Genomic DNA, 72,089 nt, shown 5'->3' with positions numbered 1-72,089 from the left:
ATATTATATATTATGATTTGTAAACATTTGAGTGTATTCCTCTTAGTGTGGACCTGTGCTTGTGTCTGGATGAGACTTTTAGGTGATCTCAAACCAAGTACTTTGATATTGTGCTGTGGGAATCTGCATCTGTTCCCTATTTGAACCAATTCCTCTTTGTCTTCCCTTTTCTTGGGTGCTTTAATTCTAATTCTAGAACTTTCTACTATTCCATTTTCTTCCTTTTTACTGGCGCTGATATGCCCTTAATGTGTTTTTCAAGCGCCGTAAAACCCTTAAAAACAAAAACAAACAAATTCAGATCAACAATTTTTTAACTTTCATCTTCCTTTTTACTGGCGCTGAAATTACCTTGTAATTATTGCAAGCGCCGTAAAATCTTAAAACAAAAACAAAATATGCAAAGAAATGAGCTGGGTAGTGACTTTGTTAAATGATAATCATTTTGCCACTGTATTTCACACTATCTCTTGAATATATCATTTTAAGCCTCAAAAGATTGTTACAGATAAATTTTGTCACACATGGGTGAAGGGAAAAGATAATTATTATTAATATTATTTTTTTAATAATTATTTTTATTGTTGTTATTATTTTTTCGCGGAGCAAATATTTAATTTTGTAATGTTGCAATTTAAACAATAATTTCATCAACTGACAGCCATTTTATTTATTAAAATTTGATTAACCATGAGATAAAAATGTAATGTCTTTACTTTTTAAACTTAATCTTGAAATGTCCTGTACTTCTTAACCACTGGATGGGTGTTTTGACCTCCCATGGTGGGCAGGAGGTTACATGCTATGTCTCTAGGTGGGGTTCCTGACCTCCGATGGTGGGCAGGAGGTTACATGCTATGTCTCTAGGTGGGGTTCCTGACTTCCCATAGTGGGCAGGCAGGTACATACTGTGTCTTCTATCCCCCTATTTCAGTTTTCTTTCCAACATGCTTTCTGTCTTTGTCTTGGAATGAGATAACTTGGTTTTGTTCTGGTCCTGGCTGAGAGAGAAACAGTCAAATGCTGGGTGGGGATCCTGACCTCCCATAGTGGGCAGGGAGGTCACACTGTCTTCTATCCCGTTATATCTGTTTTCCAACATGCTTTCTGTCTTTGTCTTGGAATGAGATTACTTGGTTTTGTCATGGCCCTGTTCAGAGTCCTGGCTGGGAGGGAAACAGTCAAATGCATAGTTATTGTTTTGGGAGATGATATTTTTTTTCCTTGTAAATCATCTCTCTGTTATGTATTATTAAATTTGTTATTTTTAATGTATAATGTAAGCATTTGAGTGTATTCCTCTTTGTTGGATTTTGTGCTTGTGTCCGGAGAAACTTATAGGTGGTCTCAAACTAAGTACATTGGTGGTATGCTCTTGGAATTTACATCTGATCCCTATTCGTTCCTAGTTCCCCTATGTCTTACTTTCTCTTGGGTGCTTTAATTGTAATTCTAGAAATTTTTACTATCCCATTTTCTTCCTTTTTTACTGGCGCTGATATAACCTAAATGTGTTGCAAGCGCCGTAAAACCCTTAAAAACAAACAAAAAAAAAAAAAACAGTCAAATGTATAGTTAGTTTTGGGAGATGATATTTTTTTCCTCGTAAATCATCTCTCTGTTATACACTGTATTATTTTTCTTTATATATATGTATGATTTGTAAACAATTGAGTGTTTTCCTCTTGGCGGGGACCTGTGCTTTTGTCTGGATGAGGCATTTAGTGATCTCAAACTAAGTACCTTGATAGTGTGCTCTTGGGATCTACATTGTTTCTTATTTGAACCAATTCCCCTTTGTCTTACCTTTTCTTGGGTGCTTTCATTTTAATTGTAATTCTAGACCTTTTTACTGTCCCATTTTCTTCCTTTTTACTGACGCTGATATGACCTAAACGTGTTGCAAGCGCCGTAAAACCCTTAAAAACAAAACAAACAAAACATGCTATGTCCTCTTTCCTCTCTTATATCTGTTTTCCGAGTTGCGTTCTGTCTGTCTTGGAATGAGATTGCTTGGTTTTGTCCTGGCCCTTGCGCAGTCCTCGGCTGAGGGGGAAACAGTTTTGGGAGATGAATTTGTTTTCTCTTGTAAGTCATCTCTTTCAGGGTTCCCGCGGCCTCCTTAAAAACTCCTTGATTTTGATTTTACTGAGAAAATCTTGAAATGCAAGGTCACCACTTCTACAACCACAACATCATCATCATCATCAGTATCACCACCAGTACAATAACCATCACATCATCATCACTACAACAACCACAATACCATCTTCACCACTACCTACATGAATACAGCATCCACTACCACATCGTTATCAATTCCATCACTACAACTACAACCACCACCATTTCATCATCATCACTACCACCACATCATCATCATTACTACAACCACACATCACCATCCCTACCACCAAATCACCATCCCTACCACCACTACAACATCACCATCCCTACCACAACTACTACAACCACCACCATATCACCATCATTACCACCACCATTACAACAACCATCACATCACCATCCCTGTGACCACCGCTTCTACAACAACCCCCCACATTACCATCCCTACCCATCATTACTATAACCACCACCACATCACCATCCCTACTAACAATACTGCAACAACCACGACATCACCACTACTACAGCCACCGCTACATCACCATGTTTATCATCACTACTACAATCACCATCCCTACCACCACCACTACTACTACAATATCACCATCCCTATCACCACTACTACTACAACCACCATCCCTATCACCACTACTGCAACCACCATCACATCACCGTCCCTATCACCACTACTACTTCCATATCACCTTCCCTACCACTACTACTACGACCACCACCATCGCTATACTACTACATCACATCACTGTTTCAGGTCTTGAAAAAATATAGCTAAGAAAATGGCAGCAAAGGCAGAGCATTTGAATACCATAACATTTAATGTTCAACCAAATGCATTGATGTCTTCAAATAAGTTGAAAAGAAATAAACTTGAACTGAGAAACTTAAGTGTCGAATGTATTTCTTGTTTTAATCCTTGAATTTAAAAAAATTCACCTTGAAATTTAAAACAAAATGGAATTGTTGTAGGAACCCTGCTTTTATTATGTATTCTGTTTTGATATTCTATAAACATTTGAGTGTATTCTTCTTAGTGGCATTCTGTGCTTGTGTCTGGATGAGACTTTTAGGTGATCTCAGATGGTGCATTCTTGGAATCTACGTCTGTTCCCTATTTGAACCAATTCCCCTATATCTTACTTTTTCTTGGGTGCTTTAATTGTTAATCTAGAAATTTTTGTCTAATGAATTTTCTTCTTTTTACTAGCGCAGATATGAGCTAAATGTGTTGCAAGCGCCGTAAAACCCTTAAAAAAAAAAAAACATTCTCTTATATCTGGTTTTATAGTTGCTTTCTGCCTTTGTCTTGGAACTGGATTACTTGATTTTGTCCTGGCCTGACAGGCTGAGAGGGAAACAACCAAATGTATAGTGGGTTTTTTCATTGTAAATCATCTCTCTGTTATGCATTGCTAGTTATTATTATTTTTTTGTTTTGTTTTGAACTTACATTGTAAACCTTTGAATGTATTCCTCTATGTGGGATCATGTGCTGGATGATCTCAAACTAAGTTCAATGATGGTATACTCTTTGGTTCTACATCTGTTCCCTCTTTGAATCAATTCAACTTTGCCTTACTTTTCTTGGGTACTTTATTTGTAATTCTATAATTTTTTTGGACTATACTTTTTTACTGGCGCTGATATGATGTAATTGTGTCGCAAGCGCCTTAAAAAAAACTTAAAAACAAAAAAATAATTTTAAACCATTTTACGCTCAAAAGGGCAATTCACTTCAAACAATCTCCAGTGGCACAATATGACAGAGCCTTAATCGTTTTTCCAGTCCATTGGACAGTTCAATCCGATCTGTCTCTTTAGGAGCACTATATGAGGGAGTCTTATCTGGGTGAGGTCTTTTGACCTCCCATGGTGGGCAGAAGATCATTATCTGTATCTTCTGTCCCTCTATATCTATTTTCTGAGTTACTTTCTGTCATAGTCTCGGAGTGTGATTACTTGGTTTTGTCCTGGCCCTTGTGCAGTCCTTGGCTGTGAGGACAACAGTCAAATGTGTAGTTTTAAAGTTTTTTCATTATGCAAATCATCTTTCTGTTATGTACTGATCGTCATATTTGTGTTTGAACATATCTTATAAACATTTGAGTGCATTCCTATTAGTGAGATCCTATGCTCTTGTCTGGATGAGACCTTTAGGTGATCCCAAAATAAGTACATGAATGGTATGCTCTTGGAATTTTAATTTGTTCCCTATTTGCACCATTCCCATTTGCGTTATTCCTGTGTGCTTTTAATCGTAAACCTTATATTTTTTTTACCATCCCATTTTCTTCCTTTTTACTGGCGCTTAAATAACTAAATACGTTGCAAGTGCCGAAAAACCCCTTAAAAACAAACAAAAACAGTCAGTTGGGTAGTTCAATTTTTAACATATTGCTAAAATAAATCGAAGAACTGTCGCCTCCTGGGTTGACATGGCACTTTTGCTCCATGTTTATAATGTGTGTCGGTATAAGTGAGCTGCACTGCATTTAATTTGAGACCATCTTACCACAAGCCCCTTATCCACACCAAAAGGGATACTCTCAGATGGTTACAATCCTCATTTACAAGTTAAATAAACAATAACTGACATGCACTCCAGCAATGTCTCGAATGAAAAATTTAATAATAATTATTATTATTAAATTTTTTCCATATTATTTTTGGTTATCATTCCATTGTTTCCTCGAACAAATTTTTACCCTGAACACGGTTTCCTTGAACTAATTTCACCCAGCCAACGTAAAAAAAATGAATTAATTAAAGTCTTTTTTATTTATTTTTTTTTTAATTGGATCAGCGATGTCTGCCACTGATGGTTCACTGTGGCATTGACAGTCACGTATGTGTGTATGTGTACCTACACTGTAGGTGTGTGTATACGATAAAATATACCCGCAGACACGCACAGCCACTCACAGACTCTTATTGCTGTTTCGCATAGCCGACACCTCTGCTTATTATCACTTCGCCATTCGTTCCAATTTCAACACCACGGGTCATGATGGTTGGCACGATAGTAAATGAATGTTGTGATACAGCAACCCCCCCCCCCTCCACACACACACACACACACACACACCTACCCTTTGTAACATGACATAATATATATATATATATATATATATATATATATATATATATATATATATATATATATATATATATATATTTATACATGTAGGTATTTCCCTCAACATATCAATAAAGTAAATACATAATAAGGTTCTGTTTATTCATCCTTAAGCGGAGATTTATTTCGGGAAAGGCTGGAATAACCCAGGTGTTAGCCGCAGCTCATCTCCGCAAATTGAGTTAGGGAGAGGTGGCTTGCTTCGGGCCACATAACGCGGTGAATATTCGAACTAAGTATATTTCGGGTACGAAGCAGATACTCTACCGCTGTTACACCTCCCCCCCCCCCCAACACACACACCATCAATTCGTTTTTGGCAGGGCATGGTTTCCTCAAACCTTTTTGCATATCCCGAGGAGTTTGAGGAAACCGTGCTGGAGTGTATATACAATACAATACATCCATCTCCCTCTCAATATTTAAAAAAGGGGCCCATTCAAAATCAAACATTCATTTTAAAACGAACACAAAGCTACAGTAGATATGATAACAGTAGGAATTTGGAAGAGAAAGCAAGATTTGACATCCTCTTCCCACAAGTGGACATGGACTCAGTGACTGTCAAAACGTCCTAAGTTACAACCTGATAGAAAATGAGTTAAAATGTCAAGCTATCTTAAGGACTCCATAGAATCACCGGGGAAAATTTGGAATTTCAAAACACTCAGATGTGTGTTATGAGGCAAACAAGACAAGTGTTTTCTTCTTTAAGTGAATAAATAAATGACAAAATATTGCAGATTTCTCTGAATGATGTAAATGTGAATAAGTACGTTTTGAAAGTCACCTACTCACTCATATATGCATGGCATATTATAATCATAAAACTTGTTCAGAGAATAACTTATAAAACATTGTCTAAGTATTCCAAACTACAAGCTTTCAATCCAAGCAAGCATTTCTCTGATCATTCTCAATCTGAAAGACCGTATGTAGCCTTTTAATTAATTACACGTTAAAAAACAATTTTAAAAAATAAAATAAAGAAAACATGAACCTCAAACGAATAAGTAAATAATCACACAATTTGTTCCTTTATTTTCAGTTCTTATACTGCATTAAAAGTGGAAGAACATATTTCTCAAAAAGGGATTATCTACTCTTAACAAACAATTTTAAAATGCTTTTTAAAAAAAAAGTAAAAACGCCGGAATCCCTACAGAGGAATTTAAGCTAATTGTAAAGAATTTTATTATATTTTTTAATCAATGGATTTTAAAAGCGCCTGTGATTGTGAATTTCTCGTGTTATTTCATCTCTCAGGATATCAAATTTAAAAATGTTACAGATTTAAAAATATTTAAATTGAGAACGGATGCAAATAACAAGAAACTTGAAGTGAAGTCAAAGGGCATGCTGTGTTCATCGTAGAATGTGCCATAATATAAATCATATCATTCCCAAAGAAAAGTTACACACTTGAAAGTAATTAAATGAACATGCATTAAGTTAGCATTAAGTTAAATCAAGGATTTTAAAAAATATATAAAGGTTTAACATTTGCAACAAACACGAGTCATGTAAGCACCAGAAAAAGTAGGACAATCGATTTAGATAAAAGGGAGAAAAAAAGGTAAACAATAGAAGAAATCATATACCTCTGTACCTCCCATAGTGGACACGGAGGCACTTACTGTGTCTTCTATCCCCCTATATCTGTTTTCCAATTTGCCTCTGTCTTTGTCATGGAATGAGATTACTTGGTTTGTCCTGGCCCTGACCAGAGCCCTGGACTGGGAGAGAAACAGTCAAATGCATAGTTATTGTTTTGGGAGATAATTTTTTCCTTGTAAATCAGCTCTCTGTTATGTATTATTATATTTGTTATTTTGAATGTATAATGAAATGTAAGCATTTGAGTGTATTCCTCTTTGTTGGATCTTGTGCTTATGTCCGGATGAGACTTGTATGTGATCTCAGACTAATTACATTGATGGTATGCTCTTGGAATCTACATCTGATCCCTATATGTTCCCATTTCCCATTTGTCTTACTTTTTCTTGTGCGCTTTAATTGTAATTCTAGAATTTGACTAACCCAATTTTCTTCCTTTTTACTGGCGCAGATATAACGTAAATGTGTTGCATTCGCCGTAAACCCCTAAAAAAACCCCAAACAAAACAGAACATACCTCTGTACCTGGTCTAAGACAAAAAAATAAACGCTTCACCTGGATCTTTGCCATAAATTGTTGTTTTGAATGGTTTTACCGCGTTTGTGACACATTCATTTAGCGCCAGTAAACAGAGAATGGGATAGTTAAAAAAGTCTAGATTTATTAAAAGCTCGCAAGAATAAGTAAGACAAAGGGGAATGATCCAAAAAGGGAACAGATGTAGATCCCAAGAGCATCCCATCGATGTACTTAGTTTGAGATCACCTACAAGTCTCATCCAGACTCAAGCACGGGATCACACCAAGAGGAATACACTCAAAACAAAAAAAAAAAAAAAAAAAAAAAATTTTGTACACACAAGGGGGGGAAAAATATCATCTTACTGTTTGAAACTAACACCAGACATTTGACTGTTTCCCCTTACAAAACTAAGTAATTCATTACAATGCAAAGACGTAGATCAACTCAGAAAGCAGACACGGTGGGATAGAAGACACAGCAAGCCTCATGCCGAGGCTACCTTTACTTACATATGTGTAACCTTGCCTCATACCTACCATGCGAGGTCAAAATATTTTGCCACTTGCCAAAAATGAATGTACCTCTGTATTACCATTAACAATAATCATATACATTAGCAGAGAAGCATAAGACATCTAATGGGGAAAAAGAACAGAAACAAACCCAAACAATCTCTCATGACGAATGACAACAATGGCCATACCCCAATGGCGTACCGTGATCCCCCTGAGTTTTCTGCCACCCTTTCTTTAGTGTACAAGAGTACTCAGTCAAATTAGAGAGAAAATTATACCGAAAAGTTGTGTCCCACAATACAGTACACTGGGGATGGTCACTGTCGTTTTCTTTCAAATTCGGCAAAAAAAATAAATAAATAAAATTCAGGCAACACTACGTATTTTATCACAGTACAGAGAGTTACAGAGTGTATAATGTTGCCTCATTCTGTGAACTCTGCAGTAATATTATGCTATACAAGATTGAAAACACACCACGGCTTTCGGTTCATTTTCTGGATAGCTTGTGTTTTTTTCACCTAAGGTGAATCAAGGTTGTTTTGTTTGTTTTTAAGGGTTTTACGGCGCTTGTAACACATTTAGGTTATATCAGCGCCAGTAAAAAGGAAGAAAATGGGATAGTCGAAAGTTCTAGAATTACAATTAAAGCACCCAAGAGAGAGTAAGACAAAGAGGAATTGGGAACAAATAGGGATCAGATGTAGATTCCAAGAGCATACCATCAATGTACTTAGCTTGAGATCACCTATAAGTCTCATTCGGACACAAGCACAAAATCCAACAAGAAGGAATACACTCAGATGCTTACATCATACATTAAAAATAAATATAATAATAATAATACATAACAGAGAGATGATTTACAAGGAAAAAAATATCATCTCTCAAAACAATAACTATGCATTTGACTGTTTCCCTCCCAGCCAGGACTCGGGGCTCGCTATGGGAGGTCAGGATCCCCACCCAGGTGAATCAAGGTGAATATCAAGGAACAATCGTGGGATAAATTGCACTGAATAAAACAGATTTCGTAATTTGGACAGGAGCTACGAAATGATAGGAATAATGAGATAAAGGTATGGGTAAGTGATGTAGTATAGTTAAAAATAGCCTACACACACACACACACATAGAGAGAGAGAGAGAGAGAGAGAGAGAGAGAGAGAGAGAACCACGGGAGGGCAAGTGACATTAGAGGCTTGTTGGTGAATCATACTTTCCTTTTTTAAAACATTGAAACTAGACATGTTGGAACAAAAGCCAAAAAGTCTTTTTTTTTTCTATTTTTGTTGTTGTTTATTTGTTTGTTTGTTTTTGGGGGGAAGGGGGGAGGGTATTTATAAACCAATAAAACAAATGTCATATCTTAAAAATAAAATACATGTAAAGTGCGCTATGTTAAAAAAATGTTCCTGATGTAATATTATAGCATATCTGACAAACAACAACAAAAAAATAAAATAAAGATGGGTTACGCCATGAGAAAATAACATTTGCCAAATTGTAGTGAATTGAATGAAATACAATCGTAATGAAAATAAAACTCAATGCTACGAGAAACAGGGATATACATAGTATGCAAAGTATCAATGAGAGAAATTGGCAACCATTTGTCTTTTAAACTCAAAATCAATTCCCCCCCCCCTCTTTTTAATCTGTATCAATTTTCAAAATGGTTTTATGTTTAACCTATGATTTAAACAGTGGAACCTCAGTATGACAGTGATTGTGAGACCAGCCTAAAATCCCTGTTATAGCCGAATTTCAAGGGAAATAGCCTAAATCTCTCTCTCTCTCTCTCTCTCACTCTCTCTCTCTCTCTCTCTCACACACACACACACACTTTCAAACTGACCGTTGTGTGTGTGTGTGTGTGTGTGTGTGTGAGTGTATTTTTTGCTACGCACTCTCTGCTTGCAGCAAGGCTCATGTTACACTGAAAATGATGTAGTAGTATAGTTAAAAATAGCCTACACTCACACACACACCCACACACACATACAGAGAGAGAGAGAGAGAGAGAGAGAGAGAGAGAGAGAGAGAGAGAGAGAGAGAGAGAGTATTCGCGAACTATGGCTAGCCTCGCTCCCCGTTGCCTTTGTCTGAGTGTAATATAAAATGCATTGCATTTTTAGATATTGAGTGAGTTACCGCACCCTTGTTATAACCGATTAGGTTCCTAAACGTCCCTGCTATAGCCGGTAAATGTTACTCAAGGCAAAGAGGAGAAGAAACGGAGAGTTTAAAAAACCCTGTTATAACCGGGTCCTGTTATATCCGGACCTGTTATACACAAGTTCTTTTGTATGGTATAAAACGCTCAGGAAAGTCTGTTTAAAGTTACCCAATATGATCAAAATTGAACTTGACAACTTATATGCAAATGTTATATAAAAAAATTACATACTTTTAAAATGCTAACCAGTGTAATGAATATGTAAGGTATCTACACATTTTACTTATCTACAATTCTTTGTTTTTGTATTTGGTTGGACATTATGTATTACTTCAACATTTCTCTATGTTTAGATAATGAAATAAAAATGAATGAAATTATATGACAACCTATCCATATCTGAAAATCAGTGACTGTTTTCATACGTTACCTGTTCAATTCGACAAAAGCTCCCATGAAGAGAAATGTGAAATGGGTGCAAGCTAGTGTTATGGTCATTTTCTAAAAATAGTATAGCACATATTTATAAAAGGTAATAAATGAATAATAAATAAATCTATTGCAAAGCATGAATAATTACTATTTACAGGCAGAGAAATTGGAATGTTTGATTTTATTTGATTTTAAGTACGTAGTAACTGAAATATTTTTATAACCCTTGAATTATTTATTGGATTTCTAAAATATTTACAGTGGTTATCAACATGTAATGTTTTTAGGTATTTTTTTTCCAAGTCTTCAGAAATTAATTTAAGTGTAATTTACAAGTATGTACATTTTATTTACAATTTAATCACACGGAGAAATAAATAATTAGGTATGTACAAATGCATTGACTGTCTCTAAAAACTCCAACCAATCTAGTTCATTGGGCAAAATGGAGAAGAAAAAAAGTTTGATGATTAAAAGTGAGTTTGAGGTTGAATGGTGACTGATACAAACTTGTCTTGTACTAAATTGATGTGTAACCATTTCCAAGAGAAATGCAGTATTTTGAAAAAGAAAAAAATATGAAGATAAAAACAGAGACTAAGAGAACTCCTCCTCCTCCTCCTCCCCCCACCTAAAAACCAACAACAACAACAAAAAACCCCAAAACAAAACAACATAACAATAAGAAAACAACCACAGACATTGATTAGCTTCAATTTTCAGACAGCCAACATGGGTCCTCTCTAACTTGCTTTCAGAGCTTGTGTTTTGTGCCACGCACTCTCTGCTTGCAGCAAGGCTCGTGTTACACTGAACATGATGTAGTATAGATAAAAGTAGCCTAAAAATACATACACACACACAGCACGAGTATTAATATTATTAATAAGAGTTACTGTCTGTCATAATAGCAAGTCTATTTGGCCTAGTTATATTTATATCATTATGTCAGAATATTATTTCGACCGATATTGAAATGATCCGAAAAAGCCAAAAGTAGATATTAAATAATTAAATATAGTTCATGAATCTTAGTGATGAATCATTTCGTGAGTCATAACTAACTCATTCAAAAGATAGAGAATAATATTTTGTGGACTGTATCATATTTAAATTGGCCACATGAACCAACTCTCTGTAAATTAGATGCAAATTACAGCATACTTGTTACATTCAATTGCACATGGCTCTTTTTTCATCGTTGACAACATCTTCACCTTTATCAAAAGCTAAAATAAAATAACAAATCATGATTCATTCTCCAAATAACTGAAAGGAACATAGAGAAATCATTGAATATCTAAAAAAAGCAACCCATAAAAATATAATGACCAAACTTTAAAAATATATTTTCCAACAGAATTCTAGACATAACCAGGGCATTTGACTCTAACCATGCAAGTGCCAAGTGCGGTAAAATATTATTTTTAGCTTATATAAAAAATTCAATTATTGTTCTATGAACATAAAAACATTTTGACCAATAACGAAAATTAATACATTTAACAACAAAGACTGTGGATTATCAAAACCTTCAAACTACATTTGAATAAGAAAGTAACTCACATTAAAATATAAACTGAACATTAAGTGAACTTCAAACATTAAAATTAAAACAAGGATAATACTTTGAAAAACGATGTTGGAGACTGTAACTGTAATCATAAATCTGGAACAACTTGATCAGAATCAGAATGAGAAACATCTGCAACATTTTGAAGGGCGATTTGTGGCTGAAAAAACCAGTGTTGACCTGGGTATCCTGCTGATGCAAAAGGTGAGGACAAGAAGGATTCTACTGAAGAACTAGGTACCAAATAATTGCCATTATCGCTTTCACACAAATCAAGTCCTGACTCTGTCTCTGGAACTCGCTGATCATTGGGACTTGCAGGAACTGGTGGTGTTAAAGAATTCCAATCAAATTCTGACCCTGAATCTGAATCACACATGGCTTCATCTTTGATAATTAAGATGTCCAAATTATCGTCCTCCATATCATTCTCAGCATTCAGAGCCAAAGTGATTTCTGGTACTTTCTGTTCATACTCATTATATATGCTAGGTGTCTGTGACCAATCATTGCTCTCTTTCGAATCACAGCTATGAACCCAAGCTGTAACACTTGAAACATTTGCTCTTTTCACATTTTGCTCTCTTTCCACAATTGTTGATTTTGAGTTTTTAGTGAACTCGTTAAGGAGGCCAAAAGTGAATGTGTTATCTTCAAAATTTTTAACAGACTGATGTGTTATTGGTTTATCCAGTATGTTATCTGATTGTAACAACTTCATGTAATCATCATCGTCAAGAATCGATATGCAGTTTTCAAAACTTTCATAATCTAATCTTCTCTGACACGAAGCATGATTTCCATGAATGACTGGATTGGTTGTTAAATTAATACTGTCTCTATTTTTCTCATTTTCTTGAGAAAATTTTGATGATATTGCTTTTGACTGGTTCAAATCAATTTCAATGGATGCGGCTGAGATCTGTGACAGATTCTTGACTGAGAAGTCTTCATCATCAAAGTTGGCCAGAGACTCATGACAACTGAGATCTAGTGATGAAGACATTGCTGTTGAACCTTGCCACATGATGATTTCTCAATCTGACAGAAAAAAATAAATTAAAATAACAAAAAGATGAGAATCTGTTGTGATCAATAGCTGAAATTTCTAGGTAAATAGGATAATAAAGAAAATAGGACATTTCAAATAAAAACCATACAATAAATAACAAAGTACTCAACCATGTCAGCAATTATGGCTTTTTCCCCGTTGCAAATCCTAAAAATATGAAAATTTGCATGCAGATAATTTTTTGAAGGACAGATGATTTACACCCATTTAAAAAGCAAATGAAATTTTATCAATATTTAAGATTTCTGAATTAATTCAGGATTTTGATGTTATGCCTATCTTTTTAAATGACATGTTCTTGTTTTTTGTTTTTTGTGTGCAGCAGTTTAAGACCTTAAAAAGTATAATCAATGACGCATATAATCAAAAGTAACAGTATTAAATAAGGTCATAATACAGTCCGAGCCGGTTTATTGGGACAGCTCGGTTCCCGACAAATCATCCCAATTAAGCGATGGCCATGAAATTGAGCAATTTTTCAGATTTACCATAGTCCACTCTGCATTTATCCAGACTTGTGGCACTTAAAACTTCCTCTAACAATGAACCACAAATCTAACTGCAAAACACAATTAACGAATATGCCACTCATAACGGTTGCATAAATTAAGCACCGGATTAAGAATGCGTTATCTACCCATTTGTCTCATTGAACAAACAAACCATTTGATGGTAATAGCCTTGAACAAATAAAGCTATCACTCATTACCCATCGCACCATAGGTTAGTTTCCTGCGAATCTAGCATCGTGGCCATTGACCCATAACCATGAACCGACAAAGAATACAGGTAAATTCTATTGTTCACATCTCTGTGATGACTATGACAAACTATTCGACTACACACTCAATTGGCTATCACAATTAAGTGGCTGGGAATTGGAAATGGTATGACTTTTTATATAGAAAAAATGATCTTCTCAAGGAATCATCCCAATTAAGCAGCATTCCCAATACCAGCTTGGACTACTATTTTATTATTTGTAGGAGACAATCTCTCATGGTCACAATGTTAGAGTTAGAGAGAGAGAGAGAGAGAGAGAGAGAGAGAGAGAGAGAGAGAGAGAGAGAGAGAGAGAGAGAGAGAGAGAGAGACAGAGAGAGAGAGAGAGAGAGAGAGAGAGAGAGAGAGAAAGAGATATTAAATACAAATATCAAGGTCAGGAAGTTAAAATTAAAAAAAACAAAAGTAAAAAGGTAATAAACAAAAGACTTGATTCGCAATTTAAGCAAGATTTTTTTTTACCTGATAAATATAATTTTAGATGGCAGCAAATTGATGAGAAGAATATAAAGTCAGGTCAAGTCTTATCAGATTATGAAATCTCTGTATCCACCAATGGCTGTATTCAATATTTAACAGATCTGAAAAAAAAATAGTGGGAAAGAATTAATAAATCACATTCACACTTCACAAACAGATATAATCTATTACAGGAAAATTTAACCCTCGCAGAAAAAAGTGTTTTTTTTTTGTGGGAATCAATACCAAAGGTATGTCAAGGGAAATTATGATGGTGTGTAAATAAGGTAGTACGATTTGTTGTTTCGCAGTGGGTCTGAATAATGATTATTTGCCAAACTTGTTCCGAAGGAATCCACTGCTAAGCGTTTAAAAAATAACCCAAAACAGGGAGACAGTTGACCCTTTCAACATTAGTGATATGCTTCGGGAATGCAACAAAAAGCTGGACCAGATTGTGTTCATAATACAAATCTCAAATATGAAAAAATAAAATAAAATGCAAATCTACATTGAACCAAATTCACTTCAACCAGTATAATTTGTTTATTAGATGCCATTTTATACCTAGTACTCTATTACTTAATCTGTCAGTGCTTCTTTAGTGAGCTATTTGTTCACATAGCACCTTCTGCTCAGAGTTGAGTCTTACCCTATAACCAAAACACTTCACACAAATTATTGTGACATCAAAACTTTATGTACATTGTGCTGTACCAAAAGACCTTTGTTCCCTAGCTCTGGAGATTGTCGTTAATAAATAAATAAACTTACTTACTTACTTCAAATCATCTCAATACCACACTGGTGACCCTGTGAGGTGGGACGTTTTTTCATCTTATTTATTCAATTCTTAGAAATGGAAAATGCTCAAGCTGTTATGCTGAAATTACCAACTTTTTGGCAGACAAAGCTCAATGGCTTGGTTTGTACAGGCCAAACCCAATTTACTTTGCGGGCATTATTTGCGATACTACAAAGTATTATCATGTTGTAGCTTCATTAGACACAGAGACGGCGAACAGAGCACTATCCATTCTAACACAACCATCTGAGTTAGATAAATACAGAATATTGAAATCGTTCTTAACCTCAGCATATGAACTTTCCGGGGAAGATTGGGCAATCTCCCTTGTCAATATGATAAGAGAATATTGATGGACCTACCCAAGTCTCAAAATGGTCTCCACATCTTTTGACAAAAGTGACACTGTGCTATTTCATATCATTTCCACTGGAAAACCCCGCCCAGATGTCCCTGCACAATTAGGAAGACATATTTTTGACATGATACATAATCTGTCGCATCCTGGTAGAAAAACAACTAGGAGACTTATTGCTCGGAAATGTGTCTGACTGGCTATGAATAAAGAGATCAATAAATTGACCAGCACTTGCATTCCATATCAAGTGTTTCCCACCTTCTCATACAGAAAATAGGGTATAAAACCCATAAAGTCAGAAATAGTCCCTGTTTATGTAACATTAAATGGACAGTAACAATTGCTAGCTACCCTTTGGATTCGTTACATCTATCAAACTCACCCAACTAAACACTACTTGGTGGGCAGAGGGGTTAGAAAAAAAATTGACTGGAACCGAGTCTGATACCCGTCTCATTGTTTGTGAAGCTAGTGCTGAACCATCCTTCAACCTACTTTATGATCACAATATTTACTATTACACAGATAAAATCCCATGGTCAACTCCACATTGTTTTTAGTTTACTTCTCTTCCATTTAGAAAGGTTTTGCATGTAGGTTATGTCACCAAGATCCATATACTGGAAAGTATTGCACAAACACAGAGAAAATATGAGCCTTTTTCATGTATTCAAATTCGTGCCGCACACAACGGGACTCGGACCCTCTGAAATCCCATCCCCATAGGCTCGAAGGCGAGTGTCATACAAAACTGCACACATAAACGAATCACTTTTAAAATCTCAATGAGTTGAAAATTATTTTGAAATGATATTTAATTTGAAAAGTCTAAATCATAATTTGATGGTCTGATCAAAATTTTTTGGTACGATTGTCAAGTCGATAGTGGACAGCTGGAGCTGACTTTTTACTCTAATATTTGTCATCATTCTAGATAGGTGTTGAATTCCACCAACAGTGTATTGAGCAATCTCTGGGCCTGTTCCTATTTAAACTAAGCACAGCCACCAAAGCTCAAATAAATGTGTATTTAACCCAAGAAAATTGTAGATGTCCAGAAAGGCTTTTTTGAATGAGACACATGAAAAGATCTTTCTTATTTTGAAATTGAAGGTATATTGAAAGGGCCACCCAAGGCACTTGACTTGTTAATTATAATTCGTCACATTTGAAAATTCATCCGAATTTGACTAAATTGGTTTTTATCTTTAACGAAAAAAAAAAAAGGAAAAACCCAACAAAATAAACAACAAAGGTAATTCTATAATGTGTCAGTTATGAAGACCAACTTACTTTCATTTCACATCATTTGGCTTTCGAAATTGTTTACAACAGGGAACAGGAACCAGGAAGTGTAGTAGATGGACGGTCTAGTGACTAGTGACTGTAGTGAGTGTTGGGTGTACAGATAGATCTACCAATTATTATCGGTTGTCAAAACCATTACCGATTATCGTGCGATTTATTTATCTGTCTTCGTTCAATTAATTGAAGCTTACATTTAATTACTTAATGACATTCTTTCCCTCGAGCTTCAAGCAACATTTTCTTTATTTGTATGTGAGGCTGTAATTTCCCAAATCGAAACTTCTTTAGCCTGTAGGTACCATCGATTTATGCTAGCTACTGTTGGGTTATTCGATCGCTTTTACTCGATCGACATTCGAGCGCGAAGCCACGATTCACCGTCCGATCTCAATTCCGGAAGAGCGAGTTGATAAAACGATTATTCGAGTTGACGAATAGAGACGAGCTTGAGACGATCTTGAGACTTGAGACGAGCTTGAGACGATCTTGAGACTTGAGACGATCACGATCCGAGCGAGCGGAGGGGTAACGAGTAACGAGTGTTTCGAATCATTTCAAACGATCACAGTTTGCCATCTGATACCAATCGCCAACGTTTGCACACGGTAGTCTGTGGTTCTTCCACAGCCCTCACTCCTTGTCAGATGTTAGTGTGTCTGGGTGGCAGGGAAATTCGTGTAGGTGTATCACGCGTGTGTGACAAGACTTCATTAAACCTACTAAAGGTTGAATATCACACACACACACACACACACACACACACAGACAGACACTATGGCTATTTCTATGACACACACGCATCCATCTATCAATGAACACTACCCTACAGTAAAGTAAAACGTTAGCTTTGAATATGGAATGTTTCAATGTTAGATGCCTGTGTAATTTGTTAGTTCCCATCATCATCATCATCATCATCATCATCATTAGGGGCAGCGTGGCTCAGCGGTTCGGTCTTTGGTTCGCACCCCAAAGGTACCGAGTTCGATCACCCGCCGCTTCACTGTGTGGCCTTGAGCAAGTCACCTCGTCCTAGCTCAATTTGCGGCGCTGCACTGTGGCTGACGCCTGGGTTATTCCAGTCTTCCCTTAGAATAGACCGTAGAGAAAAACCTCCCCTATGGGATGAATAACGGGAATTTTATTTATTATTATTTTTATAATTTATTTATCTTCACCATCATTATCAGCAGGAGCAGCAGCCCAGCATCATCATCACCTTAATTATAATAAATAAAATAAATATCAACACATGTTAATGTAATCATCAATCAAAACAGCTCGCAGAATTCACAAATTGCTCCTAAAAGACCATACCTAGGAAAAAAACAAAAACAAATACTATTGCTAACTTATCTGAAAAGGAATAGTTTCAAAAGAATCCTAAAATTATTAAAGCTCGGGAGCGTCTTTGATTTCTTTGTCTAATATATTCCATACTTTTGGGGCCCCGACAGAGAAAGATTTTCAGCTAACTATAGTTTATAATATGGGAACATTAATCAGTCGTTTAAATTGGAATCGGAGTGGTCAAGCAGGTGTATGAATTCAAAGCTCATTTCCACGGATCAATGAACTTCATAATAATTCAATTTTCCCCCTAGCAGGCCATACAAACCTACATCCATTTCATAAAGTACCAGTCGCCTGTTTCGGGTCTTTTTTGTACTAAAACTCTTAATAGTATCCGTCACTGCTTATAGATAGTTATACATCCACACCTGAGTCGAGTAAAGTAATGTGTGGTAAGTGCCTTACACAAGGACTTAACTTCGGGATCAGAATTTTCCAGGATCACTGTCACCCACTCGACCACTTACAACGCTTAACATCGCTTGATTTATGACAAGAAGAGACACCTTACCGCTGAGCCACAGAACAACTAATAATCACAACATTAAGGATCGCAACAAATGCATGCTTTTAATATTTTTTAAAAAAGTACTTCTTCAGAGCGATTGGGCCTGATGAAGCTGGAGTTCAGTCCGGTTTCCATATCGGAAAACTTACGAAAGCAATTGCCCATTAGTCTATCGCAAGGAACTTTCCGCCAGATCTAACAGACTTTGCTTCCCAATCACTACTAGGTAGACAAGGGGTCAGAATATATGTATCTACTTCACCCGGAATCGAGCTCGGTTCCCTTGCATGTTAAGCGAGTGCACTATCTACTGAGCTATTGGGACCCCAAACTTTTAATAGGATGCTAGTAAATCGAAAAGTGCTTTCCGTTGATCTAAAATAGCGTCCACCCAGCTACATACCTACTTCCACTTTAATGGACTGAGCAATAAAGAAAATGAAAAAAAAAATGACTGAACTCAGAAACGACGCCGATCCCTATTGTGCGTTCCAAGTTAGGTAATCCCATACATCTTTTAAAAAGACTAAGGATAAAACTACCCCTTCTTCCCATTCCCAAAAAAAGGAAACAAAAACAAACAAACAAACAAAAACAAAAACAAAACAAACACAACAAAATGAAGAGAAAAAAAAAGAAACCAAACAAAGTAACTAAATGTAAATAAATAAATAGTCTCGGGTTTGGTGTTTGGATGTCAGAAAAGCACCCCCCCCCCAAAAAAAAAATAAAAAAAAATAAAAACAAACCCCAAAACTCAACAAAACAACAACAGCCACAACAACAACAACAACAACCACACACACACACACACACACACACACACACACATACATACATACACAAAGAAAAACTAAACAGAAAGTAACAATGTTAAATATTCATATTCCTGCCCAAATTTTAAAGCAACCTAACTAAGCCGAGAGCAGGAAAGGCAACAACCGTAATATCACCTGTTTAAATAAAATTAATAGCAGTAGTAGTAAATAGGCTATAAGATAAAGATTTGAACATGTGTGATGAAAGGTAACCGACAAAGCAAGAAAGCGCGCGCCTCGATGACGACCAGTGACAAATGTGAGGTGGGGGCGGTCATGTAGGTTACACCCGACAACTTTTGGCGCGACATAAATTAATATGAAATATGTCAAGGTGAATATCGCTGTATTCCTTCTCTGATTAGGGGGGGGGGGGGGGGGGGGGGTTGACGTGCCACCCCATCACCAAATCAACAACTGATGCAGTTTTGATGGCGTGTGTGTGTGTGTGTGTGTGTGTGTGTGTGCGTGTGTGTGCCTGTGTGTGCGTGCGTGTGTGGGTGTGTGCGTGTGATGCGACGAACGATGATAAAAAAAAATTAATTAAAATAAATAAAATCAAGGCTTCCAAACAGCCAGATTTTTTCTTGGCCAAATAGTCAAATAGAACCTCACATTATCAAACACCACAATCATCCTGACTCCCTTGAAAAACTCATTGATTTTAATTAATAAAACAATCGACTACAGTTGGATAAAACTTATCTTTTCATTTTTTTTAAAATAAAAGATTTTTTTTTAAATGAATAATAATAGAAAAACATTTCTTAGTAACCAATTTTGAACTTGGCCATCTGGCAGCCCCCATCATAACCAGCTGCAGTCAAGCCAGCCACAGACATAAGAGAGGGAGGGGACTGTGAAGTTTCCTGTGGCAACCGAGATGCTCGTATTTTTTTTTTTCAAACGAATCACTGCTCGATGACGTCACTGACTCGAAACCCGCCCGAAACCGACTCGATTTTAGAGGACTCGATCGAAAACCCGCTCGATTTGATCGTTTCAAACTCGACCCAGCACTATATGCTAGCTACTACTACTACTACGATTTGTAAAATTTCGCGCTCGTACTTTGTTTGCAAAAGTATGTGATCTGATTGGTCAAAAAATAGAGACTCAAGGTCAGAAGGCAATCATCATCATCATCGTCGTTGTCGCCGCCGTCGTCATTGTCATCATGGTTACCCTGTCCTGGTGAGAATGAAGTCTAAAGGGTGTTTGTTGACCGAGGGAATGACAATGAGCGGAAATTTGAACTTTTGCTGGCGAATGTGACGTTAGGTGAATTTTTTTCCACACGATTTTTCATTTTCATTTGGAACATGTTAGAGTTAAACTCATTTGGCATTTAGCACCTTGTCACAAAAGCTGTCTGACTGTCTGGCAACCGGGACACAGGAAAGAAAAAAAATGGCTGCCACCTAGCATTGATCAATGAGTAAATATTGCTTTGATGCTACCCTTGTTCAGAGTAGTATAGGCTGCTAAACTTCATGAAGAAAAGTTGCCTCTGCAGACCTTATTTGTGATTTGATTTCATTAACATGGTTGAAATATTTAGAAAATGCAACACTGACGAATAAATACACAATTTGCATTAAAAGTTAAAGTAAGTACAACGTCAACGACGAGTAATATGTTATTCTAAGGTCTACTAAGTCTAAGAGTGTAAGTGTAACTTTATTAATTGTAACCTGATACTGAACGAGTTGAGTATAAATTGTATAATATTATTACTGATACCGATTTCATACTCCTCTCTCTCTCTCTCTCTCTCTCTCTCTCTCTCTCTCTCTCTCTCTCTCTCTCTCTCTCTCTCTCGCTGTGATTATCCCCAGACACCTGTCTGGGGATAATAAAAATTTGTTATCCCCAGACACCTGTCTGGGGATAACGAATTTTCAATATCCCCAGACGCATATTTGAAACTCCGCTCTTTTAAACAATTATCCACATTCCAGAATATGGAATGTTTCCAGATGCACATAGAAATAAGGAAGGTTAATAAAATATCTATAAAAACATAAAATTAACCAACATTAAAATCAGTTGTTACTACATATACACAATATGCGTCGGTGGGTGTCATGGCCGAATGGTTTAGTCGTCTGCCTTGGAAGTTTGACCATAATCGACGTTGTGGGTTCAAATCCTGGTAACGTCACTTTTTTTTTTTTTTTTTAAATTCCGTCTTCTTTTTACAGAACGTTGAGAGGGATAAATGTCCCATCCATCCTCCCCCCACCTCTTTTTTTTTTATTATTAAACTCTCTCTCTCTCTCTATCTCTCTCTCTCTCTCTCTCTCTCTCTCTCTCTCTCTCTCTCTCGTCCCCACTCCGATCTTAAATAATAATTAAAAAGCAAACAAACAGAAATATTCAGAGAGCGACCAAATGGTTAGATAGAGGAGAAAAAAAACCAATTGTTTTAAAAATAAAAACAATTTAAGAAATTCATGCTCAGAAACGGAACATTTACATAAAGGTTTAGCAAACAAAAAACTCTAAGGTTTAGGTCAAATATAAAAAAAAGAAAAAGAGAGATTTCCCTCGGAGCAGGGAATAGTGTTAATAATAATAATAATAATAATAATAATAATAATAATAATAATAATAATAATAATAATAATAATAATTGTAATATTTGTTATTATTATTACTATTACCATCATAATCATTATTATATTATTATCAATAATATTATTATTTTTATTATTAATACTCTTATTATCATACTATTACTATTATTTTTATTTTATTATTATTATTATTATTATATTATTATTATTATTATTATTATTATTATTATTATTATTATTATTATTGTTATCATTTGACCAAAACAAAAAAACAATAATAGATCTAGAGCAAATTAAATAATGAAATAATATTATCGGAGAAATAAAAAATTCAACTAATTAAAAAAACTCTTGCTCGGAACTCGGAACAAAAGTGAAAACAATGAAAATCAATTGGGAAGAAAGAAAGAAAAAGTAAAAAAAAAAAAAAAATGTGCGGGGGGGGGGAAGGGGGGGGGGGGGCGGTCGCGACTGGTTCGAATCTGTGCAGCTAAAAGGATTAAAATGAAAGGTGGCCTAACCCACTGAGCTGCCTATCCACACCGCTATCGGAATATCTTAAATTCATACATGAGCTAAACATATTTCCACCATTTTTTGCTTCCTTATTTTGGTAGTTATTTTCATCTCTGATTCGAATAAAAATATGTTGTTGGATCTAGTTTTGTGGACGTGTGATACTAATATGTATTGTCTTGTGCGAAGCAGACTGGAAAATAACAGGTGTCGGTTTTGGGCTTTGGGGCGAACAACACCATGGCCTAGGAATTCGTCCGCGAAATAAAAATTATTCCCGGTCGTCCCCAAAATTGTGGCCAGAATGAGCAAATTATAGAAACAAGAGATGATCAATAAAGTTAACAGGTAGGTAGGTAATGAAAATTTAAATGGTTGGTAGACTATGAACAGATTTGATGATTAACAACTTTCTTCCTGGTTGAAAATAAAAAGTCGAATTGCCAGTTTGACGTTTTCAGATCAATATACAAAAAAAGAAATTTCATTGGTCCATTTGCTTTAAAATATTTTTTAAAAAAAAGAGCTGGATTTGACATTTGATCACTATTTACTTTCATCTTGTGTTAAATATCGCTTGGTATATTAACTGTTTTGGGACACAACCACTAGTATTTTTTCCAGAATATTTGGTATTTTTCACGCCTAGTTTGGCATTTTGCATAAAATCTTTCTGCCCACTTGCTACATGCGGCTGGGGATAACTATCCCCAGACAGGTGTCTGGGGATAACAAAAATTTGTTATCCCCAGACACCTGTCTGGGGATAACGAATTTTCATTATCCCCAGACAGGCGTCTGGGAATAATGACAGCCCTCTCTCTCTCTCTTCCTAACTTTCTGCATGGGGGGGGGGGGGGGGGGGGGGCGAGTCAATCTTGTACTTGTACATATTGGCAGTGTGAATTGGCGTTAGAGTCCGTGGTTGAGTGCAGAGGCCAACGAGCTTTCATTTTATTTTATTTTTTAAAATAATATAATAGATAGGAGTGCCGTTAGAGTTAGATGGTCTTTAGTAGTCCCCCCCCCCCCCCTTCCTTCCTTCCTTCCTTCCTTCCACGTTCTCTCATTTGTTGAATTAGATATTCATATTCATATGATTTTACAGTTACAGTCAGACATAAAATTGTTAGACTGAGACAGACCGAGTCATTCTTGTACTTGTACATATTGGCAGTGTGAATTGGCGTTAGAGTCCGTGGTTGAGTGCAGAGGCCAGCGAGCTTTCATTTTATTTTATTTAAAAAAATAAAAATTGGAAGCTGCTATTTTCACCGTACTGTACGGTGATAATAGCCTGACGTGTGTAGGAGGCTATTTTCACCGTACGGTAATATCTTGGTGAACGATTTTCACCGTACGATGATGATAGTGTGGGAAACTTTTTTCACCGTCCCGTAATATTATGCTGGACTATTTTCAGTGTACGGCCGAGAATCAAAACAACGGTCAAATTAGGAAATTTTTAACTTTCACAAATCTATCAAGGTTTGTTCTATATGATGACAAATTGAATAAATAAACGTCTGACAAAAGGTCCAAAGTGAAAATACAAATTGAAAGAAATGCTATAACGAGGAGCTTTTGGGAGGCCTCCCTTGTTCTCGGCAAACTTTTTCTTCTTTTTTAACTGGTCTGCACACAGGAAGAAAATGATGTCGGGTCGAATTCTAATGGTCTGGATGCAGAGGCACATACGTCACAGTTAGTATCCTGGCTTCTGATTGGCTAATACATACGGTGAAAATAGTCTGTCAGGCTATTATCACCGTGCGGTGAAAATAGCTTAAAACACTATTTTCACTGTACGGTGAAAATAGTCAGTCCGATAAAAATTAGATACGCAGATACGCAATGCCGTGCTGTTAGATGGCCTTAGTAGTAGTCCCCCCCCCCCCCCCACACACACACTTCCTTCCTTCCATGTTCTCTCATTTGTTGAATTACAAATTCATATTCATATGATTTTACAGTTACAGTCAGACATAAAATTGTTAATCACCAATTATATCTAATGGGTATCTATCATAGCCCTACTATAATACTGGCCGAAGCACCAGGATGATTGACCTTAGGGGTTAAGGCTATCGTATTCGTTACACAAGGCGGGGAAATTGAATGCGATTGAATGTGTGAGTCAGTAATAAAATTTTCGCCATTCTTTGTTTCGTTGTGTTCGTAACACAGAGAGGGGTTATTGAATACGTAATTAGGTACCGTGCGTAGTCAGTAATAAAATTTTCGCCATTCTTTGTTTCGTTGTGTTAGTTACACAGAGCGGGGAAATTGAATACGTAATAAGGTACCGTGTGTAGTAGGTACCGTGTGAAGTGAGCAAACACATTTTCATTCTTTGTTTCGACTTCACTGGTCACAACTGCTTTGTTTTCTCTCGCTTCATTCAATTCGCTGGATTTTTTAAATTTTATGTTTTTAATTAAGTGGAAATGTGATTATCATTGTTGACATTCAGGAATTTAGTTTACTATTTCTTTATCGGATTATTTATTCATTTTTCTAAATCACTTCTTGACTTAGAATTCCATCATCATGGGAAAGAAATGCAGCACGTATGGCTGCAAGTCGGGCTATGCTAGTGCGACAGAAATAATTCCAGTGTACAGTTTTCCTCTTGATCTTAATGAAAAGTTGAAATGGGTTCAAGCCATGCCTGACCAATTATCTGTTGATCAAGTGACCAAATATATGGCTAAACATTTTCCAGATTCAAAAATGAAGAAAGCAGGAAAATTTATGGTACCAGCTGTCAGCTGACCCTCCCACATATTTCGCTGACGCACCATCATCGTGTGCTGGTGTCCCTCAATCAAAAGGTAGAACAACAACAAAATCAACCGCTGCATCTAGGGTTCCTGATGAGGATCAACAATTGAAAGAATTTCGTATGAAAGACATATTAAAATCCTCTACATTTCCTGACGATTTGCAGAAAAAATTAGAAAATTACTCAGGTACTTTAATTTGGGGAAAAGACGATAACTTTTCTTTCCTTAGTGAATCGAGAGATGGGCCTATTTATGCTTTTTCAATTCATTTTACTTCCTTGGGTGTAGACAAACACGGAAACATAAAGGGAATTATTTATGAAGCATACGCAGGTGTAAAAAAAGTAAAGCACCCTGCTATTTGTAAAGAAATCAAATGCTGGTCACAATTCCAGGAGCTAGTTAATTTCATTTGCTCATCTATTGACACCCAGGATGACAAATTCAAATTTATTGAGAAACAAATATTTCTGATGTACCTTCCAAAAAACAAAAGGATATATGCAATGGATGATTTATGCAAAGCATTTTCATGGTATGCCGTTTCAAGACATCTGCATTCTCAATTGAGAGAGGTACTTCAACTTCCATCAATAACAACACTTCAAAGAGTAACGAGATCAGCAAAGAACATTGATGATGTCAAACTTTTTTCGTCTTTTTTTAATTCTAAAGAAGAAAGGAGCAGGGCTTGCATTATAATTGCAGATGAAGTTTATGTCAAAGCTTCATTAACGTACAGAGGTAATGTTTATTTATGAGGAATACCAGCTCCATGAGTGATGCACATTTTTGGTGTTGTAAAAAAATGTATTAATTAAATTAATAAATATTTAGTGAATAGTACAAGGGCTTACTTTTCCGAATTGAAACGATAAACAAATAAATAATCAAGTAAATATAACACAATAAATAACCATTTGACCATTTATATGTAATACATTTTCATAGATTCACCCTGGCCATTGTGTCCGTCACAGGGTTACATTTACCTATCTAAAAGTGTAAAATAAAATCGTAGAGTATTGAAATGTTGATGACATAATTTAATATTAATATGGCATAATTTAAAAATTCTGTTTAAGACAGTAAGGAAGTATCAGATAAAACTAGAAGGAGCTTTGAATATTAAAGTGACAAATATTTCAGAATCATTGCAATCAGGTTTACAGTAAGTCTTAAAATAAAGGTCATACTTTAAATTTCTTGTAAATCTCATTAAACCATATTTATCTAATATATTTTCATAATACAGTAATTATGTTACAGTGCCTATTACTGGGATGTCCAATGCTCATGTATAGAATCGATTTAAGAATAGAATATTGTGGTTACAGGCATATACAAATTGAATCTGGTGTGATCAGACAGGTAATATTTAAAAGTATGACCTTTCATTTTTTGATACAACTTATTATTACAATATATTTACATTTTAGGAGGGGAGGTATTTGGCAAAGCTCAAGATCAGCATGGAAAGCTTGCAAGAACATTATTTTGTATGATGGTGAAATGTTTATTTACGAGGAAAAAGTTTTTAGTCTCGCTAGTTATAGTTCCATGCCATTCTCTTAATGCAGAGTTCACCTATCGGTGCATCTCTAGTGTTATTCAAACTCTTGAAACGTATAATTTTAAAGAGACACTGCCTAGCATTTCCATCAGAGAATAAGAGTAAAGCAACAAGAAAAGTTGCCAAATTATCATCAACATCAATGTAACCAACTAAAACATCGCCACTGTTGCTTGTTTAACACCGCATTTAAGGTAAGATGCAATCTTCATCATCATCATTGACACCACATATCATTATCATCATTGTCATCACCATCATCATTTGTCCCTTCCCCAATCTTTTATTATCTCTCAAACATAATATCTTTTTCATTGTATGACCTACCCCCTTCCCTCTCCAACATTTTTCTTCCCGTTATAAATTTTTTTGCTCACTATAAAATTATCACAACTATCTTCATCATTTCCTCTTTAACACTACTACTACTGCTACTACTACTACACTACTACTACTACTACACTACTTACTACTACTACTACTACTACTACTACTACTACTACTACTACTACTACTATACTACTTACCATCACCACCATCACATTGAGGTGCTTCTTTTCCACAAAACTATGTTCGTTGTTACTCATCAAAGTTCAGTGTTGACTATCAAACTGCCCACTACTGTTAAAAAGAAACAAAATCCCCAAAGGTCTCTCTCTCTCTCTCTCTCTCTCTCTCTCTCTCTCTCTCTCTCTCTCTCTCTCTCTCTCTCTCTCTCTCTCTCTCTCTCTCTCCTCTCTCGTTGTTGTATTTTTAGTCCATCTCAAATAAAGTTTTGTGTACGTCTTATTTCTATACAAAGCTTAACTTGCTATCTCGTCATGATTTATAATTTGAATATAATATAGACTATTTATTAGTAAATCATCCCTCGACACGTTTAATGAGATAAATAATTACAACTCGCCTCTTACATCACTGCCCATTGCATACCGGTCTTTAGTAATTCTCACTAACACTAGACTAACACACTACCTGCACACTACACAGCGCTAGTCAATGGCCTTAACCAACTCGGCTCGATACGCGTGCGCCAAGGCCTTGACTCTTTTAGTACGCCATGGTATCTATACAAAAACATGTCAGTGAATATTTGAATCTGTTTTTGGCAGAAATGAGAGAAACACCACTCAATTCCAATGAGAGCAATCTATATTTAGGTTTCCATCCAACCAAGGCATTGATCACGCGATTTGTTGGTGTCCAACGATTGGATATGACTTAATGTAAACATGCTGCTATCTTTTTTTTTTTAGCATTTGCTGCACCATTATCTCTGGAGATGTCAATGCTACAACTACTACTACTACTACTACTACTACTACTACTACTACTACTACTACTACTACTACTACTACTACTACTACTACTACTACTACTACTACTACTACTACTACTACTACTACCACTACTACTATTACTACTACTACTGCTGCTACTACTCCTACTACTACTACTACTACTACTACTACTACTACTACTACTACTACTACTACTACTACTACTACTACTACTATTACTACTTACTTCACAATGAATGGATTTTACTTACTGAGTCCAGTATTGACTACCCCACCCATGAATATTTGGCCGTTGTTGGTTTTTGTCGGGTTGAATCTTAAAGAGTTTTCACTAAATACAATAGCTTTTATTGTAAAGCATAAACATTTATTCAAAAATAATTTATAATAATTTAAGTCATCACCTGTACTTTATATTTACTTCTACATATTTTTTTTTGGATTTTTCAATGTCAAACCCATATGTTTAGGATTTTAATACCTCTGTAAAACAAATTCTCCTCATTCCTAAAATAGAGAAAACTTTCTCTTAATGAAGAACCCATTTTGATTTTTTAAAAATGAATGTTCCACCTTTCGATGTGACTTATACTGTGGTATGCAGTATGAAGGACATAGCGGTAATGATTAGTTGAAGAGACTGACTCAAAGCGTATAGTAATAATGCAACTATTATTACTATATGCTTTGAGTAATATTCATGGCCAAATATTCATGGGTGAGGTAGTTAAGACTGAACTCAGTAATAAAATCCAATTGTTGTGAAGGAAATAACAGGCCTGTCAGTTTCGCAGGTTGTTTTCAGCTTTGATTTTTATCAATTTGCTGACAAAAAAAAATGTAGATATTGCGATTTGTATCCTATTTTATTTGTGGGTGGAAATCATTAACATTGCATATTGTTGGTTGGGAAAGAAAATTAATGAAAAATGAATGTATTTCCTAACTGAGCACAACTATGGATCGAGTCTGAGAGGGAATAAAGCCCATTTGGCTACTAAAGAGCTAAGCACATGCTACTAATGCTACTAGAATGTTATGAACATAGGTTTATTGACTTCATTCAGGGTGCAGTGAATTTAGCCTGGCAAGCTGCATTCAAGGCCCTGTGAATGTAGCCACTGTGATTCTAGTTGATACATTATGCTACCCTCAAAAAGAGTTCACCTTAGTTCAGCCAAATTTGAGATGTTTTTGCCTTTGCTTTCACTTTTAAAAGAAATCATTTTGCAAAAATTATTTTTTAAAACGTGCATGTTTTCAACTTTCTTTGCATCTTTTTGATTCATAGAAACTTTTGTTCATTAAAAATATAATTGCCTTATTGATTCGGCTCGTATCTACTATTTCTTATTTTTACAAGTGACGAGGTCTGTTCTGAAAATGACTTTGGTGTCACATGGCCTCTTTCAAAATTTGATGTCTGTTTAAAAAGTATGGTATCTGCTGACTATCATTATATCATCCATACTTTTGGGAAGAACAATTTACATAAATCCAATTGTTGATTAGAGATGACAATACAGTGCATCACGGAGATCTTGAACAAGTTGGGACTGGGTCTATTTATTCAAGATTTCTGTGTTTTCGAGTTTTCTGTGTTGAGTATTATACAATTTTATTTTTACAGATTCTTGTTCGTCATTTTATTTTTTAAACAAGTATGTTACTTATGTCGGGTATATGAGAGAGGTAATATACATTATTAATTGCATTCAAATGTGTCTTTAGTATTTCCCTAGACAGGTCATTTATTTCAAAGAAAAATATATAATTGTTTGACTGCTGCACCTACTTTTTTCCCCTCACAAATATGCATATAATATTTGCTCAAATCAGATCATATGAGCTGGAAAAAAAATGAGTTCAAATTAATGAAAAAGTTGATCAATATTCAAATGCTAAGTGTATTATTATTTTAAAAAAAAATCTAGGTGGGGTAAAACACATGCTGTTGTAACAAGTGGCTTCCAAGTAAACAAGCAGGAGAACAATAGATGATTGTTCATATTCGTATAATTCTCATTTTGTAAAAATGAAATCCATTTAATTTATTTTTTATTTTCAATAGCAAAATGTGGCATGAAGCAAGAAGACAAGAGAAGAAAATCAGGGGTCTGATGGTTGATCTCAAGAGAAGGGCAGACCGTCGAAGGGAGTTCTATGAAAAGATAGTAAGTTATTTTATTTCTTTCCTTCCTTTTTTTTTTTTTTCTCACTTTTTTATTTCTTTGAGTCTATTTAAATTTATAACAATGTACCTATAATGATCCCAAATAATCATACATCATATCAAGGTGACAGCAGTATTCACTGATATATAGTTAAACCTTACTATATTTCTGCCTTACCAATTTATTCAATTAATTCAACATTCTGGCAGCCTCTTCCCCTATAAGTCAGGCAACACTCTTAGAAAAAAGCTCAAAATCCAGCTTTTCAAAACACTTCTTTCTTGAATTGTTTGACTTTTGATATTTGTATATTTTCAATACTTGTGGTTCACACCCAATGTTGGTTTGGGTGGGTTTTGTTTGCATGGAGTTGTGACTATGGTGAATGCTGTCTTGAATGTAATGCCTGATAGGCCAACTGTCTTTTTGAAAAGCTTTGTGAGGTTTTGATGGAAGCACTTTACAAATGCAGTTAATTATTACAATTACCACCAACTTAGTGGTGATTACAGACCATACCACGCTAATGATAGCATTATTTGTGATGACACTCACTATGCCACCATGCTACACCTGCCCCCCCCCCCCCCCCCCCCCTCTTCACCTTGTTTTAATAATGACTTTACTCACCATCAACTTTTTACTTGAAAAAGAACTTTTTCCTTTTGAAGAATACAAACACAAATATTGTTATGCTGGTATTTTCCATCTGCCTATCCATGGGATTGATCCTGGATGAAGTCAATATTATTTTCTGACCCTCCTGTTCAACCAGCAGTGATGGCGTAGCTGGGTCTGTTAGATATGATGGAAAGTACTTTGAGAGAGACTAGCACCCTATCCAAAAGGTGGCAGGAATTGCGATTGTCTGTTTCATATTATAGAAATCGGGATAAACACTGGCTCCATGGGCCTAATGGCTCTGAAATACTACTACTGCTATCCACGATAGTAAAAAAACACTTGTTACAACTGCTAACAGAAATTCAAAAATGTTATCTGAAGTCCTGAATATATGTTAAAAGTTGGAGAAAAAAACACTGTAAAAAAGAAAAATGAACATCTCACTTTTGAATCTGATATAAACTGTTAATATACACCAAGGATCATAACATGGTGAATAGACCAATCAATTCCAAAATAAACTTGTAAACCTAAGAATAAGGATCTTTATCCCCAATAAGATGATAGAGCCTGACCGAGGCGACCAAAAGAGATAGGCAGAGCCACCGCGCATGACCCACTTTCTCTGCTGGGCTTAGTTCTGCGCACAGACGACCGCTCGAACCAACTCTCTCTCTCGTGTTTATTAGTTGTTCGCCCATCTCTCTCTCTCTCTCTCTCTCTCTCTCTCTCTCTCTCTCTCTCTCTCTCTCTCTCTTATATATTATATATATATATATATATATATATATATATTATATATATATATATATATTAATATATATATATATCGTTTAGTAATTGTTCGTTTCTCTCTCTCTCTCTCTCTCTCTCTCTCTCTCTCTCTCTCTCTCGCTCTCTCTCTCTCTCGCTCTCTCTCTCTCTCTCTCTTCGCAGTCTTTTATAGTTCATCTCCCCCTCTATCTTTCATTTAGTTATGCTGGACCAAAAAAGAAATCAAATGGAAAGAAGAAGAGGGGGTGGGGGGGGGGGGGGAGGGGGAGGGGAGGAGGAGGAGGCGGAGAAAGTAAGGAGGCAAGTGATATTTCAATATTTTCACTTCATAACGGTAATACAGTCATTGCCGATTAATTTGATGATGAAAAAATGAATGATGCAACTTTGATTAATACCGTGATTAAATGAATGGTTAGAATTTTGGAGGGGGGGTATCTGATGATGATGATGATGATGATGATGATGATGGTGATGATGATGATGATGATGATGATGATGATGATGAGGTGAAGGGGATGGAGGTTGATGAAAAGGAGGAGATGAGAAGGAGAATTGTATTGATGGTGTTAAATATGGTAACTTACAATTTCTAGCAAGATGATGTTGATGTTGATTGAGAGGTGAGCTTTTTTTTTAAGAATTAAGATAAATAGACAGAGACGCCAATTTTAAATTTGGCTCACAGAAGTTTCAGACACCACTCGTAGGAATTTCAATGCCGAAAGAGGAATTTCCGCACACAAGAAAAAGGAATTGGAATGGTATTTGGCATTGTGTTTACGTTTTGTATACTTCTAAATAGATAACTGATTAGAATTATACTATGATGAAGTAAAGCACCAAAATCAAATGGTAGAGATTGTAGTACTGGTGGTAGTGAGGATGATGTGGTGTTGGTGGTTGTAGAAATAGTGGTAGTGATGATGAAGATGTGATAGTGGTTGTTGTTGTTGTAGTAGTAGTGGTAGTAATGATGATGTGGTGGTGGTGGTGGTTGTAGTAGCAGTGGTAGTGATGATGATGTGGTGGTGGTGGTAGTGATGAAGATGAGGTGGTGGTTGTAGTAGTGGTGGTAGTGATGATGTGGTAGTGATGATGATGTGGTAGCTGTTGTAGTAGTATTAGTGGTAGTGATGATGATGTGGTGGTTGTAGTAGTAGTGGTAGTGATGATGTGGTGGTAGTGGTTGTAGTAGTAGTGTTAGTAATGATGTGGTGGTAGTGGTTGTAGTAGTAGTTGTAATGATGATGTGGTGGTGGTGCTTGTAGTAGTAGTGGTAATGATGCTGTGGTGGTGATGGTTGTAGTAGTAGTGGTAATGATGTGGTGGTGGTGGTTGTAGTAGTAGTAGTAGTGGTAGTGATGATGTGGTGGTGGTGGTTGTAGTAGTAGTGGTAGTGATGATGATGTGCTAGTGGTGGTTGTAATAGTAGTGGTAGTTGCAGTGATGATGATGTAGTGGTGGTGGTTGTTGCAGTAGTAGTGGTGGTGATGATGTAGTGGTGGTGGTTGTAGTAGTAGTGGTAATGATGATATGGTGGTGGTGGTGGTTGTAGTAGTAGTGGTAGTGATGATGTGGTGTTGGTGGTAGTTGTAGTAGTAGTGGTAGTGATGATGATGTGGCGGTGGTGGGGTAGTAGTAGTGGTAGTGATAATGTGGTGTCGTGGTTGTAGTAGTAGAGGTAGTGATGATGATGTGGTGGTGGTGGTTGTAGTAGTGATGATGATGTGGTGGTGGTGGTTGTAATAGTGATGGTAGTTGTGGTAGTGGTAGTGATGATGATGTGGAGGTGGTTGTAGTAGTAGTGGTAGTGATGATGATGATGTGGTGGTGGTTGCAGTAGTAGTGGTAGTGATGATGGTTATAATTCTAGTGGCAGTGATGATGATGTGGTGGTTGGAAGGGGGGGGGGGGGGGTGTCCTTGGAAGAATTTGACCTCACCGGAATTTGACAGAAGTTGCCCGGAACCCGGAATTTTTTGTTCCAGACCAGAGTTTTTTCAGTGAAACCGGAGTTTTGGAATCACTGAATAGACTATCAATGACAATTTCATTTTGATGTGTACAAGGACAAGATCATCCGGTTTTGTTTTGACTCAAGGCAACAGTTCAAGGTTTCGCTCGACGGCAGATGATGGCTTAGATGACACTATAGTTTTTAAATTACCTTTAAATTATTTTTCAATTGCAAATTAGATTTTAAAAGATACACACAACAAACATCATGGTGGGATTGGCAATCACAATGAATATATATCCATGAACAGAAATAATAACAAACGCGATAAATTCATTGTATCAACAGGTAATCCAGCGTAACTGTGGTGTGTAGTGTGTAATGTGTACACACAAACTTTGTTGACAATCAAATATCGCGGGGTATTAAATTTTAAGCCCAGCAGAGAACTCGCGCAATTCGGTTGGACAGGCCCGATACTATTTTTAGAAGGCCCTGAGCCTGACCATAGATCATCCTTCTACAATACTCAGTGAAATGCCTATTTTGCCTATGATTTTATTTTTCTACTTTCAATGATATAAAGTCTTCTCTTACTTATTTATCATAGCATTTGTTTACCCAAATCATTCATTGTGTCAAGGCCTTCAGTTTCTCCTCATGTTCTTTGAACATTGTGCTGTAGAAAGGTTGATTTTTGAAACATTCACCCCAAATGTTTTATTATTGGAGCAGTTAGTCTTGCTGTCTTTAACAATTGGGTATTCCACAAAATTTGCCAAGTTTGTTCTGTCGCCAATTTGTTATACTTCTAGTTTTGTTAAGGTCACAGACATAGTGATTGATCAAGGGTTTTTTTTTGTACTGCCAAATATGCTGTGGTCTCAGACATGGTGATATGGCAAGAGTTTACTATATTTTGTTTTTTTTTTGGTGTTTTTATTTCACAGAAACAAGACCCAACTCAATTTTTGCGCATGTATGGAAGACCTGTCAAAATTCACTTAGATCCTGCAGTCTCTATGGCAGCTGAAGGCCCTCAGAGCATGTAGGTTTTGTATAATATCTGCTGTGTGTAATTTTATTTCTTTTATTAGTAAAAGTTTTAGTATTGAAATATTAACAATCTTTATAATTTAAAAGCATTTTTCACCTTTGCTCATAGGTGATAAGAAATATTTGATAAGGTATTGATATTCTTTCAAAAATCTGTGGCAGGATGGCTTGGCAAGGAGATAGCACAAACATGATAGATCGCTTTGATGTTCGTGCTAATCTAGATTGCATCACAGAGTACAACCCCAACAGGTCATCGAGGTATTTATTTATTAATTTTTGTTTCTTTGTATAAACTATGAATCAATGGCTTTTATGTCAGAAGTTAAAGAAAAAGTGAACAATGTCACAAAAACTAATTTTAGTTTTGATTTCATTGACCAGGGACAAATTATTCACAAGCTTTATATGGCAAGTGAGTGAAGCTGGACTTGTTCAAAGTTAGTGGAATGATTTTGAAACTGTTATATCAATGTCATAAGTACAGTGAAAGCCAGTAATTTGAAAGTGACTTAATTGGAGTAATTGGACCAGAAAAGAATTTTCTTTTATCTAAAATAGTCATTTCTCCATCATATGAAAGCTGGTATGGAACAGTTTGGAGAAAACGCTCATTATTGAAAATCGTGAAATCGGGTATTTCCCATATATCCTTTTAGTTGTCAGGCCTGTAAATCTTCCATCTATTGTCGGATTTCCGACAGTATGATTTTGCTCTATAAGTGCTAAAAAAAAAATAAAAATAAAAAGATAATAGTAAAAATAAAATTCGTAACGCCAAAGAACAGAACCAATAAAAAAGAAAATAAAAGACTTTTATTTCGTTCCTCGAAAAAATTAGATTTTATTCCATTTCAAATGCCAACTTAAAAAAAAACAAAAAAGACAAAGACAAAACATGCCGTCTATCAGTTAGCTATAATATTATCATGCCACCTACACGTTCCGCTAGACGTGGATGTATTCACTGCCTGGCTACTGTGCCACAGCCAGCGAGAGAGGTCGCGAAGTTCGTGCGAGTCGTCTTCACACACACACCTAGTCAGTAAATAACGCACACACAGAAGTGTGTCGAACCGGACCGGAAGGTTTCTCTCTATTTTGCTACCGACACACATGCATATCTCCGGTTCTCATATCATTTTATCTATATCTTATTGGTTCCATCCCGATGTGAGACGGAAAAAAAATAATGCGAAATAATTATTTTTTTTTGAAATATATATTCTTCTTCGAAAGCTCTCACACGACCGCACCACCTCCTCTCTTTCTTCTTCATCGTCGTCGTCTTCTTCTTCTTCTTCTTCTTCTTCTTCTTCTTCTTCTTCTTCTTCTTCTTCTTCTTCTTCTTCTTCTTCTTCTTCTTCTTCTTCTTCTTCTTCTTCTTCTTCTTCTTCTTCTTCTTCTTTTTCTTCTATAAGAATGAATCCAAATAAACGAAAGAATCAGCTTAAAAATTTAACACAAACAGGAGTGAAGATACGCAGCTTTCCGTGTCTAGCACGAGATACACATCCTTCAAAAATGTAGGAATTGTTCTCTTCCTTTCATTTTACAACTAACTCAGACCTGGGCCCTCCAATTATTGGGATTTTTTTTTGGTACCATAAAATAAGGACCTCGTTATAAATAAGTAGGGGAAAGTGACATGATTTGACTAGTCAATTGGCGTGTCATATCTGTGTTGTGTCCATATTTTTGTCCTGTTGTGTCTATTTTCGCGTGTTCAAAAAGGTCCGACAATTTTTTCACCAACCATTTACAGGCCTGAGTTGTAAATTTCCCTTCTGGTGACAGCATTCTCGCATAATAATGTGATGATTATTAATTTGAGAGGATTTAGATGTTAACAATTTTATAGAATGTTAAACCTCATTTTGAACACCATGTTTGGAAACTATTAATTCTCTGTATAATTTTGAGGATATTAAGTTTCCTATGCATTTGCTCACTATCTCTCCTTGCTTCCACAGTTCAACAATGAATGCTCATGAGCAAGAAGAGCGGTTAGCAAATTATGAAAGATATCGAACTTTGGTTGAAAATGAAGCCTCTGGGTGTAAGTACTCGTGTTTTTTTATTTTTTTATTTTAGGGATAATGATTGAGGGAGAAAGTTGTTTGTTTTGTGGATAGTGAAAGATTTACATTAATTAATTATACGTTCATTACGTGATTAAAATTCTGATAATCACGATTCAAGTCCTGCTTATAAGAGTTCATAACATATTTCGTCTCTGGGTGAGGTTTTTTGTCCTCCCATAGTGGATAAGGAGGTCATCCTGTGTCCTCTACCCTCCCTTTTCTGTTTTTCAACTTACTTGCTGTCTTTATCTTGGAATAAGATTACTTGGTTTTGTCCTGGGCCTGGTTGTAGTTTTTGTTTGTGAGGGAACCAGTCAAATGCATAGTTATAGTTTTGTGAGATGTTTTTTTCATCGTAAATCATCTCTCTGTTATGTACTGTTATATATTTTATTTCTTTGCCTTTGCATCACAATATTTATCCTATTTTTCAGTGTCTGAAGAGCAATGCTTGCATCAGATCTACTTGGATGAACATTTTGGTACCATCAACAAGCCCAACGAGGAAGAGAAGAAAAAGTTTGTCAAAATCTAAATCATTATCATGTTAAGTGATAAGATGTAGAGAATACTTAGCTTTATACATTACTGCAAGATATCGAATAATTAAATCAAATTTGCTAAGATTTCTTAATTTTATATGCATTAGCAGCATGGAGATCAACACAAACCAGTCATAACATTTTGATTGTTATCAATTGTCATGTCAGAAACATGACAGTGCTTTAACTATTGTTCAATACAATAATTTTCACTGTAAAGGATGTACTTTCACTACACTACACTAGTCAAGATACGTATTTCTTAGTTAAAAAACAGTGGACTGATTGGTGCTATAGAGGGTTGAGACGTGGGATTCTTAAGTATGGGCAAAAAATGTCCTGATTAAAATAGTAATCTCAAAGATATTGGCCAACCATGACCTTCAGAGAAATTGCTAACTTGTAATAATGAAAATAGATATAGCATCTATAGGGTTATTTTTATGATTTAAATACATGTAAATGTAAAACATGACAAAGTATATAGTTTGAAAGCTTCAATACAAAACAAAATTTCCTGATTTTTAAACATGTTTTTTTAGGGATGATGACTATAAATTGCTTGTAGTATTGAAAGCATATTTGATGGGTTTTATATCGCAACAACTGGTCATTGCACGTGCTTAATATTTTTAATTACCAGCTCAGTAAATAAATGGAATGGTCTTTTTTACACACATAGCCACTATTAGAAAGGAAAGTATAGAAAAACAAAACAAATAGTGCTTATAGGAAAAAATAGAATGGAAAAGAAGCAGAGGAAGAATGCCATACACTACAATGAAAAGCCTTAAATGAAAAACAATAAATTTTCTTTTTATGTTCCAGAAATGCTGACAAGAAAGCTGCGATAGGATATGTTTATGAAGACAGTACTCCTGTAGAGAAAAAGGAGCCAAATGAGGATAGTGAAGAGGAAAGTGACGAAGATTTAGACATGGCTGATCTAGGTATTTCTAACTTTCTTCTTTATGTTGATTAATTTTTCTTTTTACGAGGGTGAGTCAAAAAGTAATGGCTGCTAATCACTTTAAAACAAGTTGAATCAATACCATGCATCCTACCTCAAATTAAAGCTTGGCATTAGCCTAGTAGAATGCTACTCTCAACATAATCTCCACCTCTCTCAATAGCCACAGTCCACATATTTGTAATTTCATGTATCCCATCCTCGTAAAACTGAGTTGACTGAACTTTCAGACAATTTTTCACTACTGTCTTGACTTCTTCACCATCTTCAAAGTGATGTCCCCTCATTGCCTCCTTCAGTGGACCAAAAAGATGGAAGCCTGAAAGTGTCATGTCTGATGATTACGGAGAATGAGACAGAATTGTCCATTGATTACCTCCCTTTTCCTGACACTTGTGTGTGGGAGGACATTTTCATGAAGAATCAGCACTCGTTCCATCTCCAAATCCAGTCTTAAGTCAACAAATTCTTGCTTTCAGTCGCTTTAATGTCTATTTGTACCTGCTATCTCATCATGAGACGTTCTATTAGATCTGATCAATGCTTCTGTCTTTATTTGATTCTCTGAGTTGACCCTGCTTGGATGGCAACCATATCACAAGATTTGTCAGTTCAATTGAGCCAAATATGACGTCACATGAAAAAGAAATATGAACTCAGTAGGACATTTGTCCCATTACTTTTTGACTCACCCTCGTATGTTTGTAAATTATATTTATCTTTCTTTTTTCCCTCCATAATGTACCTTTCACTTGCATAATATGCATACTTGAAGCTTTCGACTAGAAATATTCTATGAAGAAAAGAGAGTCTTCTGTTCTTTAAAACTTGCATGTATGCAAAAATTTCGTTCAATGTGGCTTTTTTTTTATTTTTACGATGACTACTATGTTACTAGTGTTCATCTTGTGTGAGTGTGTCTATGTCAATATTGTATTGTTATAAATGTGTAACCAAATGACAAATCGCCACTTTTTTGGGGACAATAAAGATATATGTTTATTATTATTATTATTATTATTATTATTATTATTATTATTATTATTATTATTATTATTATTATTATTATTATTATTATTATTATTATTATTATTATTATTATTATTATTATTTATGTTAAATTACTCAATTTCTCATGTTGTTCTCTTACTTTGCTACAAACAATTAACTTGATTCCCAATGTCAGTTCATGTTGTTTTTTTTAAAGAAGTCCTTCAGAGCCATTAAGCCCATGGAGCTGGAGTTTGTCCTGATTTCAATAGCATGAAACGGACAAAAGCAATTGCTTGCTCTCCTTTGGATAGGATACTAGTCTATTACAAAGTACTTTTCACCAGGTCTAACAGGCCCAGCTACCCAATCACTACTGGGTGGATGGAAAAAAATCTCGACTGCACCTGGAATCGATCACGAGATGGTGCCTTTTCTTGTGAAGCGAGTGCTCTATCAATTATTGGGACCTTCATTAATGAATCAGGCCTGTAAATCTTCCGTCTATTGTCGGATTTCCGACAGTACGATTTTGCTCTATAAGTGTTTAAAAAAATAAAAAAAGATAATAGTAAAAATAAAATTCGTAACGTCTAAGAACAGGACCAATAAAAAAGAAAATAAAAGACTTTTATTTCGTTCCTCGAAAAAAATTAGATTTTATTCCGTTTCAAATGCCGACTTAAAAAAACAAAACAAAAAACAACTTTTTATTTGTCGCATCAAAGACAAAACAAAACAGAAGCTATCATATTATCATGCCACCTACACACTCCGCTAGCCGTGGATGTAATCACTGCCTGGCTACTGTGCCACAGCCAACGAGAGAGAGGTCGTGAAGTTTCGTGCGAGTCGTCTTCACACACACACACACACACCTAGTCAGTAAATAACGCACACACAGAAGTGTGTCGAATCGGACCGGAAGGTTTCTCTCTATTTTGCTACCGACACACATGCATGTCTCCGGTTCTCATATTGTTTTCTCTATATTTTATTGGTTCCGTCCCCATGTGAGACGGGAAAAAAATAATGCGAAATATTAATTTTTCTTCGAAATATATATTCTTCTTCGAAAGCTCTCGCACTGCTGCTTCTTCTTCTTCTTCTTCTTCTTCTTCTTCTTCTTCTTCTTCTTCTTCTTCTTCTTCTTCTTCTTCTTCTTCTTCTTCTTCTTCTTCTTCTTCTTCTTCTTCTTCTTCTTCTTCTTCTTCTATAAGAATTAATCCAAATAAACGAAAGAATCAGCTTACAAATTTAACACAAACAGGAGCGAAGATACGCAGCTTTCCGTGTCTAGCACGAGATACACATCCTTCAAAAGGGTAGGAATTGTTCTCTTCCTTTCATTTTACAACTAACTCAGACCTGGGCCCTCAAATAATTGGGATTTTTTTTTTTGGTACCATAAAAAAGGACCTCGTCATAAATAAGTAGGGGAAAGTGACATGATTTGACTAGTCAATTGACATGTCATATCTGTGTTGTGTCCATATTTTTGTCCTGTTGTGTCTATTTTCGCGTGTTCAAAAAGTTCCGACAATTTTTTCACCAACCATTTACAGGCCTGATGAATGTAAATCTGGTTTAATTGAATTTGTTTTTATTCGTGAAGTGAAAATTACCAAACTCTTCTCTCTCTTCCAGCTCTCCATCACCCTTTGTTTATAAAAGTGTGCTTGCCTGTGACATTGTTTGGGTAGAATTTCTAAAAAATGTGTCATCAAGGAAAAAAAACAACTGACTCACTGTATATTAACTTGATGTTTAAATAGCGGTTTTATTAAATTATTTTATGCAAAAATGTATTTATTTGATTAGTTTGATCAGTATTTAATGACAAAATTCTATAGCATTATGACTTAATTTGTACCTTTCCAGATGTAACAATAGATGTAGATTCTTTGACACCCGACATGTGCAAGGAGGTCAATGCTGTTGCTGGTCAATATGGCATGGTAGATGATGACTTTGTCAGGTGAGCTCTCACAGGACACCCCTCCCCCCGCCCCCATTTGATTGTTTGAAATGTTGAAATGCATCAATTCCACAGGTTGGTATGGTGCTCAATGAGCTTCACATTACCAGACTTTTTAACCCTCTCCTTCCTTACAAGCCTTAGGAAAATCGTCACATTCATTGTTATTGAGATTTTTTTTGTACATGCCGAATTTGAAGAGCACTCTTTGGTGTATTTATAAGAACTTCATACTGTTTTGTAAAGCTCTTTTTGTTGCACAAAATTATGTATAGCATGTACTCATTGCTTTCGAATTTTATTTTTAAAACATATTTTTTGGTTGAATTAGCGTAACAATTCAGAAAAATGCTCAGTAAGGAGAGATCGATTTCGATTGATTAAACCCCTTTGGGCCTTGAGGCACATAGGGCATCCACTAGATATCTCCATTTTTTTTTTGCAGTCAGCTGCTTTTGTGGTGGCTTTATTCCAGGGCAAACTGCTTCCTTTAATTCTTTTTAAATCATCTTTCACCAGGTTTCTTTGGGTCTCCCCCGCTTTCTCTTCTCATCTGCTGTCCAGTACAGGGCTGTCTTAGAGAGTGACCTTTTTTCCATTCTGGCCACATGACCCAGCAAACGCCATCTTCTTTTTATTTGGCTTTCAATGTTATTGCAGTCGGCTTTCTTTAATTGATCCACTGTTTTTATTTTTGTAGGCCAAAATATGTTGAAAATTCTTTTTAGACACTTGTTTTGAAAGGCATTTTCTGCTTCAGTTTCTAAATTTTCTGTATAATATTTTGTCTTTCCTTGTGGATTTTTTAATTTATTTATCCTTCAATGAGTATTCACTGGATAGCCATTCTTTCAGCTGAGGGGATTTAACGTTCAAGAGATTTAGTTTAATTGATTTTCTTTGGTTAATGAGCTCCCATGACCTTGCTTTTATCCAATTCTGTGTATTGGATTCATTGTGTCCTAAGTGTTCGGTGTTGGTTTCCTTCATGAAATCTTGGATTGTCATGCTTGTAATATCTTGTATTGCACTGAATTTGTTTTTTACTGAGATATTGAACTGGTTTTTGATATCTGGGACTTTAAATTTAACTATGTTAAAATGTTTCTTCTGTTCTGCAATTTTTATTTTCCTCAATTTTATAGAGATTTTGGCTGTGACGAGATGATGATCACTTCCAATGTCTGCCAATTGCCTGACTTATACATCATTTAAGCTACTCTTCCATTTTCTGTTGATCGTTATGTGCTCTATCTGATTTTTTGTTTTTCCATCTGGTGATTTCCAGGCCATTTTATGAATGTTTTCATGTGGGAAGAAAGTTCCTCCAATAATGAGGTTGTGGTCTTGACAAAATTCTTTTAGTCTACTTCCATTGTCATTCATTACCCCTATGCCTTCCTTTCCAACTGATTTGATTTCTTTTTCAACTTTTTTGCGGACTCTTACGTTTGTCTCCAATGATCATGAGCATATCGTGACTTGGTATATTTTCAACAGCCATTCTTAAAATATCATAGAAATCTTCCTTTTCTTCATCTGCATCCTCTGTAGGCGTGTAACATGTGAGGTTTGAGAGTTTGGTGTATTGTGAGCTGACCAGTGTATAAAATTATTTCATTTATAGGTTTCTATTTACCTCCTACCATCATGAAGCCAGTATTCTGGTCCGCTTCTCTGCTGCCGCCGGTAGTGGATTTATGTCTGGTTTCTGTTTCTGTAACAGCTTGTTTTTATGAGGTGGGTTGTTAACCCCACCCTCAACCCCCATCCCTGGAGGGTCGGTGGATTACTCTTCTTCTGATCTTTCCCTTTTTCTGTCCTATTGGAGGTCTGATATTCAAAATGCGCAAGCCCTCCCACCACGACAAGGTGGTAATCCAATGGGAGGTTGTTAAGGAGAGAGTTAAGGCTTAAAAGAGAGAAAAAGAAAGAAAAAACTTTCTTTTTTTCCTTTCGGTAAGGGGAGAGTTAAGGCTTAAAAGTAACAGAGAAGGAAAAAGAATTATTTTTTGATTTTAAGATATTCTGAAATCTCATCAATTATTTTTCGACTTCAATAAGTTTTAGGACTATAGTTGGTGGTGCTGGATAATTAGTCTTGAGTCAAGGTTAGAGGACAGCATTTTCATTTTTGCTTTTGACTGGGCTTTGACCACTTTTCAATTGCAGTATCTTTTTCCTCATAATAAATGAAAGTATGCAAAATCTCAAAAGGGCTTCTTAGATTTTTCAATCCATTGAGTTCAACTTTTGATCTCTTTTCAAAATTGTAAAAGATTTTCTTATGAGTTCAACCTGAATGAACATAATCCAGCTGCTTCTAATGAAAATGGCATCAAATGGAGAGCAGAATGCTCATGGGAATTCATAAAATTGATTTATCTCAGAAGTTAGATTTAGACGTGACTTATTTCCCAGGGCTACCACCGTTCTGATATCAGGACTATCTTTTACTGTCTAATATTCATTCACTTCATACAAATTGACTTATATATTCATTAAATTGGTCACTAAACTCCTGAGTTTTCATATAGTGCAATATCCACTAAAAGTGCTTTACCAACTATTGGGACCTCCATTAATGCTTTTCCTGTATAAGTGCAGAAATTTCAAAATCTTTCAAAATGACCAAAGCCAAGATAATGAACAGAGCAGACAAAAGAATTGAGACATATCACTATTATATTTTTTTGTTTGTAGTTGATGAAATTATTTAGTGAAGGAAATGTATGTCATGAAATCTGATGAAAATAGTGGAGTTTTATATATATGAATTATTTGAAAGTTAACAAAGAATTCAAGATTGACATAAAACAGTTTATAATTATAACAGAACAAATGAATATGAAATAATGAAAATGAAATAGTCAAAAGAATGAAAAATTTATTTTACTGACTATAAATTACTTACATATTAGAGAGGGAAAGCCATCAAAGATCTGAAAGACATCTTGTTAAAAGAATTCAGATAAACAAAAATGATTGTATGACGACAGTGGATTGTAATAGAAGAAAATATGTCCCATATAGATATAAGACATCCCCTCTAACTTTCAGTTGTTCATGTTGTTTTTTAAACTTGTTACCAGATTGCTGCGCAAGGATAAGGAAGAGCTGGAGGCATTAAAGGAAGCCAGGCAATTGGAAGAAGCTAAAGCTCAGTTTTCTGTAAGAAGTTTTCATCTTGGAAGGGATTTGAAAGTTTAGCACACTGTTCTCTATTATGTTAGGCATAGCGGTTCACTATCCCGATAAAGTTCCAATTTGGCAATCGGGGGGGGGGGGGGGGGGGGGGGGAATTGGATTCTTTATATGTATTGAAATGACCCTTGTATGTCCCAGGATTATGCTTTTTTGACTAGCAAATTAAACCAAAGAACAAACATCTCTAAATCTAGGTTTTATTATATATGTGTCCAAGCAAAAAGGTGTTTTGGGTCATGACAGTATTGTGCGTTAGGGTATCCCATTTTTATGTTTTTGAAAAGCTGGCGTCTATGCTTTAAGGCACGAGGGTTCTATTATATTCCTTGGGTTAGCAATATGTCAAGATGGTTAAATCTTCAATTATTATCTGAAATAAAGAAATCAATTTGTTGAGAAGGTGGAGACATCTGGATACAGGATAATTGTTTATTCATTATAACTTACCTTGTTGTTGACAACTAAAATGGGTTATTAGCACTGGCATATTATTAGGCTTTAGGGGTGAGGATTTGTCTTTCAGCATTAGAATTTTAGATAGCTACTTATTTTTTATGAGTTAACAAACTTAGTGATTTGAATCCATGACTAACAATTTTTTTTTATATATAGGGAAGAAAATCAAGAAGGGAAAGAAGAGCAATCAACGAAAAGAGACAAAATCCCCAAAGATTCTGCCGACCAAGGTATGAATTTAAGATCAGAAATTACAAATGTTTAGCAATTTGATTGTCTCATCACCAACTGTTATTTCTTTAACTCATAGTTGTAACAGTCTTAATAACGGTTTGTTACAAATTTTTATCTCTCATTGCATTGCTTTCAATTTTTAAATGCGTTAAAGTACTTTGCTTTAAATATGCATGTTAAGATTGAAAAATGGGGGGGGGGGGGGGGGGGGGGGGGGGGAACAAATAAGCAACCTGAGCCATTATCCTTTGCATTTAACATCTGTCATTGAACTTTTTAAAATTTAAGTGTTTTTTGATAATGCGTAGGGAAAATAATCTGATGCTAAAATAAGTTAAATAGTTTAGCATTAAATATCTGATATTCTGAGCTCTTCATAATTTTACAATTTAATGAAAATAAAATAATTGTTGTCATATAATTATTTTCGAAATTCACACGTTTTAAAATGTCATTTCAGTTATGCTGCAAGAGACAGTCCAAAATACGAACCCTACAAGAGGTGGGTAAAAATAACTTAATTTATTTTAAAGTTGATCAAGCTTGTATATCATTTTAATAGGAAAATATATTTATATTTCTTTATTGATATCATACAGACCAGAGAAATATTATTATAAGTTGATGGTTTATATGTTCCAGTCATAAAATACCAATCTTTTGTTGTTTATCAGACCAGGGTCATCGTCCCGTTCAAGGTCAAGATCTAGATCAAGGTCATCTGAAAGGGCAGAGGTGAAATTCATCACCAGCTTTGGTGGCAATGACAGCGATGATGAAACTGGAGGAGGGATTGTTCAAGGCCCATCTCTTCCAACATCAACTACTCCAAATGCTCTTTTCAGCCAAAAGAAAATGTCTGAATCCTCTAAGTGTGAGACTCCATGGTCGGTGTTTCGATTATTTTTGTTTGTTTGCCTCAACTGTCTCATAGAAAAAAGGTTTCACTTAAAAAATAAAAAATTATATTGAAAATAAAAATGAGGTAATGAAATGATCTGAAAAAGCCACAGCAAACTGCAGTTGATGTTTCCATCTTGAGATAAAGCACTTCTGAATGTTAAAGTTCCTTGATGTCAAATATTAAACATATAGAACTTTATCAAACTTTATCATTAGTTGGAACCAGGAGAGTGTTTCAAAAGGTTTCTGAGTTACTTCAGACTTAGGAAACTATGAAACAAAATAGACCCAAGGATAAAACCAAAGAAAAAAATGGTTTCATTAAAAGTGTGTTGACAATTGAACATTTCTCAGCTAGAATGGAATTTTTATTTAGTGTTGTTGAATTCGATAGTTGATTTGGATGAGGTAAGAATTATGATTTGTGAAACAAGAACAATACGGATAGGATCATCAACAATTTGGTTTTAGTTTCCAATGGTTTGTTTTATTATTTTGAAGTTTGTTATTCGCATCATTTATAATCTTTTAAAATTCTGAATACAATCAGTTGATTGTTGATTTCATAATAGAAAAATAGTAATTTTATAGTTTACGAGAGAAAAAACAAACTGATGAAGTCGAGTTTACACTCTAATTAAGATAAAGACAAACAAAACTCTATAATGTCCACTTTATTTTTCTTGTTCAATTAAATTGATGCTTAAATCCAATTACTTCAATGTTTTAATAAACTTTTTTGAGCTTCATGAATCAACATTTGCATAGTGGTAAAAAGATAGGGTTTAATTTCGGAACATCATATATTAAATAGAAAGTGATATGTCCTTAACATTTTATTTTTGTCTTGGATATTGACATGCCATAAATCATGGTTTAACAGACTTTCTTTCACCTACTGCACAGTAGAATCTGATTTGTTAGTAGTTTTCATACCTGCCAACCCTTCCGCTTTTGGCGGAATCATTCCTATTTTCACTGTTCCTTTTTGTACTATTCCGCTATTGTCTCTAAAATTCCGATTTACAAAAATGATGATAATGGTAAGAATAAAAAAAGAGCAAAGTGGAAAGGGAGGGGGGGGGGGGGTTGTAAAAGAGGTGAAATTCCTATTTTTTGTCTCAAATTCCTATTTTCAGGCGTCCTGATTCCACTTTTGGAATGTGAAGGTTGGCAGGTCTGAGTTTTACATCAAAGTTGGAGAACATTAACATTCCCCTACTAGACATTGATAGCGATTTTAAAAATGTTTGTTAGAAATAAGAACAAGTTTAAATGCTTCTAGTTTTGCAGTTATCAGTAGCTCATCTTTTACAATAAGTTTTAAGTTTTGATTGTGCTATTTTGAGAAATCTTTTTGAATTGATCAGGTTATCAGGATCATCCCCGAAAAGGGAATCCAAGCATGAGAGCTCCAGACGAAGACAAAGCAGTAGATCTTCTACAAGCCGCTCACGGTCAAGGACCAGGTCAAGATCAAGGTCATCTCTTAGGCATAGAGTTCGATGGTCACGTGGAAGGTCGAATAGCAGAAGGCGTTCCTCAAGCTCATCATCAAGATCAAGGTCTAGAAGCATGTCCAGATCAGAGTCTGCCAAGAGGGATTCAAAACGTTCTAGGTTTGTCATACTCTTGGATAACTTATTAAGTTGGCCAAAGTTTCAAGTCTTTCATGAAATGGATCACTCGTGTGACATTTGAACTCCCTGCTCAAATCCAGAATTTGGAAAATGGTGAAAATTATTTTTGAAGTGGAAATAGTCAAAATTATGGAATTTGAGTTTTTGGCAGTTTCAGAAACTACAATAATTTTTTTTTTTAGTATAAAAACATTTCTATTTAACACAAATGTTGAGCATAGATGGGGGGCCCCAATAACTCAGTTGGTAGAGCACTCGCTTCATATGCAATTATAATCTATTTTTATGTCAGACTTTCTGGGTGGGTTCCTGACCTCCCATAGTCGGCAGGGAAGCACTTACTGTGTCTTATATCCCCTTTATCTGTTTTCCAACATGCTTTATGTCTTTGTCTTAGAAAGAGATTACTTGGTTTTGTCCTAGTCCCAGCCGAATACCCTGGCTGGGAGGAAAACAGTCAAATGTATAGTCAGTTTTTGGAGATGATATTTTTTTGTCTTGGAAATCATCTCTCTTTTATGCATTGTATTATGTTTTATTTATATATTATATATGATTTGTAAACATTTGAGTGTATTCCTTTTAGTGGGGACCTGTGCTTGTGTCTGGATGAGACTTTTAGGTGATCTCAAACTAAGTACTTTGACATTGTGCCCTTGGAATATACAGCTGTTTCCTATTTGAACCAATTCCTCTTTTTCTTACCTTTTTCTTGGGTGCTTTAATTATAATTCTATAACTTTTTCTAACCCAATTTCTTCCTTTATACTGAAGCTGATATAACCTTAATGTGTTACAAGTGCAGTAAAACCCTTAAAAACATAAAACATATATTCAGACTTTAAGAACTGTAAGGCCCATTTAGTGGGACTTTATCCAGGTCTCTGTAGAATTTAAACCCTTTAGAAAAGAAGCTAGACTATTACAATTACAATGCACTTTCTATTAATTTCCATCCAATGTTTTTTTGTTACGAAATACATATCTTTCTCCATGTTAATATTTTTTTTTCTTGTCCTCCTTTGTAAACAGGTCGAATAGTGTTGATAAGCTACCAGTGAAACGCTATAGGAGGGAGAGTTTGTCATCAAGTTCAGGCTTGAGTGGCCTTGAATCAGATGATGACAATGACAAACTATCACTTTCATCTTCATCCAAAAACAAAGCTGGGGAAGATAAAAAGTAAGTCAAGTTGTTACTTTTCAAATATCCATATTTTTATTTTCAATAACTATTGAATAGGTAATCTTTTTAAATGTTCTGATAATTTTATTTTTTTCCTAAGTTAAATAAAAAAAAGAAGAAATTAGTTAATTTGTTGATTAATTCGATATGGTAAAAATGTTCATTTGAGAAAATATATTTACTGTTTAACTCTCTAATTTGTTTGATTTTCAATCATGGTGAACTCAAGAGAAATAAGTATTTAATGCTTTAAAATGTTCTAATGTATCATCAAGGGTCGATGATCTGGTGAAAATGATTTGAAAAACAATAATTAATGTATTTGCGACTGCTTACAGACATTTTTTGTTTTCTTGTTTTGACATGGTTCCCTGCTCTTTCCATCTCATCTCTGCCAGGCCAAGAATATTTATTTGGAGCCGTTTCATTTCTTTTAGAATGTTGTTTAGTTTTCCTTTTTGGGCACAGGTCCTGACATTCCATGTCCCAATTTTGGTTTTGTCACATTTGTTAACTTTTTGGACTTATTCATGCAGTTAACTCGGCAAAGTTACAAGAATGGTTTGCCATTGCCTATTCTTGTCGCCCTCTGCAGTTGGCCAGCTTGACCTGTTACCGTTCGACACCACGAGGAGGTTGCAGTAGGGCTTGATGATGATTTATCTTTGCAGACTTGGCATCATCCATTTGTCGAACAAGAAAACAACACGACATATAAGATCATATGGAGTGGTGGAACCTCTTTCCAAAAAGGAGTAGGGATGATCTTAGACCAAAAATCAACCAAATTTTACAAAGGGCACGTAGCAATCTCAGACAGAGTTTTGCTGGTTAAGCTAAGAGGACCTGTAGTTGACACCAATATTATTCAAGTTTATGCACCAACAGAAGAGGCGACAGATGCAGATATGACAGAGTTTTACCATTCACTAGACAAAGCAAAACGAATGTGTAAATCACAAGAAGTCCTTATGGTAATGGGGGACCTAAATGCTAAGATTGGCAGAGGCAGAGATGGTGACATAATCGGACCACATGGACTCGGAGACAGAAATGAACGAGGAAACATCTGGGCAGATTGGTGTAGAACAAATAAATTAATGATTTCAAACACCTGGTTTCAACAACACCCAAGAAGAACCTGGACATGGCAATCACCAGGGGACAGAGCAAGGAACCAGATAGACTTTATAGCAGTATCATCAAGATTCAGAAATGGCATATTAAATTGCAAAACCTATCCAGGCGCCGATGTAGACAGTGACCATGTCCCAGTTGTTTGTACAGTAAGGATAAAGTTTAAAGCTATTCAGAGAACAGCTGGTAGAATAAAGAGGGATTACAGGTTATGCAAAGACAATGGCATACAAACAAAAATGAGAGAAGAATTTGAAAATGCACTCATGATACAAAGCCAAAGTGAACCTGATAACGAAAAATGTGAAAAACAATTTGATATATTCCAAAAGTGTGTCAAAGCAACTGCAGAAAAGCATTTACCAATAGCTCAAATAAACAGCAAAAAGGAATGGATGACAAATGAAATTCTAAACCTATTTGAAGAAAGACGAAAATGCAACAGAGGGTCTGCAGAATACCAAACATTGAACAACCACATTAAATCCAAATGCATCGAGGCACACGAGAACTATCTGGACTGGAAATGCTGCGAAATCGAAAGAGAATACAAACCCAACCCCCAACAAGCTCACCAAAGAATAAAAGAACTATCAGGGAAAAGGAAAAGCAAAGCAGCAGGAAGTTGTATCCAAAACAAACAAGGGGAACTGCTATTTGAAGAACAACATATAGAAAGCCGATGGGTAGAATACATAGGCGAACTGTACAATGATCCAAATAGAAATGAACCACCACTAAAATTCAAAGAACCATTAAGCGGACCAAACATCACCAAAAGTGAAATTGAACATGCCATGGAACGAATGAGGGATGGTAAAGCAACAGGCCCTGATGAAATGTCTGTAGAGGTATTAAAAAGCCTAGGAGATCTAGCAATTGATGAACTTCACATATTATTCAACAATATATACAATACTGGGAAAATTCCAGAAGATCTCTGTAACTCTATTTTCATAGCAATACCAAAGAAAGCAGGTGCAGTCAGATGCGAAAATTTTAGAACTATAAGTTTAATAAGCCACATCAACAAAATACTGTTGCGTATAATTATCAACAGGCTAAGGAATAAGATTAACCCCGAAATCGCAGAAGAACAATATGGATTCCAACCTGACAGAGGGACAAGGAACGCAATATACCTCCTCCGTGTTTTAAGTGAAAGAGCTATACAGGTTCAGACCCCACTATACCTCTGTTTTGTCGACTACAAAAAAGCTTTTGATAGAGTACGCCACGAAGAAATACTAAAACAACTGCACTCCATTGGCGCTGATGAGAAAGACCTCAGACTCATGCAAACATTATACTACACCCAGCAGGCATCTATCAAAATCGGAAACTCTACAGGAAATTCCATTCCTATTAAGAAAGGAGTCCGTCAAGGGTGTGTTGCCTCACCAGATCTGTTTAATCTATACCAAGAAACAATCATGAGGGGCATAAATAATATGGAGGGAATAAAAGTAGGAGGTCACAACATAAATAATATAAGATACGCAGACGATACGGTACTCATTGCAACATCAGAAATCCAACTTCAAAAGATTGTTGACAAAGTGGTAGTAGATAGTGAAGCCAAGGGAATGGAAGTGAATATCACCAAAACGGAATGCATGGTAATACAGAAAAACCCCGAAAACAACAACACCTGCAATATAACGATTCACGGCGAGCAACTTACCAACGTAGAAAGTTTTAAATACCTAGGTTCAATAGTGACAACAGATGGAAGATGTAACGGAGACATACGAGCAAGAATAACTCAAGCCAAACAGGCCTTCATGGACCTGGGAAACATTTTGAAAAACAAAACAGATGTCGTTCGGGATTAGATTCCGAGTCTTGAAGTGCTACGTGTGGCCAATCTTGTTATACGGATGCGAAAGCTGGACTACAAATGCAGAAACACAAAAGAACATTGAAGCTTTTGAAATGTGGTGCTTGAGAAGGATGCAGAGAATATCGTATACTGCACACAAAACGAACGAAGAAGTGCTAAAACAAACATACCAACAAAGGAAACTAATGCCCTTAATAGTGGATCGACAACTATCCTTTTTCGGACACATAGTAAGGAAAGATAAGAATGAATACCTGGCAAGTTGTGGAAAAATACCTGGTAAACGCGCCCGGGGGAGACAAAGAAAAACACTCATAGACCAACTGAAGGGCTTCACCAACCTAACAATCCAAGAGCTGTTTGAAAAAGCAAGAGACAGGGAGGAATGGAGAGAGATAATTCATGCAGTATCCGAAGCCTGGACCAGGCATGGAACCTAGAAGAAGAAGAAGACAGACATTTTTATGTATTTATTTATTTTCTATATTCTTAAAGTAATTGATTGATTGATTGATTTGTTCAATTATATTTATTTATTTATTTATTTATTCATTCATTTATTTATTTATTTATTTATTAATATGTTTGTTTATTTATTGATGTGTTCCCTAAAACATGAGATGTTCAATCTACTTGTTATATATTTTCTGAGATGTAAGTTTACAATTGAATTATGATTGATATCGCAGAGGTATTTTGGGGTATTTTGACCTCCCACGTTGGTTAGGAGTGGGGGTGGGGATGATTTTTGCTGTGTCTTCTGTCCCCTGAAATCTAGTTTCTTTATTCAGGTTCCTTTCTGTCTTTGTCTTGATTGTGTAAGCATTTAAGTGTATTTCTCTTAGTGGGATACTATGCTTATGTCTGGAAGGGAATTTTAGTTGATCTCAAACTATGTGCATTGATAATTTGCTCTTGGAATCTACTTTTGTTCCCCATTTGACCCAGTCCCCTTTATCTTACTTTTTCTTCTGTCCTTTTAATTATAAATCTAGATTAATTTTTTTACTTTCCCATTTTCTTCCTTTTTAATGACTCTGAAATGACCAAAAAGTATTGCAAGTGCCGTAAAAACCTTAAAAACAAACAGCAAAAGTATTTGGTTCCATGTTGGAAAAAACTCATAGTGTAAATTTTTAATCTAATCAGCAGATGTATCTGGAATTACCGATATTTTAAAAATTTTATATATATATATATGATGACAATATTGTTGAAATATGTATGCGTTGACTACATCTGTCTAACCAGCCAACTGACCAATGAACAAGCTTGTATGTAATAGGTCAGCTCTTATCAGTTGTATAAACATTTATTGGATAATTTTATTTTGTTGCAAATGCAGATTTACACAGAAATAAAGATGAATTAATACAGTGGTCAAATGGGTTTTTTAAAAATGAAATTATTTTTATTAATTATATAAGTTTCAGTTTTTTCGCCCAAAAAATTATATAAGGCTTTTTGAAGTTTATGTTTGATTAAAAAGTATTTATTCTTCGAGTTATAACATTTTTTCTTTCTTTTTGATTTTCAGGATCAATATGAAAACTGGTGGTAAATTTAACAGCAAAAGTTATTCTCAAGTCAGTAAGATCATTTTTTCACTATTCGTGACATTGTTTTTTTAAAATTTGTTTATTTTATTATTTTTTTGAAGGGGTGGGGGAGGTTATGGATTGTATAAGACAGCAACAGCAGAGACATCTCCAAGATTTTATAGCTAGACAGATACGATCCACAAGTCTTTTTAGTAAGCTGAAAGTCTTAAAAGTCTGAAGGTAGAAGAAAAATAGTTTCACTTTTTGGCCCTGTATTCCAGAACATCATGCCTCAAACACTATTCCTCTGTAAAGTTTGTCAAGAATTCAAAGACCCACCTTTTAGAATGAACTTTTGATTAGGTCCTTTGAGAAGTACAACAAATTCATGTTTGTTATAGTTTCACATGTTAAGTACCTATCTATAGCCCCTTGAGAAAGGGGGGGGGGGGGGGGGGGGGGGAGTATTATTATAGGTGTACGTATTGTTTTATCAGGGATGTGCTTTTCCTGCTAATGTTTTTTTTAAAATCCGGCTGACCTAGTTCAGTACTGGGGAGTTCATTCTTTTAAAAGATGAAAGCATTGGTCGTTTAAAGGCAATAATTATGGTGAAGCTAGATGCAAGTGTATATCTTTTTCTATGAATAAAGGACGATTCCATTTGATGAAGAGAAGCTTTGCACATAATATTTTCATTTATGCTCTTTATGAGAAATTTTCAGGCTTTTATTTGTATTTTGGCAAAAGACGTCCTGTATTATACATTGCCATGGATTAAACAGTGTCAGAATTACAGAATTCAGGAAATTTTTTATTTTTTTTTAGATATGGGGTTCAGGGACAGAGGATGGAGAAAAGAATCTTTTTGAATCAAAATCTTATGATTTTGGCTGTATTTCATTTAGCATCGACTAACTCGAGGATTTTCTTTCATTTCCAACTCAAATGACCAGGACATATTTGTCTGTTCATTTCTGCCAATGTTATCTTTTGTTTTTGTTTTTTAAATTGAAGCTACAATTAAAACCCAACAGGTCTAGAAATAAATTCAAAAGATGTAGTAAGAAAAGTAAACCTTGGAAGCTGTCTTGCTATTCTTTTAGGACTCTTATAAAAAATTGATAAATAAACACTTTGATTTTGCATGAGTACCACTTGCCTATTCCGTTGTGAAATGTAGTATTATAAATGTGTAAGGCATTACAATTAAAAGAATTAGATTACTTTTGAATTCCATGTCTATCTAAAGAAAAATCAAGACAAATTTGATATTTCATTAGAAAAGTACTTTGCCTAAATATAAGACTTTGTAACCATCTTCTGATATCATCCACAGAGTGCAAAAGAGACACCCCAAGAAAGGCTTAAAAGGCGTATGCAAGCACAGCTCAATAAGCAATGTAAGTAAAGTTGTTAGCATGGTTGTTAACACACTCACTTCTTATATGGAAGAATGGAAAATATAATTTCAGCCAAACAAATAAAAGTATGGTCTGTTTTACTATTTATAAATATATAACCACCACTAAAGATGTAATCTTGATAGGTTGTGCTAATAGTAGGTACCACAAGTGAAATTTTTTTTATTTCTGGAAGCAATATTTGGTTACTTAACCAAAAAGTGCTTGCAAAAACAAGAAGGTAGCAACTTATTTCATCAAAATCGAACAATACTGAACAAAGATATAAAGTTTTGAAATTTTATTATTTCCGCAGTCTTCGACAACTGCCGTTTTCATCCACTTCAACATGACACAACAAATTTAATTTATACATGAACATAAATCTCTACCCTTTATCACAACACTGGCATAGCAGTCTTTACATTAACAAATTTGCAGAAGTAAGGAAAGTCAATAAATTTTTTTACGGGAATCGAAAAACGAGAGAAAACCAATATTTTCGAAGGTAATATTCTGCGAAAAGTTGTCGAATGGCATATTTGGATGACAATAAAATCAAAATTGATTGATTTATAACTGGGAAAACTTCATGACTTGTTATCCTCAATGCAGTCAACAGCTCAATTATTTTGATGATGTAGGGCATCAAAAAAAAATTTATAAGGGCGCAAACGCGGCTGCGAAGCCAAATTTGCTATTTGGCAGAAAATAATGACGAAATCACATATATTACCATAACTTCATTATTAACAAAGATATCAACATGAAACTTCTCATCTTAATGTGTTTTGCCATGCTGAATGTAATACTGAAGTCAAATTTAAGATAATATTGCCAAAAGGTAGTGTAACGTGACTTTTGCAGTATAAATAATTTGATAATCTGGCCGATCGACCTCGATAGAATAAATTGTTTTGTTCAAAATGGAAAAATTAATGTCAAATTTCATCCCACAGAAACAACAATTATTTCACACAGAGCAGAAGAATGCACACAGTGAATAAACTTTTTCATAGGTGAAAACTGTCCACAAAACAGTCATTCTTTTGACACAAAATTGCCTTCAGGGCAAACATCAAAATTAAAAGTCCCAAACGAAAAAAAAAATATATATCATAAGACAGAAAGGAACTAAGGTATATAAACATGATACATGATATTACGTCCTGCCTTTGAATTAAAAAAAAAAAATACAATATAACCATTTACATTGCAACAGATCATGGTGCAAATTTCAGATACAAAAAGTAAATGTTCGTATAAAATGAAAAGAATCGAAGGTAGAAGTCAACTTTATATCCAAATGAATAAAATTAGACAACCTCCCCAGTAAAATGGCAAAACATGAACTACAATCTTTGTGTTTCATCTAAGCGACAGAACGTCCTGACAACTCTTAACTAAATAAAACTTTTAAAAGGCAATTAAAAAATTTTTAAAAACCACCTAGGATCTAAACTTCATCACCCTCTAACCTATTGTCATTATGGTCCCGCTCCATCCCAATAATGTTAAGTAATGATTGATATAGTTCGCTTATTATATTGAAAACACTTTCCTGTACTTTCGTGGTGTCTTCAGTGATTCGACAGTCGAATTCCTGAATAGGTCATCTAACTCTTCCTGTTTAAACCTACAGAGGAAAGTGGAGTACATAAAACATGAAAATCAAACTCTTGATTCAAGAAAGCATCAGCAGCATCCTCTGTAATCTGCAGACAATTCTTGACAACAGATGTCACATGATGGCTGATACGGCTCTTAGTCACGTGTGCCAAAGTTGGATCAAGTTATCAAGTTTGCACAGCCACTCATGAAGCTGAAAAGTACAAAAATATATGGTTGAATATATATAATAGAAATAAACAACTTCAAAATCAATAACGGTCGATTACAATGGCCAATTCGGGCATGTCCTCTGCCAAAAACAAAAAAGCCATGAAAATTATTTGCATAAAGACCATTATGAAAATATTTCACTCAAAACCTTCTCTTCATCAAATGGTATTACCCTTAAAATAAATAATCAATTTTTCCAGCCAAATTTTTTCTCCCAATTCTTTAGCAAAAAACCCCCCAAAAAACCTGCAAGCCTGATTTCAAAAAGCTGATTTATCTGTACCGTACCATATAATCTAATTTTTAATGATGGCCGAAAAAAGAAAATCTGTCCCCATTGCGGGTCATGTAATCAGGTTTTTCGCCAGCAAAATGTTACTGTGGGCATGGAATACAGCTTGGTCCTGAATTGATTTCCTACCTCTCCATAAATTATGAGCACACATGCACTCAATCCTGAAAATTTCTAAAACATTGCATTTCACAAATTTGTAGAATCTAGAATTGATTTACTCACATCAGCAAATGTACACTGCTCATCCTCCGATTTTAGAAGATGCAACTGCATCTGTGAGTCAGAAGTAGAGATGATGGTAAAGTCTTTGACTTCTTAGGCCGATCTCTCCTATGGGGCGTCAAGAAATTTTCTTTCAGAAGAAAATATGTTTCATCCCTGAAATATTTTTTTTAAAATGGTCACTGAACATGATTATAGAATTCAATATTGGCTGGCATCCCATACTCTAACAGTTACAAATGAGTGATTCTCACAACTGTTGCAATCTTGATTGATTGAAATGTGAGTGTGAATTAGCAACCACTTGAGTGTGGGAATTTAATTTTTCCCTTTAGTGGCGAAGAGCAATAACATGGACTTGACATATTGATATTGAACTTGTGTTATCGAAGCTATTACTATTTTTCAGCTGTTATATTCATAATATTGTGACTCAGATTGTGATCGCATAGCATGAGAACAATTCTAACAAAGTCTAAGACTAAGACATCGTTTTTTTTTCATTTTCATCAGTTTTAGTTATAGTTCTAGAATTTTACTGTATTTGCCGAAAAAAATGACCGTAAATTAAGTGAAGCCTTTGGCAACCACTTGAGTGTGGGAATTTAATTTTTCCCTTTAGTGGCGAAGAGCAATAACATGGACGACATATTATAATGATGATCATCTTGATACAATATAAAAACAAGTCTATGAATGATATTGAACTTGTGTTATCGAAGTTATTACTATTTTTCAGCTGTTATATTCATAATATTGTGACTCAGATTGTGATAGCATAGCATGAGAACAATTCTAGCAAAGTCTAAGACTAAAACATCGTTTTTTTCATGTTCAGCAGTTTTAGTTATAGTTCTAGAATTTTACTGTATTTGCCGAAAAAAATGACCGTAAATTAAGCGAAGCCTTTAGTAACGTCAAGTTACCGAGATTATGATTGATGGTAAGAATAAGAAAAAAGTAGAAAAGGATAGTGAGGAGACACATTGTAGACACATGAAGTAGACTACAGTGGAGTGTAAACAACTGTATCAGTTCCTAGCAACAGAGGATACAGGGCTGTTCTCCAACGACCTCCTCCCTGTGCTACCATCAATAATTTAACGCTATTATTGTGGCATTGTGGCTTTATTAATAATATCTTTAAAGATGCATATGAATAGGAACGTATGAAAATCGATATAAATAACATACCTAGTATCAGCTTTAGTTTGTCAAATGACAACAACACTGACAATCCATTATGGGAGCACATTGTCGAAGTTTCGTTAGGGTCGCGTCGTCAGCGGTAACAGCCGCCATTTCTCCGTAGCGTGCCATGGCAATGTTCACGGTCTCTTTCCACGCCCGTTCCGTTGGGCGTTCGAGTACAAATGTAGATGATTCTTATATCATTGTAGAGTGGAGTGGAAAGGACGAAGTTTCTTTTGATATCAAACAAATTCGGATATTTTAGCTCCAGGATGTTATTTTCTGCATAGGAAGGTTTCAAACCGCCCGCTCAGTCTCTCATGACGGCCATTCCCTTCTTTGTTTGGTATCTAAAGAAAGCTGAGTTATTTCCCTTTCAAATCACGTGACTTTCTGTTAATTGGAATGCTGCTTAATTTGAATTATATATGCGGAAAGGTGCTGTTCCATTCACGGAGTTTGCACTGTACAGCTACTTGCTGTATCACAATGATTGCCAAGGTCCCAAACTTAGCTGTTTAATGTAATTATAACAGAAACATAAAGGGATGACTTTATTAATTTTTTGATTCAAAGAAATTTGTCATATATTTAATTTTAATGTTTATAATGTCTTCCACAGATAAAGCTGACAAAAAAGCAGAAATTAGTCGAATAACAAAGCAAGAGCAAGAGAGATTGGTAATGTTGAAAGTTTTTTCGTTGTGTTCTGTGTCCTTGTACTAGTCAAGATTGACAGCGGAAAATGTTTAAAGATAAAAAAGGAGCTAGGTTGTTGGATTGATTAGTTGACGTTAAAAAAATGAGAGAAGTCTCCTGATAAAAAAAAAAAATGATATATTATTAAAAAATCATAATAAGCATTCATAAGATCTATATGTAGTAATGACTTACCTGTTCTGGAATGAAGAAAGGAAAGGAAATCTGAACAGCTGAGCTGAATACAATTTTCAGTACTGGAGATCGTGTCATCTAATGTCTTGATTCATATGGAAATATAACACCAGTTTACTTAACTAAACTGTTGCTGTATAATATATGAAAATACGATCCAGTGAAAAGAATTTATCAAAGATAGAGGAGAATCACCCATGCTACTTATTTGAAACATCAAACATAACCCACCACCTCAATTTCATCTTTTCCAGGGTGAATCAGATGTAGGCAGATTGTTTCTTCTCGAACTTAATTTCATCTTAAGGTCACTGGGTGGGGTCTGTTGACCTTCCGTGGTGGGCAGGAAGTCACTTGCTGTGTCTTCTATCCCCCTATATCTGTTTTCTGAGTTGCTTTCCGTCTTTGTCTTGGAATGGGATCACTTGGTGTATCTTGACCCTTGCCGGATTCCTTGGTTTAGGAGGAAATTAAAATGTATAGTTTTAGTTCTGGGAGATGATATTTTTTTTTCCTTGTAATTTATCTTTCTGTTATGTACTGTAATATTTTTAGGTTTTGAATATCACGATTTGAATGTATTCCTCTTTGTGAGGACCTATACTTGTGTCTGGATGAGACTTTTAGGTGATCTTAAACTAAGTAGCTACTTTGATAGTGTGGTCTTGGAATCTACATCTGTTTCCTATTTGAACTATTCCCCTTTGTCGTACTTTTTCTTGTGTGCTTTTAATAGTAAATCTACTTTTTTGACTATCTCATTTTCTTCCTTTTTGCTGGCGCAGAAATGACCTAATAGTGTCACAAACGCCGTAAAACCCTAAAAACATAAAAATATTAAGGACATGGGTCTCAAAATGTCCTGTACAAGGGATTCCAAGCCAACAGAATAACTGAATAAGTAGGATGAGATTTCAACCTGAATGACTCTATTATAATTTCTTTCATATAACGACAACACGGCTACCTGTGAAATGCTCGTTTTACTTTGAGAATGCTGAGATAATGTCGGTAAAGAGCCTTTTCCCAGGACTTGGTTTAATTAGGCCAGTGTGATTTGAACCGTTAACCTACATGTTGCCAGCCGATTGTCATGCACACCATTGCACATGTATTTTACAAGTGATGCTGCACATATCTATCTACAAAGGATCTTCTGACTTTGTTTCTCATTTTCTATTTATTTTCAGGACCGTGAGGAGGAGATAAGAAATCTTGCTATTGAAATGCGACGTAGAGAGAGGGAAAGACGTCACAGGGAAAGAGAAGAAGAAGAAATTGAAAGGAGATCAAAGAGACGAAAAAGACATGATAGCTCCAGTAGTAATAGTAGCTCCAGAGACAGTTCTCTATCTAGGTCTCGGAGTAGAAGCAGTAGTCCCTCATCACAATCAAAAAGAAAGAGAAAGAGTTCTGATTCAGACAACAGTGACCATCAAAGTAACAAAAGGCGAACTGACTCAGCTGGAGATAGGGTAGACAGGGACAGGACTAAACGCAAGGATGAGGATAAGAAGAGATTAGATAGACTGAGTGATGGGGGAAGAAAACGAGATCAAGATGAGTGGGATAGCAGTCGGAAAGAAAGCAGTGGCAGTCGCAGGGAAGAAATGGAGGACATTGATGGTAGACCTTGGGATGATGGTGACAGTAGTAGCAGTAGCAGTAGACGATATAGTAGTGGTGGTGGTAGTAGCAATTATGGTAGAGATAATAGACAGAGTGGATGGAGGCAAGACAGGGACAGAGATGACAGAGGCTACAGAAGTAGTGGATCTCGTTGGCAGTCACGGTATGCTTAACTTATCTCCGTCTCATCCCCCTTTCTTGTCCTGTTATTTTTTTTTGTTTTTTTTTTGTTTCTCTTCCTGATTATAATAATTAATCCTCTATGTAAACAGATGTTTTTAGATACAAGCTATGAGTGCTTGAAGGATCTGACTCACTTTTAAATAATGATATCAACTAAACAGATATTTGTTGTTATTCTGCAGTACGTTGTTTATCACATAAATGGTTAATTAATGCTTATTACCAACAATGACAGTGATGAGGTCAAACTATTAGTTTCAAGGAAAATCTATCCGTTGTACTATCAAGGGTTATACCATTGTGTTTGTCAAGGTCTCAAAATTGATGGTACATCCAGGTTTCATTGTGATTTTTAAATTTCACTCATTTTTTACTCGCCAATATATGCATGTATTTTAAAATCTTAAACATTTTTTTTTTTTTTTTTGGTGATGTATATGTGTGTGTGTAAGATCAATATGAAATATTGATCAAATTTTTAAAAATTGTATATTTATTTATCTCCAGAGCTGAGCCACCTTCATCTCAAAATCGAAGACGGGCCTTGCTTCATCGACCAGATTCTCCACCTCCCCCTCTAATGTCCAGGGGAAGATACTATCCCAGGAACTGAAATCAAGAATGGATCATGCCTCTCGGTTGTGAAAGACGGGGATTGTCATTGCCAATTGTATAGAATGTCGTGATCTCTGTTGAGGTTAACGAATTACAGCATCGTCTCAATGAGGAGAATTAGACAAATTGAATCCTGAGCTACCTGCTTGACAAAAAGACTATTCCAAATGTGTGTTGTTTTTTTTTGTTTTTGTTTTTTAAAAAATTTTTTATAGCATTAAGAGAAAGCAGTATAGCTCGATTTCAAATCAATGACTTTTGAAAATGGATTATTTTTTCCTTCACTTTCAAATCAAGGGTTTCCTCCCTTTAATCATCATTTTATCCTGTTGCTTGGATCAGCAATAATTGTTTTGTGGCAAATAAGGCTATATTGGTAATTATGCCAAATATGTAATGTCATTGCAAAGTAAACCGTTTGATGGCCACTTACATTTGAAGGTTTGGTCCAACAACAACTCTAAAATATTTCATCTTGCAACTCAAAAACAAAAAAACATTGAATGTGAACGGGGACTAGCTGGTATTGTCCATTTAGAAAATTTTAGTTTTAGTAGTTTAAATAAGGTTTTGCTTTTTGGACAGCAATTAATGTTGTTTGTCCATTTTTTAAAAATCATCAAATTGGTGAGCTCTGACTGCATAGGCTCTATGTACTAATGCAATAATTTAAATATCGTATTATATTCAGCCACTCCAAATAATTGCAACACCTTGGGATCAGCAAAAATGTTGGGATTAATTAACCAAAAATGTTTGCAATTATCCAGTGACTTTTATATAGAATTAATTCCGTTTCTTGGGAAATATTGTGATTTACCGAGTTCCGATTATCCGGAGTGGACTATATACCATTAGTGTGGCTCAGGGTCCTTTATTACATTTTCTTTTCCAGTGTAGATGATGTGGCTCTGAGTTTTTTGTTGTTGTTTGTTTTGCTTTTTTTTCTTCTTCTGGCCTGACTTGGAATCCTTTGCTCCGAAAGAAAGTGTCAGATGATAAACTGTGGGAGATGACATTTTTATTCTTATAAAACACCTCTCTGTAGTGTCCATTTGTTACAAATTGGTATCTGTATTATTACAATTTGACTGTATTCCTTATGGACCTTTCAATATTTAAAACACATGGTATAATCACTTGATGAGATAACAAATAGATTTTCCTTGAAACTCTCTAATACAAGCACGATCAGATTGCTCCTGGGATCTTGCCACTCCTCTTTGTTTTACTTTTTACTTGGTGCCTGTTAGATCATGCTAACGGGCTAATTCAATCTATAATCTTATGTCTATCCCACTGTCTCTTTTCTACTGGTGCTGTTATCTAAATGTTAGTATCACAAGTATTGTACAACTTATGATGACAATTGATAGAACAGCTAGAATATAAAAATGGAAAGAAAGTCTGGTATTGATATTGTTATATACCAAATTTTATTTTTAAGTAATTTATTTCAGTTTTGTTCACTCGCTGAAATGTTCTTATATTCTGAAATTTATTTGAAAGGATGAAAAGATTTATGTATGTTTTGAGGACGTTATAACGGAGTTATGAGGCAGTGCTGAATATTCATTGCATGAATGTCGTTATGTGAATGTGAAGCAAAGACAAAAGTTTTTTGATATTATGTGTTACAGTATGCTAAATGTGAAGAAAGAAAGAAAAGCCACTCTTGCTGTAACTGTAGCACCAGTCCCACAACCTTTTTTAAAAATGATTTGTAAATAGTCAGATGAGAAAAACTCTTTAAATAGTAGTCCTTCAGAGCCATGAAATCCATTTTCTCCCGTGTCCTCTCATAAGAGGACTTGAATAGCTCGCCATTCTCCCAGTCTTGTACTAGTCTGTTGCATTCTTTAGTTGCCATCCCAGTCCAGCTGTGAGGCCCATTAAGCTGGATTTAATCTAGATTTATGTAACATCAGATGGACAATGAATTCTCACTACTCTTTGAATAAGATCTAGTCCACCACAAATTAATTTCGACCAGATCTGATCTAATAGACTCAATTTCTCACTCACTGCCAAGTCTTTTCTGGTTCCTTAGCTTGTTATTGTTAGGCAAGTTCTTAACTAACTTGACCATTGGGACCCTCCAGGAAGCTTACAAAACTGGATAGGGTCTTCTGACCTTCCATGGTGGGCAGACAGGTCACTTGCTGTGTCTTCTATCCCTCATATCTGTTTTCCATGATCCTGACCTCCCATAGCGGGCAGGGAGGTACATACTGTGTCTTCTATCCCCTTATATCTGTTTTCCAATATGCTTTCTGTCTTTGTCTTGGAATGAGATTACTTGGTTTTGTCCTGGCCCTGGCCGGACTCCTAGCTGGGAGGGAAACAGTCAAATGCATAGTTATTGTTTTGGGAGATGATATTTTCTTCCTTGTAAATCATCTCTTTGTTAAGTATTATTATATTTGTTATTTTTAATGTATAATGTAAGCATTTGAGTGTATTCCTCTTTGTTGGATTTTGTGCTTGTGTCCGGATGAGACTTAGAGGTGATCTCAAACTAAGTACATTGGTGGTATGCTCTTGGAATCTACATCTGATCCCTATTTGTTCCTAGTTCCCCTTTGTCTTACTTTTTCTTGGGTGCTTTAATTGTAATTCTAGAACTTTTTACTATCCAATTTTCTTCCTTTTTACTGGCGCTGATATAACCTTAATGTGTTGCAAGCGCCGTAAAACCCTTAAAAACAAAAACAAACTGTTTTCCATCTCTGTTCCTCATTGAGATTGCTCAGTTTTTCCCTGGTCCTGGCAGGGATCCTTAGCTGAGAGGGAAGTAGTCAAATGTATAGTTCCCTTTTGTGAGAGATGATATTTTTTTCCTTGTAAATCATCTCTCTGTTATGTCATATATTTTGTGAACCTTTGAGTGTGTAGCGGGATCCTTTTCCATGCCTTGATGAGCCCTTTATCTTATATCGAAAAAGACACATTGATGGAATGGTCATGAAATCCTCTGTTTAGTCCCCTTTGTCTGACTTTTTCTTTGATGCTTTTAAATTCAGATCTACAACTTTTCCTCACTCATCTGCCATTTTACTGGCACTGAATTGACCTTCAAACTTCAAGTGTCGGTAGTGTGTAAAACCCTTAAAATCAAAAACAAACATAGTTTCTGTGCCATTGTTTCATTAATTGTTCCAAACAAAATTGATATCTTTTGTCTATTGTTGACATTCAATACGAGAATTATCTTTTGTCACACCTCACATTATTATTGTATATAGATTTGTATATGAACCAATTTTTTCTTGTTAGTCTTCATATTATTCTTTTTCTTTATCATCATTATCATAATCATCATCATCATTTCATCAATTATTGTTACTATTCTTTTTTGAGTTGATAATGAGCTATCTCATCCCATTCTTGATAAATTAATAATAAATCCAATTGCTTGGTATATGTTACCTGAAGAGGAGTGTGTTACTGTTTGATTGATTCATATTTTTAACTTCGTTATTTGAAAAAAAAAACAATTTAGGGGGAAAATGGTTTTGAAATGTTCAGATTATTTAAATTCCATGTTTAACACCGAACTTTGATTTTTAATCGTGATGGTGATTTCCATTTTTATCCTCGGCCGGCCGGCCAAGTGGATATACAGTCAATTTGTATTTATGTCCCTCTTGAAACCTTTCTTTTTCTGGGTGGGGCTCCTACCTCCCATAGTGGGCAGGGAGGTACATGCTGTGTCTTCTATCCCCCCGTACCCGTTTTCCAATTGTTTCTTGTCATTGTCTTGGAATGAGATTGCTTAGTTTTGTCCTGATCCTTGCCGGAGTTCCTTGGCTGGAGGAAAACAGTCGAATGTATAGTTATAGTTTTGGGAGATGATATTTTTTTTCCTTGTAAATCATCTCTATGTTATGCATTGTATTATGTTTAGTTTACATATTATATTATATGATTGGTAAACATTTGAGTGTATTCCTCTTAGTTGGGACCTGTGCTTGTGTCTGGATGAGACTTTTAGGTGATCTCAAACTAAGTACATTGGTGGTATGCTCTTGGAATCTACATCTGATCCCTATTTGTTCCCAGTTCCCCTATGTCTTACTTTTTCTTGGGTGCTTTAATTGTAATTCTATAACTTTTTACTATCCCATTTTCTTCCTTTTTACTGGCGCTGATATAACCTAAATATTAACCTAAATGTGGTGCAAGCGCCGTAAAACCCGGAAAAACAAAAACAAACCTTTCTTTCTGTGGAAAACATGAGGATGCATATTGACATTGCTTATTTGCTTTTATGGTTCCTTCCTAGAAAATGACCCAACGTAGCACATCGATATGGTCTTTGCTTCATACCCAGGAGGTTTGAGTTTGATACCAATGTACTGCGTGACCTTGAGCAAGCCACCTCGTCCTTTTTCACTAGAGTGATGGGCTCGGCACTGCTGCTGATGCCGAAGTTAATCCAAACTCCCTTTGGGACTTATCCCTAAAGAGAAATTTTCACTGTCTGGGTGGGGTCTTCATGGTAGGCAGGAGGTCACTTGCTGTGTCTTGTATCGCCCTGTATGTTTTCTAAGCTGCTTTCTCTCTTTGTCTTGGAATGAGATTACTGGGTTTTGCCCTAGCCTTTGCCGGAGTCCTTGGCTGGGAGGGAAACAGTCAAATGAGGACGTGGTATTTTTTTCCTAAGTACAGTGATGTTATTGATGTCTTGGAATCGACATCAGTTCTTAATTTGAGCTAATTCCCCTTTGTTTTACTTTTTCTTGGGTGCTTTAATTGTAATTCTAAATTTTTTTTGACTATCCCATTTTCTTTCTTTTTACTGGCGCTGATCTAACCTAAATGCGATGCAAGCGCCGTAAAACCTGTAAAAAATTAATCAAATTTTCCCTGTGGGTGAATAAATTGGATTTTATTGTATTTTCTTTTATTTTTTCTTAAAACTAAGCATCAGCAAGCTGAATATTTGCTCATTATTCCTCCCTGAAAAGCGATAGAATAATAGGAGAAATAACATGGGCTGCAGTCAGTAAATCTTCTAAAGGTTTTAGTTTTATGACGCCAAATATGTGAAAGTTCCTTTACTAGCTTTTTGTTGAATAAAACCTCTTTCCTATACTATTTACTATCTTTTCAATATCCATACATTTATCCGAAAGAGAGATCAATGATTACTTGTTCGGCTTTGTGGGCTTGTATGACATTCGACTTCCGGCCGACAGGACTGTGCACAATTTAGTCCTTGAAAAAGGCATTGTACTCACATTCTCTCATTGTTTGCATTGCCTATATAAAAAAACATCTGGGTGGGGTTCCTGGCCTCCCATAGTGGGCAGAGAGGCACTTAATATATCTTCTATCCCCCTTTATCTTTTTTCCAACATGCTTTCTGTCTTTGTCTTGGGATGAAATTACTTGGTTTTGTCCTGGCACTGGCCGGATACCCTAGCTGGGAGGGAAACAGTCAAATGTATAGTTAGTTTTGGGAGATGATATTATTTTTCTTGTAAATCATCTCTCTGTTATGCACTGTTTATGTACATATTATATATGATTTGTAAACATTTGAGTGTATTCCTCTTAGTGGTGACATGTGCTTGTGTCTGGATGAGACTTTTAGGTATCTCAAACTAAGTTCTTTGATAGTGTGTTCTTGGAATCTACATCTGTTACCTTTCTTGGAGTTCTTCTTCTTTAATTGTAATTCCAGGACAGTTTACTATTCCATTTTCTTCCTTTTTACTGGCGCTGATATGACCTTAATGTGTTGCAAGCGCCGTAAAACCCATGAAAACAAACAAAATGACATATATTTTAAAAAATGGTTATAGGAGTTGTAATGTTAAGTGTTGCTGTTATTAGAACACCTTATAAGATTGAATGGATACAGTTGGAAGTTTAGATCCTTCCTTCCCAACCTGGACAGATGGATTCTTCATCGGTCCACAGCATTCTACCTCCGTAATCCCCCTCCCCAAATTATTTGTCCTTTGCATATGGCTTTGTGTTCTTGTTCTGGAATATGACTGGTTTTACCAGAGCCCTGCCTGGAGTATTTTGCTTAGAGGGAAACAAGACAGATTGATTAGACCTATCTTTGTTGTGAGGAATATTATTTCCTTGTAAATCATTTTTCCATCATTGTGATGAGGTCTTTGATACAATCAGCATTTATTTGTAAACATTTTAGTTTTAGTTGTCATCCTTTTGTCAGAGATTCCATTGCTGTATCGGTTTGACGCTTTTAAGTGGTTTTAGGTTTTAGATACATGAATAGATTGCTGGTGGATCTAATTCTTATCTCTGTTGAACTAGTCCCCTTGGTCTTGCGTTTTTCTTTGAACTTGATAGCTATTGTTTTCACGTGTATTGAAATGATGGTAAACTGGGTGGGGATCCTGACCTCCATATTGTGCAAGGAGTACAACTTGTCCTCTACCCCTATATCTGTTTTCAACATCAATGTCTTCATGTCTAATGAGATTACTGGTTTTGTCTTGGCCCTGCCGAGTCCTAGCTGAGAGGAAAAAAGTCAAAGCATAGATATTTTTTGGGAGATGAATTTTCCTTGTAATCCACCCTCTCGAGATACCTATATTTTTATGTATAATGAAGCATTTGAGTGATCCTCCTTGTGATTTGTGCTCAGTGTCCGATGAGACTTATAGGTGATCTCAGACTAAGTACATGAGTTGTCTTGGAATCTCAACTTTGACCCTATTGTCCTGTTCCCCCTTTGTCTTATTTTCTCTTGGTTTCTTTAATTGTAATTCTAGAACTTTTTACTATCCCATTTTCTTCCTTTTTACTGGCGCTGATATGACCGTAATGTGTTGCAAGCGCCGTAAAACCCTTAAAAACAAACAAAAACAATGATGGTAAAAGTGTCACAAATCGCTGTAAACTCTTTAAAATCATATATTGTGACAAATTATACTTTGACAACCTCGGGCCTATTAAACTTTACTTAATCGATCAAAAAGGAGGTCTTCATATCCAAGTAGATACGTGTTATACATGTTAAGTGCCTTACCCAGAGACACAAGCATGAAAGCAAAAAAAAGGAAAGGAATAAATACGTATATTATTACAGTAATCGCTGGATTCCAGCGCGCTCTCGAGAAGCCACAAGCGTACTAGAATCCGAGGGTGCCGAAATCCGATTCTTATGGGAGCCCCATTGCAGAGCGTGCTACAATCCAATGAGTACTGTATACAGATCACGGGGGATGCTTACATGATTTGTACGGTAGTCCTTCGGAGCCGTTTTAAGACCCATGGGACCGGAGTTGATTGTGGTTTCTGTATTCGGACTGCTGACTACGTCACCCTAATGAATGTAATGGATTGGAGGCTGATTTATACGGTTCTGTCGCTGTGAAAATTTTCAATGTCCCTACTCGCTTTTTTTCTTTCTCTCTTCTTTCTTAAACATCATATTGAAGGTAAGGACAAACCGTCACCCTCCCCCCTCCTACAACTTCCCTATAAACTAAAAAGAAAAATGTTTAAAATATGACATTCGCAGAATGTTCGGGTGGGGGGGGGGGGGGGGGGGGGGGGGGGGGGGGGGGGGGGGGGGAAGCAAACCATTAAAGGAGGTGGGGTAACCCAAAACAATTTAACTCCCAACGATCTTTTTTTTTTTTAACCCAAGACAATCCCACAAAAAAACTTAGCCATCTACAATAAAAATAACCAAATTGGCTCGCATAACACGGCCAGTACATACCATTATGATGAAAGTAGGTAGACAGGATGTCAATCAGGTGGACAGCGTGTCTAGTCGGTATAGGAAATTGCCCGTCCTTTTGAGTAAGTCGCTTGTGTGGCGATCGATAACTCGCTGTATCTAGTCTCTGATGCGTAATCCTCTCGACTCTAGAACCATGAGGCCCGTTATTGAGATGTCCTCCCAACGATGATGATGATGATAATAATAATAATGATGATGATATTTAACGGGCTGATTGATGCTGTGAGGCAAGCGTTTTGTCTAGGTTATTTTCAATGCCCCGATTCCCCACTTCTTCTTCTTCTTCTTCTTCTTCTTCTTCTTCTTCTTCTTCTTCTTCTTCTTCTTCTTCTTCTTCTTCTTCTTCTTCTTCTTCTTCTTCCTCCTCCTCCTCCTTCTCTTATTCCATGATTACAGTAAAATATATAAAAATGGACAGTCATATGGAATATTTCACAAAGAACAACGCGCTTTACTAGCCTCATTCATCCCCATTTCAAAGTCATACAGCCTGGTGTAACTACCACTCTTTAAGAAATCATTCTGTTGGTATGCAGGTAGCGAGTAGTAGCTACTCATTCACGAGTGTGGTAATGTTTATAATGTGCCTTATCCAATAACACAACGCTGGGGCAGAATGTTGTCAACTTTGTCACATATCTTGTTATTGATCACGCTTATCTTTGCTTGACAAGACAAGACACGAACCCATAGCGCTACATATAAAAATTGTAGCAAGGGGTGTCTATGGAATTGTTATTTCTAAAAGATCTACAGCAATGCCTGACCTTTCATAAAGTCCAAAAAATAAGCCTGTAAATAATTGTATACAAATAAACATGTAATCCGTAGGCCGCGATAAAATCAAATATGCCTTTCCGCTCGGCGAATAATGATGATGATGATGATGATAGTAATAATAATAATAATGATAATAATAATATTAATGATAATAATAATAATAATAATAATAATAATAATAATAATAATAATAATAATAATAATAATAATAATAATAATAATCAGGTAACTGAAGATATCGAGATAAACCTGTAAGCAATTGAATAAAAACTGTATCGGTACAAAAAGAAGGTTAGAATCATCATACTTCAACACCCGCAATTCCCCCCCCCCCCCCCCCCCCCCCCTCTCTCTCTCTCTCTCTCTCTCTCTCTCTCTCTCTCTCTCTCTCTCTCTCTCTCTCTCTCTCTCTCTTTTTTTATTTTTTTTTTTTTTAAATTTCGCTCTTTCTCGTTCTCTTCTCCGTCTTTCTGTCTTTTTCATGGGCACAAACCCAAGCGTAAACACGCATACACATACACCTACTGCACATGATCATAATATGAACACAGGTGAGTTACGGACAATGAGTTTTTAAAGAAAGAAAAAAAGAAACAAAACAAAACCCAAACGTAATAGAGAAGAAGGAGGAAGGTAGGCATCCTCTAAGCACGAACAATACAAAGCAATACTCAGGCGGCAAGCACCTTCGGCAGCAAACAGCAGCAGCAGCAGCAGTCAGTCACATTATTATCCTTAGCCTACCTTTCCTACTGACCTAAATACCAAGTCCACCAACTACCACCCCTATCCCATCCCTCCTACCATACCACCACCACCGCCACCACCCTAACCCCACCACAACATACAACAACACTACGCTCACGCGCACACACACACACACATACACACATACTACTCACACCTGAGTCCTACCTTTGTGACGTCACAACGGTCCCAGCAGTGGTCTACCTGGCAGCGAAACAAAATTACAGCCTTGCTATTCTGGGGCATCGATCGACGTAATGCGTTGATTTTTTAAAGTTCTTTATGTCAAAGCGAATTAAAAGTCAGTTGCGATGATTTTACGTTGTACCATGGTATCAATTATTAGACATTGGTCAGATTGGTGTGTTAAAAAGTTCGAGTTGATTCCTTAAATATAAGAAAGAAAAAAAAAACTAAGGGTAAAAATGAAAAATAAAGCAAGAATGAAAGATAGGAAAGAAAGAATGAAAGAAGAAGAAGAAGAAGAAGAAGAGAAGAAGAAGGAGATGTCATATTATGTCAAAATGTTTATCAAGTCCGAGTAGAAGGATCGATTTCTGTAACATGAACACTGCGCACATTAATAATAATTGTTAATTCCCCCCTGATAGACACATATTATTATTATGTAATGACATTGACTATCTCAACTACTAACTCTCCGTCAGGTCTAGATTAGAACCCCCACGCCCAAACCAACACTCTCCAATAAATTAAATTAAAAAAAAAATCACTCCACTATATCAAATAGACATCCCCCCCCCCCTTTCCCTTCTTTTTTTCAGAGTTTTTGCTCCCCCCCCCCCCCCCCCCCCCCCGGCCCCCTTCCCTCCCACCCTTTTAAATTTCAGCTCACGAAATATGCTGGTGAAAATTCACAAAAATAGAACACACAAACCAAAATAAAAATAAAACGAGA

The 72,089-nt window shown here is 35.7% G+C and overlaps 2 protein-coding genes across 4 annotated transcripts; one reads left to right on the top strand and one right to left on the bottom strand.

The window, feature by feature from the left end:
- Positions 1 to 11,209: 11,209 nt before the first annotated feature.
- LOC144977136 (uncharacterized) lies at positions 11,210 to 17,207 on the bottom strand. Its single transcript, XM_078921980.1, has 3 exons — positions 16,888 to 17,207; positions 14,435 to 14,553; positions 11,210 to 13,158 (listed from the first exon to the last, which is right to left on the bottom strand). The coding sequence occupies exon 3, from the start codon at positions 13,142 to 13,144 to the stop codon at positions 12,206 to 12,208; it is 939 nt and encodes a 312-aa protein (XP_078778106.1). The 5' UTR covers positions 13,145 to 13,158; positions 14,435 to 14,553; positions 16,888 to 17,207; the 3' UTR covers positions 11,210 to 12,205.
- Positions 17,208 to 20,611: 3,404 nt separating this feature from the next.
- On the top strand, positions 20,612 to 65,342 carry LOC144977121 (uncharacterized). 3 transcript variants are annotated; one of them, XM_078921971.1, is made up of 19 exons: positions 20,612 to 20,862; positions 30,408 to 30,510; positions 34,819 to 34,916; positions 35,087 to 35,185; positions 36,898 to 36,983; positions 37,443 to 37,527; positions 38,379 to 38,500; positions 41,392 to 41,488; positions 44,581 to 44,659; positions 45,308 to 45,381; positions 45,846 to 45,887; positions 46,060 to 46,272; positions 47,659 to 47,907; positions 48,961 to 49,110; positions 53,631 to 53,679; positions 54,974 to 55,037; positions 59,210 to 59,268; positions 60,672 to 61,273; positions 61,801 to 65,342. In XM_078921971.1, the coding sequence occupies exons 2-19, from the start codon at positions 30,412 to 30,414 to the stop codon at positions 61,904 to 61,906; spliced, it is 2,373 nt and encodes a 790-aa protein (XP_078778097.1). In that variant the 5' UTR covers positions 20,612 to 20,862; positions 30,408 to 30,411; the 3' UTR covers positions 61,907 to 65,342. The 3 variants fall into 3 exon arrangements, with proteins under 3 accessions (XP_078778097.1, XP_078778087.1, XP_078778078.1); XM_078921961.1 differs by having other exon boundaries at positions 20,794 to 21,190; XM_078921952.1 differs by lacking the exon at positions 20,612 to 20,862 and adding an exon at positions 26,942 to 26,961.
- Positions 65,343 to 72,089: the final 6,747 nt, after the last annotated feature.

Source organism: Berghia stephanieae, chromosome 1, assembly GCF_034508935.2.
Source record: "Berghia stephanieae isolate SIO BIC M18660-M18661 chromosome 1, UCSD_Bste_1.3, whole genome shotgun sequence".
In the NCBI taxonomy this organism is placed as follows: Eukaryota; Metazoa; Mollusca; class Gastropoda; order Nudibranchia; family Aeolidiidae; genus Berghia; species Berghia stephanieae.
Note: the sequence above shows the minus strand (reverse complement) of the source record. Positions and strands in the feature narration are given on the sequence as shown.

Coding starts and splice junctions, on each gene's coding strand:
- LOC144977136 (XM_078921980.1), bottom strand. CDS start 13,144: ATGTGGCAAGGTTCAACAGCAATGTCTTCATCACTAGATCTCAGTTGT.
- LOC144977121 (XM_078921971.1), top strand. CDS start 30,412: ATGTGGCATGAAGCAAGAAGACAAGAGAAGAAAATCAGGGGTCTGATG. Junction 53,680..54,973: donor ACAGCAAAAGTTATTCTCAA/GTCAGTAAGATC, acceptor TATCATCCACAG/AGTGCAAAAGAGACACCCCA. Junction 59,269..60,671: donor AGCAAGAGCAAGAGAGATTG/GTAATGTTGAAA, acceptor ATTTATTTTCAG/GACCGTGAGGAGGAGATAAG.